The following is a 72,089-nucleotide window of genomic DNA, read 5'->3' on the forward strand; positions in this document are numbered from 1 at the left end:
TAGGAATTGTCATGCGATTAGGAGCCATTGCGGGTGGTCGTGCACCCGGTATTAATTCAATCTGATGATCTACCTCACGCCTCAGAGGTAGCTTCTTCGGCATCTCGGCGGGCATAACATCACTGAACTCCTTTAATACTGGTGCTAAGGCTTCTGGGACATCCGCGACTTTTTCTACCTCATCTGTAGCACGGATTGTGACACGAAAAGTCTCGTCACCACTTTTCATGCATGTCTTCAACTGGAGCGCAGACACCAAACGCTCACAAGGCTTCCCTGTCATCGCAGTAACCATGCAGGGTTGACTCTCACTCTCAAAGCTGACAACGTTGAGGTGGGGCATCAGCACTGCCTTGTTGCTTCTCAAGAATTTCATCCCGAGGATGACTTTAAAATCATCCATGGGTGCGACTGATAACGTGATCCTTCCTGACCAGTTGTAGATCCGCACTGGTACATCCCGAGCGACACCGTAGATGGCTTTAGCCTCTGAATTAACCGCTTTCATGCGGCTCTCTTTTTTCTCCCACTATAATCTCAATTGTTCTGCTTCTTTATGCGAGATGAAGTTGTGCGTGACACCTGTGTCTACCAATGCCTTGGTGAGTCTTTCGTTGAGCAAAAGTTTCAAATACACCAATTCTTTGCATATTGTCGGTTCCACACTGGTTGTGACCTTTACTACATTCATCATATGCATTGCGCCAACTGTTGGCGCCACTGCAGATTGATCATCTTCCTCACCCTGAACAGCATTCGCAACTCGGGGTGCGCGGTTATCTTCATTCCCTTGACTATGGTTTTTATTGGGACATGTATCCTGCCAATGATCCCCATGGCAGATGCGATAGTCACGACGACAATAATTACCACCTTGAAAGTTATTCCAATTCTAATTATTATTTTGGCCATCTTGTCGGCCATGATTCTGCTGGTTTCCCCGACCAGTATTTTGTCCTTGGTCGTTCCTTCGATTGTCCCTTCGATTGTTGCGATTATTTCCCTGTTATCTGCCTTGAAATGCAGGGTCATTCCTATCCAGCTCAGCAAGTTTCTCTGCAACCGCAAGCGCCTCAGCCAGTGTTGCGGGGTCATGCCGAATGAGTTCTTGGTTTGCCCATCCTTGCAACCCGTTGCCAAAGTAAAACAACCGATCCTCATCATCCATTCTCTTCACTTCCAACATTATCGAAGAGAATGCCTTGACATAGTCATGTACTAACCATGTCTGTTTCAATGCCAATAACCTTTTGCGGGCCATTTTCTCTTGATTTTTAGGTAGAAAGTAGTCTCGCATTTCCTTCTGGAGGTCTTCCCATGAGACTATAGCAACCAATCTTCGTCGAACATCACCTAAGCGACGTCTTCACCAAAGGGTCGCTTCATCCGCAAAGTACATTGTTACGGTGCGCAGCCTATCTGCGTCCTCCTCTATCCTCGCAACTTCTAGAAATTGGTCCATCTTGTAGATAAAATTCTCGAGATCCTTTGAGTCCCGCGTGCCTTTATACTTTGCGGGCTCAGGTAGCCTGTAACGTGGTCTATCCACATATGTCGCAACACCGCCAGCCGGGGCAGTTCTCAACTGCCGCTCTAACTGTTCATTCTTTCGTCTAACAACATCCAATTCAGCAGCCATGATGTTGAACTGACCCAACAAGTCATCAAATCTGGTGGAAAAGTCCTCCACCGAGTAGTTAAGTTTAGTGGCAAGACTTTCCACCGAGTCTTTCACTCCCTCTACTGCTGTCTTGATCTCTGCATTGAGATCTCTAAAAGCGACACAAGTTCCATTAACCAACTTCTCCATGTTGGTCACTGACACAGTCAGCTCTGTCACATAGCGCGAGATGGCTGACACCCAATCATCGGCCATGAAATCTTCTTCAGCAGGAACCACACTGCTTGAAGGAGTCATGGCAATCTTCTTCGGCGCCATTGTCACTCTCAATGTCGACAAGGCTCTGGTACCAACTTGTCAAGGGCTGAGAAGCGAAGGCCCCCATGACGTAGCTTCGGGCAATCACACACATCGAAGGCAGGCCTTTTAAGCGCACAAGCAACGCACAACACACGCGCATGAGCGGAAGCAAGCGTACGCGTATGCACAAGCACAAAGAGAGAGAGAGATGCAAAAAGCTTTTTTATAGATACTTGAAAGCAAAGTACATCAAGAGGGGAAGAGAGGGTCCGAATACACGGGGTTCTTAGGCCGTAAGGCATTGTGGGGCACTCTAGAGTGCCAAAGAGGTATATACATCAGAGCAAAAAGGTGAAAAACATGGCGGTCTGGAACAAGTGTTATGCTTTATCATAAAAAATAGTTTTGTACAGTTGGTTATGCGTTTCAGGTTTAAATCCCACCGTTCCAAGATTAATTTTATGTAATCTTTTTACATGAGCCAGCTTGTTGCTCGGCTCGTCTACCTACGATTACATGCCAAGCCCAAGCTGACTTAAATGGTAAATGAGCCAAGCTTGAACAAGATGGGCTCTGCTCCTTTGGCAGCCCTAATAGTAAGGCCGCATCTCACTTCCTCCTGCACAATTCTATAGGCCAAATCGGAGCCACTAACTGTGCACTGTTAAGGTGCCCCGAATGCCGTTGATCACAAAATGAACAGAACCCAAAACCATCATGAGTGGGATGCTCATTGCTTAGATAGGCCTCACCCTTTTTTCAGATGTAGTCCATGCTCTAAACAGAGCTTTCCGTAGTTTTGAGATTACCCTCTGACGGCGTTAGTGTTAAAGGTGAGTCAAGTTCCACTAATCCCTTATGTCATCCCCCATCTTTGTATACTCCTTAAATCTTATGTTATCAAATTTGACCTTTTAGATGGATTCAACATGGTTGTATTTGTTAAGACCCTCCAAATTGACTCAACGTCCAACCGAGCAAATCGCATCAGAACTCTCCAAATGAAGGTCAATGTGTCCCTCTCATCAAAGACTTGTCTAAAGACAGACATATCTCTCTCTCAGCAAGGACTTCTCTGAAGACAAGTTTTCCATTAGGAAACAAGCTCTTGTTGACAATAATAAAGTTGATAATGATAAGGTTTCCTCTTGTATTCAAGACTCCTCAAAGGGAGGTAACGTTTGTAACGTGTTATATAGTAGAGCTTTATCCTTTTCTCACCATTAACAAAGGGTTGAGAGACCGAGGGTCGTGGATGTAGATCTTTGAACCGAACCACATTACATTTTTACCTTCGTATGATTGAGCATTTTTTATCGTGTTCTTGAGCAGGTCGACATCTTAGTTGTGAAACTTCGTTATCATGCAACAGTCCATCTTTTATGGTATTACAGCAAAGTCTTGGACAGCTCTAGAAGTCGATGACCGGTTCAAATGGCGTCTTCAACTTTTGAGATAAGTTCTTCTGTTCGATTTGTCTTTTGTTTCTTCATCCTTGCCATCTCAGAGCTCTCTTCAATATTTGTTGTCCATTAAGTTGACAACAGAAAACTATATGTTATGGGAGTTGCAGTTTATTCCTCTTCTCGTTTCTCATGATCCGTAAGGATTCATCGATGGTTCTAATTATTGCCCAAATTAATATATTTCTCAAAATGATTCTTGAAAGTTAAACCCCGAGTATTGGAAGCAATGGGATCAAGCTCTTTTGAGTTGGATAACCTTTTCTCTCACCGAACCTGTGCATACACAAGTCGTCGGTTCAAGATCTTCTTTTGAGGTTTGGAAGGCTATGCGAGAAGGGTATGCTGCTCATTCTCATTCTAAGGTCATTCAACTAAAGGGTCAATTGCAAACCATAAAAAAAGTGACAAGTCCATAGAAGACTATATTTAGAAAGCCATATCGATCGCCATTAGTTGGCCCTGACTGAGAAGCCCATTGATGACGACGACATGATGATATACATCCTTAGAGGCCTTCCACACATGTTCGTCTCTTTTCGTACCTCTGTGTCTACTCGTGTTGAGCCCATAACCTTGAGTGAACTACACCACTTATTACTTGCAGAGGAATCTCAACTCCTGGATAATGAAGAAAAGTCAAGCCTTGTTGAGGCTAATTTCTCTCAGAAAAATAATTTACAATCTAACAACAGAGAAAATCAAGGAGGTTTCTCAAATCATGGTGGAAGAGATAGAAATCGTGGCAATAGAGGTGGTCATTTCCAATAGTCCGCTGGTCGTGGCAATCAAGGTCATAGCAAGCAGCAAGGCCGAGTCAGAGGTATGATCATCAGATTGCTTGTCAACTGTGTGACAAGAAGGGATATTCTGCCCAATCATGCTACTCTCTCCCTCAGAACCAGCCTGACAGTGATCCACCTCACGTCTATTCAGCAAACTTCGAGGGAACTAGATTGAGTGATGCATGGTACCCGAATTTTGGTGTATCACATCACGTCACTTCAGATTTGAATTCCTTAAGCCTTCATAATGAATACAGAAACAATGACTCCGTGAAAATCATAAATGGTACAGGTTTGAATATCTGCCATATTGGAAATAGTTGTGTTTCTTTAAATTCATCTAAATTCATGTTGAAAGATATTTTGCATGTGAACCACATTACTAAATGGTTACTCTCTGTTTAAAGATTCTCATAGGACAATTGAGTGATTTTCGAGTTTCACATGAATTTTTGCTGCATCAAGGATTGCAAAATCGGACAGAAGATTTTTTGAGAAGCTAGTAAAAATGGTCTTTATTCCATTAGTTTTGATAATTGCAATAAGGAAGCTAATGTTGGTTAACGCATTTCTCTCGATCAATGGCATAATCGCCTTGGTCACCTGTGTTTTAAAGATTGGTAAGTCTGTTATTAGTCATTTGGTTTGCTTTTCATAAATAAAAGTGTTTTGCATGTTTTTCATGCCGATCAAATGGGTAAGTCACATAAACTATCCTTTGCTATTTATGTTCATCCTGTGAAGCATCCACTTGAGTTAGTCTACTCTAATGTTTGGGAGCCAACCCCAATCCCTGAAAATAATGGCATGAGATGTTATGTTGTGTTTATAGATGGTTTCACCAAATAATGTTGGATATACCTGTTATCACATAAATCTGACATTCTTAATGCTTTTCAAAAAATTTAAGAATCTTGCTGAAAACACCATTGAACATAATTAAAAAAATTCAATCTAATGGAGGCGGTGAGTTCCAAAGTCTGGTTCCTTATCTTGCTCAGTGTGGTATTCAACCTCGCGTGTCATGTCCATATACTCAAGAATAGAATGGTATCGCCTAACGGAGACACCGACACATTGTTGAGCTTGGTGTTTTCCTTATGGCCCATGCATGCATCTTTACTTGATTTTGAACATATGCCTTTTCCACTGCAGTCTATCTCATGAATTGTCTACCTACTCCCAACTTGAAAAATAAAACCCCACTTGAAATTCTTTTTAAAAAGAAGCCCAACTATGTTTTTCTTTGGATCTTTGGTTGCGCATGTTACCCTAACTTTCATCATTATCTGTCTCATGAACTAGAGTATAGATCTCGTTTACATATTTTTTTTTGTTATAGTCCTACCCACCATGGTTATATTTGCTTAGACCTTGTTTCTAGTAAAATTATTATCTTGCTTCATGTTGTCTTTGATAAAAGTTTGTTCCTTTTCAAAGAATCACCTTTGTCTAAGCCCCCTGCATTTCAACCGACTACTCCTCAGTCCATCTTCCTCTTGAGTCTACCACCACCTGAACTGACCTCTCCTGTCCCAACTACTTCAGGCCCTCCTATTGAGTCCCCTCCTTCTTCGCCAGAGATTGCACCTTCTCCTTCTACTTCCAGTTCTTTCGACTAGCCCCCCTCACCTCCTCCTCTATTGCGCACTCACACTATGGTGACCCGGGCATAAGATGACACCCTCAAACCACACATGTTTCTCACTACTACGCACTCTCTCCCTTATGCTCTTCTTGTCTAATTGTCAACAGATCATTGAGCGTCGTTCCTTCAAACAGACTTCTTCTCACCCTGCTTGGTAGAAAGCCATGCTCATTGAATATCATGTCCTTTATCAGAACCACATTTGAACATTAGTTCCTCCTGTTCCACATTAGAATTTTGTTGAATGTCGTTGGGTCTACAAAATCAAACTAAGAGCATATGGTTCTCTTGAGTGTTTTAAAGCTTGCCATGTGGAGAAAGGTTTTGATCAAGAAAAATATATATGTCCATTTTCTTGAAACCTTCAGTCCGGTTGTTAAACCACCCACCAACCATCCGCATTGTTCTTTCTAACTGGCCCATCTATCAACTTGATGTTAATAAAGCAATCTTGAGGAAACTGTGTATATGGCTCAACCTCCTGACTTTCAGAACTCACCATCCTAACCATGTGTGTCTTTTACATAAGACCTTGTATGGCTTGTATCAGGCCCCTTGTGCATGGTTTCACAAGCTAAGTCAAGCTCTCTTTGCACATGATTTTTACGCATTGCACACCGTCCCTCCTTATTTATTCTTCTTTGATGATCCTTATAGTTATATGTTCTTGTATACATTGACGATATTCTTGTGACTGGCAGCTCTCTCACTGTTGTTCGCTCTTTCATTTAGTATCTTGGTGCTCAGTTCGCCCTCAAGGATCTTGATGATTTACATTATTTTTTTTAAAATTCAAGTTGTTTGTTCCCCTGTTGGCTTGCATTGTTCTAGGAAAATATATTTTAGAGCTTCTCTTGCGTACCAATATGGTATATGCCATGCCCATGCCAACTCCCATGGCTTCTTCTAGCGGGTTATCTGCATCCTTAAGCACAATGATTGGCAACCTTACCCTGTATCGCAATGTGGTTGGGGATCTCCAATATGTAACCCTTACCCGTCCCGATGTCTCCTTCACCCTAATCAGACTGGGACGGGCCGGCCATATGGTCACCCCGACATGGAGCACATTCTTTGGGGTTCAAACTAGAGATGTCAGTATTATCAAGTACATGTATATGTAGTGTGTCTATGTCATTGTGTTTGCTCTCGTCACCTGGACCTACGCCCAAAATGGTGTGTGTATGCATAATATAGGATGTTCCTCAAGACAAATCGAACTCCTTCCTGACCAAGTCTATTCAGCCAATGGCGACTATGATTATATTTATGCCTGAAAATACTTTATTTTAATTCCATGAGAATTCTCAATCTTGGGATTCCCTTTTAACGAGGGAAAATTGTGCAGTGAATTAAAAAAAAATCTCTCAATATTTTGGGAAAATATATATACATAATGAAAATATATAAAATACTAAAAAGTATTAATGTCAGAGAACGTTAAAATATTTTCGAAATAGGTAAACATTTAAAAATATCTATATTTTTTGTATTTTTGTGTTAATTTTGTTAGGCCTTGGCTATCAGGGGGGTGATCAACGTTCGATTCATGTGGGCATCACTATTCACTTGCGAAAAAACCAATGCCCAGCATGAGCCCTAGCGATAAGGCTGCTAGCCTTGGAATTTTACTCCTCAGAACGACAACCGTAAGTATGACAGGCTAAGATAGAGCGATCAGATATTCGATCACATACGTTTCTTCTAGTCAAATCCACAGAAAAAAAAAAAGTATCATTGGACGGTTGGCCCAAATTCTTAATAGTAATTTTGAACATACACCAACGGGGCTCCGCTTGTCTGGCAACAGCAGATAGTGCACGTCATCTTGTGTTGGGTCGTTGCAAGTTCAAATCCCAAGGCTATTAGTTGTATAACTGGTAGGAGTCTGCCTAACCCCAGCTTTCTTTGTAATTTTTTTTTTTTTTTTTAAGGAGATAGCCCCTATGGAATTGGACCCTTCCTTTCACCTTTCCGGGAGGTGGAACCATAAGTGACCCGGTTTTTGATGAGGGTTTTTCTTGGTCCTTTAAGAAGAAAAAAAAGATGAAGCAAAAACTCCTGTGTATCGTACGTAAAATACGTCTGACCTTGCCTGTGGGTAGCTGTCCGCGGTAGGGGTGGGGCCCACAGTTCATAAAGAATAAGGAAAGTCTCTCTCTCTCTCTCTCTCATCTTGAAGGGTTCTTGTTGTTCGTCCTCTTCCTGATTAGGGTTTCGGTGTATTTTTTTTAGACATTAGGGTTTCGGTGTTACCGCTCTGGTGGTGGTGGGAATCGGAAGCGAAACCCTAATTTATCGGTTCTGTAGTTCGTCCGGAGTCGAGTTTCTGAGGGGGTCGGCTGGGTCGTCAGTCCGGCGGTCTGGTGGTTTTCAGGCGAGTTCTTCCGGTGGTCACGATGAAGCTGACGGTGAAGACGTTAAAGGGGAGCCATTTCGAGATTAAGGTTCAGTCCAACGACACGGTGAGTGGCTTCTTCCCCTCTTTTGCGCAAGTTCGTGTTTTCTTTCGGTTCCGTTTTGTGGGGATTTACTTCCTCTATTTCCTTTTTTTTCTTTTTTCTGTGTGAATTATCATGGCATTTCCAGTTTGGTGGGTGTGGGTTTGTAGATTGGTAGCGGCACTTTTGGTGTTAGTGGTCCTTTGCGTCTCGTGGTGTGAGAATTAAGATTAGGGCAAATTGGCAACGGGAAATTTTGATGAATTTGTGATGTGGACTTTGTGCGGTTTTGTTGGATATAGTCTCTATCGTTTGTATTCCTTCTCGGTTTGGGAAAATCTTTTTTTTCTCCTTCTTGATTGCCTCAGCGATTGCGAAACAAAGAACTCGAAGTAGTTGTGGAGCCTTTGTGGTGTATTTGGATTCAGGGAATTCAGTGGAATTGGATTCCTACTCCGCTAAAGCCTTCACTCGTTTCCCATGCCATAGTGAGGAGTTTGGTGGAAATGGATTTTCAGTTCCGCTAAATGCTATGAATCCAAACAATATCCTTGTGGGAACACATGGTCTTGTATTTTTTTGAAATTTAAACGTAACAGATTGTGATGTGTGTTTGCACTTGAAACATGGGTGCTTGTATTCTGCATTTGATGTTCCATGTTTTTGACTACTAGGGATGACTAGTCACATATATGTTGTAATGTGTACAACACCATTTTGTGCGTTAAGTACCTTATCTGTGCACCAAACAACCCTCCGCCATTAAGATATATAAAGCTAGGGCCTTGAACCATTAGGATCAAACAGACCGCCACACTCTGCTGCCAAAATCCTCGGTTGCTCGCTCATCTTTCTCTAGTCTCAACTCCATGTAGTCATTCCCATTTTTGGCGACTCGCACTCTGGTCTCTTTTGTTGCTTTCCACTTTTTTTTAGGGTAACCCTTTTTGCAGGATGCCCTTTTCTGGGAATCAATCTGGGGATGTGGGGGATTGCCCTGGTTCCAAGTTAGGTACTTGACCAGAGACTGAATAAACCTAGGGTGATTAAGATGCATAAATCCTTTTAACCATTAGAATTGTAGGAGACTCTGTGTGGATTATATTCTGATCTCTCAACCTCCTATGGCATGTCATTATTTAGACTCTTATTACAGCCGTTATCTGAAGCCATTGTGTACTTGCATTACATGTATTTACGAGTCCTTAGTACATTAGTGATAAGTTGGATTACAAAGTTGACACTTGACATGTATATCTTTTGTATCATTACTTGTATGTGAATGCTACCATATGTTGCTGTTCTGTTATACAGTTTATTTTTATTGATGATATTGGGATAACTGCATATGATTTTTAAGATGGTCTAGGTGGTCTAGAAGACATGTTGATGAAAAAATTATTGCTCACAGTTAGTTTCCTTGCCTTATACCATGCATAAAAGCTGGAATTCTCTGATCTTCTTAACAAAAACAAAATTAGCTGATCTATACTCGTTCTTATTGTCCTTTTCCTGTGGATTCATGTGTTATCTTGCCTCTTTTGAAGTCCTTGCCTTATACCATGCATAAAAGCTGGAATTCTCTGATCTTCTTAACAAAAACAAAATTAGCTGATCTATACTCGTTCTTATTGTCCTTTTCCTGTGGATTCATGTGTTATCTTGCCTCTTTTGAAGTAAGTCATGAATAATTTGCTCTTGTTGTGATTGGACATTAGTCTGGCATGTTTTCTATAGGTCATTGCTGTTAAGAAGCATATTGAAGAGGTACAAGGAAAAGACAACTTTCCATATGCTCAGCAGCTATTGATTCATAATGGCAAGGTCTTGAAAGATGAGACAACTTTAGAAGAGAATAAAGTCAGTGAAGATGGTTTTCTTGTTGTCATGCTCAGTAAGGTATATAGCATTGTTTTTGGTTTTCCAAAGTTTCCCTTATTGTGTTTGAGATTATTTCTGCTAAATAGGATCAGTACCTATGGTCTCTTGGTTGTTCTATGGATGATTAGATTCATTATGGTTGTAGTTTGATGGACAAATTGGAACATTATCTAAGGGCAAAATGGGAAAAATTTAAAAGAAAAAAGAAAAAAAAGATAAAACCCTTATTGGAGAAACACACTTTTTCCCTCAGTTGTATGTTTCTTGTTTAAAAGTGCCACCTTCAGGAATATTTGCTTTTGCTTTGTAGATCCTTTTAGTTGCCAAGATTGAAGCTAACACCGTCATGGTTTGGTTGGTCTTTCAAGGCCAGTTATTTCCTGTGTGCATCATTGTGGGTCACAATTTAGAGAACCTGCTAACTGATGTTGGGAGTGAAGGAACTTTGATGTTGTTAATTCATTTTGAATTTCCTTTTGTGATATGTGCTAGATTTTTCTAGCTTAAGATGTCATTTTCATTGGAGTCAGTATGAATGCGTTGAATTCTTTTGAAACTTGTTATTTTTATCCCAATGTTTTCACATCTTATATTTATAGATTATCCTTTATTATATACCATACACTATGCCCATTTGCAATTCAAACTTCAAAAATACATTCATCTTGGGTGAAAAAGATGGCATCCTCAACCAACAATATTTAAAATATATTCCACAATCTATGCAGGTAACAACTATATGCAATGTTCATGTGGCATTTGTTATCTTCACAATGATCTCTGTCAATTTCTATAAAGAAGGTAATAAAGAGACTTGAGGTAGGCTGCAACAATCGATCCTCTTTGAGCCTAGAAATGTGGGAATAAGAATAAGGTCATAATGATTAAAGAATGGAGAGAAAATGAAAAAAAAGGTAAAAGAGGAAGAGGGAATTAGGTTAAGGGTAAGTCCGAGATGTAAAGAGGAATAAGTGGGTATGTGTAAAGCAAAATATAGAAGGAATCAAATCAAACATTTTAAATCAGTGTTGTCAGTATCGTATGATACAATATGATAGATCATAATATCGTTGGGGGAATCAATATGATTATCGTATCGATATGATATGTATCATACGATACAAGGGTGTAGACACCCATTTTTTCATGATGCCCAAATGCTAACATCCTTGGGAAAACACTTTCTTAGGCTTTAAGGCAAAAATCCTAAAACCTAGTCATTTCCTATCCTAGTTAAGGGAAAACCTCAAAAAGTTAGGTATTATCCATAGAATTTTAGGAAAATCCCACCAAAATGTCAAAACACCCAAAATAAAACAAATTCCCCAATTTTCAGTCTTTGTCATCTGGAAAAGGTTTCTCGTCCGACGGGTTTGCCATCCAGCACCTTGGACGACAAACAGGTTTGTCGTCTAGGACCTTGAACGACAAACAGGTTTGCCATCCGGTTCATTGGACGACAAGCAAGTTTGTCATTCGTAGCCATGGATGGCAAACCAGTTTGTCATCCATTCCCCGAGACGACAATGCATTTTGTCATTCGGTCCCTAGGATGCAAACCAGTTTGTCGTCCTATCCGGGATGACAATACACTTTGTCGTTCGTTCCCGGGAAGACAATCTGACTTTGTCATCCAGCTCGTCGAACATAGGGATAAGCTTTAAGAGGCGTGTCTCAATCCTTCCCAAACTCCTCCTATGTGTTTTCCATGCATGATTCTTCTTGTATGAGCTCTATCCCCCTTGGGGATAAGCACAAATCCATTTGGGTTGGATTCGAAACCAGAAAACCCTTGATTTGTATCCTGTCCTAAATTCCTATAAATAGGGGCTGACCCCTAGAACCTGATCATCTGGAAATCCTATGTCTGAGTGCTAACCCTAGAGAGAACGCATAGCCTTTCCCTCACTCTTTCCCTCTCTCGTCTCAATTCTTAAACTGTGATACCTATATGGAGGTGCTGCCGAACCGAGGAGGAGTCGCTCCTAAATCGTCATACATGTCTCAGTTGGAGCACAAAAGATAGACGTACCCTGAGTCTGAAAAGGTAATTTTCAGATCCGTTTGGTTGTTTATTCCTTTTATTTTGGTAAATATATATTTTTTATTAGTTGTTGTTACCTAAGTGCTTATACACCCTATTGAATTGAATTGCGTATTTCGTTTCGGGGGAGTTTGGACTTCGAATCCTTATTTTCCTGATAGTGAACTTTGAGTTGTGGAGGTCGAACCTACTTTTGCTTTACCTTCTCATGGAGAAGGACGACTGAGGCTTGAAACAAACGTCCCACATCTTTTAATCAATTTTGAAAAAGGGTTTTGCGAAATCCAGGTGAGTGCATATTTTTTTTACCACAAAATTTTTGTTAACAAGGGGTGTATCATATGAATTGAGCCTGCTTTTTTTTAGAATTTTTTTTGGCACCTAAAAAGTGGCAACCGACCACTTATGGGGGCCATTTTTTAGCCTCCATGGGTCATTTTGACCTCGCTTTTTCATGCTCCCCTCCCCAAATTCCTTTTCTAAGCCTACCCACTTTATTTTTAGATCAAATCCACCCTAAAAATTGGTGCTTTTGCTAGATTCGAGCCCTAGAAGTGTGGTTTGTCTCAAATTTCACCTATTTTTCCCCTACCCAACCTTTTTTTTTTGTTTTAACGCTCAAATCTCACCCATTTTCATCCTACTCCACCCTAGAAATTGGGGCTTTTACTAGATTCGAGCAGTAGTGGCAATGTCCATCATACAGGCACATTTTTGTCCCCTCTAACCTTCAAGTCCGAACCCTAGAGGTCTTGATTCAACATATTTGGAGCATGGCTACATCAAGAGACCTAGCATGAGATCATTGTGCACCGGTTTATGAACGTAATAGGATGTTGAACCGATGCAACTATTGTAAGAGGCAGATTCATGGAGGCATTTCAAGAATAAAGCATCATGTATCCGGCACATGGAAAGATACAATCACATGCACTTCGAATATGTCAAATGTTGTAAAATGGCAGATGCATGAGCTTTTGAAGGAATCTCAAAGGAAGAGGCAGAAAAAACATCAGGATGCGGCTAAAATTGTAATATGCCCCAACCTTAAGAAGAGTTAGAAATGCTACCTGAGGCGTATGGGGAAGCAACTGACAACATGATCTGTTCTACTGAGGAGTTAGAGTTTTTATGGCAACAGAATGGCAAGGGGGTGGAGGTGGGGACAAGCATCAATAGTATTGGACCTGCACCAACTTGTAGTGGACCTGGTGGCAGTAGTAGGGGAAGGAGGAGAGGAGATAGGAGATTTACAAGTCCATGACGTGGGATTGGTACCTATTTCACACCTAGGATGACCCCTGGAGCCCAACTAGATATATGTTCTGCCATGACCTCCAAGCAAATCTAGCAGTTGGGCATTTTGTTGTGAGACTTGCACACCATTCAACGCTGCAAACTCGTATCATTTTCAGTCTATGTCTAATGCAATAGCCAGTATAGGAGTTGGTTACAAGATGCCCTCCTATCATGCATTGAGGGGCATGATTTTGAAGCAAGTTGTTGCAGAAGTGAAGCAGTGGTGTGGTGAGTTTAAAGTCTTGGAAGACTACGGATTGCAGTATCATGACAAATGGGTGGACAGACAGGCGACAATGAAATCTAGTAAATTGTCATGTTTTTGAAATCTGTTGATATGTCTAATAGACATAAGATGCAGAGGAGTTGTTTGTGATTTTTAAAGATGTGGTGGAATGTGTTCAGTCTGAAAAGTCCAATTCATTATTGATAATGCAACATACTTCAAAGTTGTTGGATTAATACTGCAGGAGGAATATAAATGCTTTGGTGTCCATGCGTAGCGCATTGCATTGATCTCATGCTTGAAGATATTGGTGAGATGAAGGGCATTTCTGAGTGCATTGAGATATGCAAAAAAGTAAAAAAAAAAATCATTTATAATCATTTGGCCATCCTAAACTTGATGAGGAGGTTTACCAAGGGAGCCGAGTTGATACACCCTGCATTGAAAAGGTTTGTTATAAATGCTTTGAATGTACAAGGCCTTGTCATTAATCAAAATGAATTAAAACAGATGTTTACTTCAGATAAGTGGTTTGCAACGAGGATTGCCCAAAAATCTATTGGGGTTGAGATAATGAAGATAGTCTTCTCCATGGAGTTTTGGAAGAGGTGCAGTATGTTTTTGAGGATGACAGTGTCACTCGTGAAAGTGTTGAGGAGAGTGGACAATAACGAGGCTCCGGTTATGCCCTACTTGTATGATGATATGGACATGGAAAAAGAGCAAATTAGAGAAAATTTCAGCAACAATAAAAAGTATTATATGGCAGTTTGGAAGGTGATTGATAAGAGATGGACTCACCAGCTTCATCAAGACATTCGTGCTGCTGCCTCTTACTTCAATCCTGCCTTCAAATTCTTCCCCACATTCATATATGGTAGGGAAGTACAAACAGGTGTTCAGAAATTTCATTGAGAAACTTAATAGAGATCATAGTCTCCAAAGACAAATTCATTTGGAGTTAACCAAGTATGAACAAAATGATGGAGACTTTGGACGAAGGAATACAATCCAATATATTTTTGTATTGCAAGGATTTTCTCTCATGATTCATTTTTCTTTTGTTGGTTTAGATCAATGGTGGAATAGGTTTGGTGGAGATGCTCCTTTATTATCTAGGTTTTTGAATTGTATATTAAGTCAGGGATGCAGTGCAAGTGGATGTGAGAGAAATTGAAGTTTTCTTTAGTGCATCCACACAAAGAAAAGGAATAAATTGAAGCACTCTTGATTAAATGATCTTGTATTTGTCACCTACAACATGAGATTGAAGCAAAGGTAACATTAAGATATGCGTTAGTGAATCCACTTTAATACAACTTGTATTCTATAAATATTTGAATATTGCAGACAAATACAAAAAGAATCGATAAGACGCCAGAGGAGCAACTACGATCCCATCAATATTGACAACCTCGTTATATTAGATGAGTGGGTCGCAGTAGAGCCTGGTGTCTTGGATGATGATGAGGATTGGAGGCAACTGTGAGCTAAGATGGAGGCTCAAGTGGATGATGACAATGATTATGCTGGCCCAGAGATGAATGTCTATTAAGGAGGAGAAAACAACTCAAAAGAAGAAGATCCATCATTTGAATATTGTTTACGTTATGATTGATGGATTAGGATGCTTCTTCTTTTGTTTTTTATGTAATATATAACTTTGATATTAAACATTCATGCTTGTGACTTGTGATTTTTGTTAAATGTTTGTTAGGAGTGTTATAGAAATCTAAGAGTTGTGATAATGAGAATTTGAAAAAGTATATGATAGCAAAGAAGGAAGCTAAAAAAGTAGTTTGAAACGCGAGGGATAAAGTATATAAGGTGGTTTATGACAAGTTGGATACCAAAGAGGGCGAGAAGGATATTTATAGGCTTGCAAAGATGAGAGATAGGAAATCGAGGGATCTGGGTATGGTTAGATGTATCAAAGATGAAACGCAAAGGGTTTTAGTCAAAGATGAGGAGATTAAGGAGAGATGAAAATATTATTTTAATATGCTATTTAATGAAGGTCATGCTCAGGATCTTGGAGACTTCTCCATTTCTTTTCATGAGATGAATCGTGACTTCATGCGCAAGATTCAAAAGAAAGAAATTGCAGAGGCTTTGAAGAAAATAAAATCAAGAAGGGCAGTTGGCCCAGATGGTATACCTATCGAGGCTTGGAAATGCTTGGGTGAGAAAGGTTTAGAATGGTTGACAAATCTTTTTAACAAGATTTGGCAGACAAATAAGATGCCTAATGAGTGGAGGAAGAGTACTTTGGTGCCTCTATATAAGAATAAGGGTGAAATACAAGATTGCACAAATTATCGTGGTATAAAACTCATGAGTCATACTATGAAACTTTGGGAGAGGGTGATTGAGTATAGGTTGAGGAAGGTTGTCATGATATCGGAGAATCAATTTGGTTTTATGCCTGGAAGATCAACTATAGAAGTTATACATCTTCTTAGACAACTTATTGAGAGATATAGAGAGAGGAATAAAGATTTGCATATGGTTTTTATTGATTTGGAAAAGGCATACGATAGAGTACCTAGGGATGTTCTCTGGTGGACAATGATGAAGAAAGGTGTTTCTCTCAAGTACATTAGTATAATTAAAGATGTGTACGAAGGAGTAGTAACCAATGTCCGCACTTGTGGAGGGGTGACAACCAATTTTCCTATAACGGTTGGGTTACATCAAGGATCTGCTTTAAGCCCTTTCCTATTTGCTATAGTGATGGATGAGCTTACGAGATCAATTCAAGAAAATGTGCCGTGGTGTATGTTGTTTGTTGATGAGTCTAGAGCTGAGGTTAATGCTAAGTTAGAATTATGGAGACAAACATTGGAAGCAAGAGGTTTTAAGTTGAGTAAGAGTAAGACAAAATATATGGAATGTCGGTTTAGTAAGCAACATAGTAGTGATGGGAGTGTAGTGAAGCTTGGTGAGCAAGAAATACCGGTGGATGACTGTTTCAAATATTTGGGATCTATCATTCAAAAGTATGGAGAAATTGATGGAGATATAAATCATAGGATAAAGGTTGGGTGGATGAAATGGAAAAGTGCAACTGGAGTATTGTGCGATCGTAGAATGCCATTGCGGTTTAAGGGAAAGTTTTATAGGACGACAATTAGACCCGCTTTACTATATGGTACGGAATGTTGGGCTGCCAAGAGACATCATATTCAAAAAATGAGTGTAGTTGAGATGCGTATGCTTAGATGGATGTGTGGAAATACAATAAAAGATAAGATTCGAAACGAGTAGATACGTAAGAAGGTAGCCGTTGCATCCATTGAAAATAAGATCAGAGAGAATCGTTTACGGTGGTTTGGACATATTCGGCGAAGGCCTAATGATGCTTCAGTTAGAAGGATGGAGAAATGGAAAAATATATTAGTTAAAAGAGGTCGGGGTAGGCCTAAGAAGACTTGGATGGAGATGATAGGAAAGGATATGAATGCTTTGAACCTCACCGAGGACATGGCATTGGATAGAAATGATTGGAGGAGAAGGATTCATGTGGAAGACCCAGAATGATTTTCTTTTTTGGTTTATATCGCCGACCCCAATTGTTTTGGGATGAAGGCGTAGTTGTTGTTTGTTAGGAGTGTTATCAATATTGTATCCAATGTTTTACTAGTTCATGTTTATGATTAGTTACTCATAATGCATATATTCATGTTCTTTTTTTATTGCATTCTATAATTTTTTCTGATTTTTTGGAGATTTTTCTCTATATTTTTTGTAAATTTTCAGATTTTTTGTGATTTTTAATTCAAGCATTTTCTTGTATCGTATGATACGATACAATATACCCGTATTCGATGCTCATGCGATACGGGTTCCGATATGCCATTTACAACATTGTTTTAAATCTGCATTCTAAAGCTCTGATACCATGTCAACTTGTGAGAAACAGAAGAAGTAGAGGCTCTAGGGTTATGGTTTTCTAATCCTGGGATGCTTTAGGAATTCAAAATGCACACAGAAATTGCATACTTACCTTTTTTGTAATTTGTAACATTCTTTTCAAAAAATTTATGAAGAGAGAAATGGTATCAGTAGCACATTTCATCTGTCATAAGATATAGCATTGGGAAAGTTTAGCCCAAGAAAGCCATAGTGATATCTAAAATAAAATCATGAAAGTGTAACACATCCCTTTATGAGAAGCTTTGAGCAAATTGGGGGGAGAAATGGTTCATGTTCTAAAGGTGCAAAATGAAGTGAAACTTGAATGTATTTCTCGATATGATCTTTGATACATATAACCTTTATTTGAGCAAAACAGATTCAACATTGCTAGTGGATAATTTGTTCCTCGCATTTGGAAAATAAACCAAATTTATTCAAAAAGAGAGTGATTTGGAGTAAATGTGAAAAAAGGTGGTGTAATGGCCTGATATGACTTATGATGGATCTTGCTTACGATGTGGACTGCAAAGAGCTACTTGTTTTTATGGTTTCATGCATATGCTATTTCAAATATATATGTGTTTTATATTTCTTTGAAGTGAACAAGTATGACTTGGAATGGGAATTCATTGAGAAATGAACAGAAAGAGACAGCATGTTCTCTCTTGAATACAAATGATGTGTAGTATGTTCTAAATTTAAGCTCTTGTTATGTTGCTCAGTCCTCCCCTTGTGAATTCATTAGCATATTTTGTTTCCGAAAGCGTACGGCATTCTGTGGTAAGTATCCAGTTTCTTTAGCTTCATGTCATAGACTGTGATTAATGCATCTTGGGCAAATTGGAGTCAATATTTTTTGTTGGTCTGCCATGAATTTTCTGTAGGATAGTATCTTTAATTATTCTGTTGTCAGTGGTTCAGTATAGCTCGCTATTGAAGTATTTTATGCACCCAAAAAAAGTTCTAACATTTGGCAAATTCTGAGACACTCGTGAGGGATTTCAAGATGCCCCTTTTTTCAATGTGTTTTAATTACTGAAGATTTTTATCTGTTTCTAATAGTATACTCAGATTTTTCTGTAATAGCGTTTTGAACCTCATTGATATTTGGCTGTGCTAACAATTTTGCTTGTGTGGAATTTTGAGGTCTAGAACTTCATTGATATTCAGATTTTCTAAATTCTTTAACTTAGCTTTATTTTACTTATTTTCTTTTTATTGCAGAGCAAATCTTCTGCACAAGGGGGAAGCTCATCCGCTCAGGTATCTATAGCTGTCTCTGTGCCCCTAGGTTCCACTGGTGTTCTGTCAATTTTAGGATTGTGATTTTCGTCCTTTTAAGTTCTTGTTTAAATTAAACAGCCTTCGACAACAAATCCTGTTCCTCCTGCTGCCTCTTCAGTGCCTGAGCCTCAGGCTCCTCCACAAGCAACGTATATCTCTAGCTTTCTATGTCTTACATTGATGATACCATATGGTTTTGATTTTAAATTTCCTGCTCATATTCTGATATGTCATTGTGACAGGACCCCTGTGAGTATAGCTGCAGCTTCTGATAAGGCACCTGAGTATGAGTTTTTTCCTTTTATGCTAGCAATTCTTTTTCTTATATGGTGGTTATTGCTTTCAAAATAGTTTATCGATAATGTTCCAAACTATTGGCGTCATTTGAATGTGAACTTAGTCTGTTAGTTGCTTTTATGTTGCTTATCATGAGTTTGGAACATTTGTTTACTCATTTTAATCAACAAACTCAAGTGCTTCATTCACTAACAGCACCTCATCTACTGTAACTGCATCAGTATAGCAATCCTACTCTAATGACATAAACACATTGGTTATTGGACTGAACCAGAATAGTTTTGCATGAATACATCTCCACTAAAAAACTGTCTTTGGCTTATATTATATATTGTTTATCTGCCATTGCATTATCCTGTATATAATGAACATGATGAAAGAGAGACACAAGTTGTACAAAGATTTGTATTTCGGTATACGCTAGAATGAATCTAACGTGCTGATATTCCAATGCATTGTCCTGTATCTATATGAGCATGATAAGAAAGAAGTTGCACAGTGATTTCTACTTCAGTATATCCTTGAAGGGTTCGACTACTCACACAGGCAATTTTGGATGATTCCCTTTTTAATAACATATGCTGATTGCCTCGATAAAGAAGCTGTGAGAATTCACCAACATCTTAGGAATCCATGTGATGTTGTATTAACTCCACACATCTCACCTTATGTGTGATTTCACGATATTGAGTATTGCCAGTATAGTATAGATCTGCTTAACATCCACAAATTAGCTTGTTCCAGAAAACCTGTTTCAGTTTTTTATTTATGAGACATTATGATCCATGAAGTTTTTTTCCTTTTTGTTGTTTTTGCCCAGATTCTGCTTTGATTTGTTCATGACTGGCTTTGTACTTTTGGTTATATGATGCATATGTTTACATAGGATCAAAATCATCAAATATATGTGCTCAATGATCATGCATAAGGGTGGACATCAGGCGAGGCACTGATTGGCTTTTAGGTACCCAGCAGAGAAGGGCTGAGCTTGGTTCCATGCCCACAAAACCTGCGTCCGGGCATGGCTTTACATGAAGACAAGCCCAGGCTTAGGCCTGGCAGAGATTGTGTAGACCTTATAAAAACTGGGCCTGGGCCTGGGCCTGGGCCTGGGCCTGGGCCTGGGCCTGAGGCCTGAGCAGAATAAGGACCAGACCAGGCCCAATCAGGTGTGACATCCTCCCACTTCTGACCAATCCCTTGAAGGTGTACCTAACCCCATGCCTGTCACGTCCACCTCTATCATGTGTCATTCTCGATGCATGTTCCTGCAACTTTTTAGAGTGTTTGGCAGTAAAGAGTGCAATCAGTTCCATGTATCATGCATGTGATTTCATGGGTAGAATGACCTACTAGACCAGCAACTCTGAATGCATGGATTCTTTCCTACGTGTTCTCATATCCACTTTTATCACTTGTTTTTCACATGTTCTTTGAATTTAATGACTTTTTTGAAATCTGATTAATTACAGGGTGGCTAACCCATATGGTCAAGCTGCATCTAGCCTAGTTGTTGGTAATAATCTTGAGCAAACCATTCAACAATTGATTGATATGGGTGGAGGCAGCTGGGACCGGGAAACTGTTACACGTGCACTCCGAGCTGCTTACAGCAATCCTGAACGAGCTGTCGATTATTTATATTCTGTAAGATTCACTGTTTATCAGATATTTAAGCAACTCGTTTTGACATTCTTCACACTCTTAGTTACACAGGTTGCTATTTTGCAGGGTATTCCAGCCACTGCAGAAGTTACTGTTCCTGTGGCTCGTCCTTCAAGCCAGGCACCAAGTCAAGCACCTGCTGCCACAGATGCAGACACAGCAGGAACTGCTCCCCTCTCTGGAGGACCCAATGCTTCTCCATTAAACTTGTTTCCACAGGTCTAATTCTGCTACGGTCCTCCTTGCATGTGCTTTTAAGATTTTTGCTTTTTGTTGTCTAAGGTCTATGATGTTTATGCAGGGAGCTCCCAGTGTTGGAGCTGGCTCTCTCGATTTCCTTCGGAATAACCCACAGGTGTGCTTAACTTGCTTGGATCTATCCTATTGTTCCAGTATTGTATAATTTGCCAATTGGCCTTACTCATTTTATGTTGTCTTAGTAAAGGAAAATCTTAAAGTGAGATACTAATCATGGAACTGGATTATGTAGTTCAGCAGTAATTTGCCATTCTCTTGGTCTAGAATTGTTCTATTCGGTTGCTTTTGCATAGTATGCAATAAAGTTTGAATGTGCTGAATGTCCAATTGCTATTGCATAGTATGTAACAGAACAATATAATTTGTGGTATACACTTAAATGTAACTTTTGGTCACAGTTTTAGTATTGTATCGCTATGATCATCCATTTGAACAGTTTTTTTGTTTTATTTATCCAATTACTACCAACTTAATTATCCCTTTCAGGGTTATTGACTATATTCCATGGATGTGCACTCTAATGTGGAAAACTCAGTCAACCGGACCATCTTTGCACTTTGATTTCCTCTCAACTTGCCATTCTCTTGGTCTAGAATTGTTCTATTCGGTTGCTATTGCATAGTATGCAATAAAGTTAGAATGTGCTGAATGTCCAATTGCTATTGCATAGTATGTAACAGAACAATATAATTTGTGGTATACACTTAAATGTAACTTTTGGTCACAGTTTTAGTATTGTATCGCTATGATCATCCATTTGAACAGTTTTTTTGTTTTATATATCCAATTACTCCCAACTTAATTATCCCTTTCAGGGTTATTGACTATATTCCATGGATGTGCACTCTAATGTGGAAAACTCAGTCAACCGGACCATCTTTGCACTTTGATTTCCTCTCAACTTGCGTCATGATGGTCAACAATGGGCAATAGAGAGAAATTTACCCAAACAAATAAAGAGTACAACAACAACTACGGCTTCATCCCAAAACAAACAAATAAAGAGTACCATTAAATTATAATAAAAATGGTGAAAAGGGGAAGAGCACCTATAAAAATACTTGGTAGTTGGTAGTGCACGCACATAAATACTTTCAAGATTAACATATGTATTATAATGTAATGGAAAAGGGATGATGAATAATAGAAGGTGACAGAAATTGGAAGCTGCAATTGTGAAAGGAAAACTAGCCAGAAAGTGTCTCAACCATGGAATGCTTTAGGTAATAAAATTTGTGAATAATCTCTGTTGTAGTTTGTTACTTAGGATGAGGATATTCAGTGGTTGGGAAGCTCCTGGTGGGGATAAGAGTAGGCATAATGTCTGCAAACGGATTTATGGAACCAAGGCTAGTGCCTCTATGTAACTGCTATGCTGTTGTGGTTAATCCACAGGCACAGGGATAAGACCTTTTTTTGGGTGTGTGTGTGTGTGAAGAACATAAGGGTTAGAGATCAATATGATGGTCATTGACAGTGGTCTGTCCATAGCAACATGACACAGATATGGACACCATTTTGTTTGAAGGGACCCTTGTCTGTCGAACTTATTAGGTACTCAGACAAATTGATAACAGATGCACCTTTCTAGACCTCTTAAAAGAGGGATAATATTGTTCATGTGTTTTGTGGGTTTGGTGGCCAAGGTTCTTTCAATAAAATGAAAGAGTTAGACATGTCCCACTTGTATCAAATCTTAATAAATTATTTGTGTTTTCAAATTAATAATTATGTTGGGATTGGTGCTGTTTCAAATGGTATCTAGTAGCTTCTGCATGACTATCTATATGATACATTGATATGTTTTTGTTTGACGCACGCTTGGAATTTAATATAAACCTTTGTCTGCCTTCTTCCAGTTCTTAGCTTTACGATCAATGGTGCAGGCAAATCCTCAGATATTACAGGTATGCATTCTTTGTCACAACTTTTAACATTTCAATTTTTTTGACATGTACATCACTTTCTGAATTGTTAGTGCGCTTGCAGCCCATGCTTCAGGAGTTAAGCAAACAGAATCCTCAGCTCCTAAGACTGATTCAGGAACACCAAGCGGAATTCCTTCGACTGATTAATGAACCACTAGAAGGATCTGAAGGGTGAGAATTTCATGCACATATTGTTTGCAGTAATTTATGATACAATATGAATTTTAGTTATCTGGCAGTGGCAATGGTTAATGTTTCTGTTCATGTATCATCATTTATGTCTACATTATCGTTTTACTTGGAGGTACATATCTACAGTTTGTGTTATGATAGACCATCCTTTTAAAAGGCCCTTGTGTTTTCTGAGAAGGGTATGTAATATTCAAAGTTTCAAACTTTGGAAGGTTCTATTGTTGTGATGTCTGGCCATTGCAACCACTAGAAGAATCTTTGATGCAAATTCCTAATTGTAGGTAAGTTTGATAGTATAGCTCCATACAAACAACAGCATGTGCGAGATGTTTTGTGTAACCATCGCATTTTTTCCAAAGACGAAGAGAGCAATTTGTACATGCAATCTTTCAGAATACTGCCTAATTTGGTCTTATTAGCAATGAAGAGCATAGTCTATACTTTGTCATGCTCCTGCATAAAGTTACTGATCGGTGCATTGTGTTTTTAATTTTTGTGAACGTGGTTCTCTTGCTGTGAGGGTTCCATATTTGAGAACTCTTACAGCCATGTCTTGTTTTTATTTTCTTGTTTATCGTTGAGTTTGGCTTTTTTTGTCTGATACCTTCCGTAGCGTTTGCTATAGGATGTGGCTGATGTTTTGGATTACCTTTAGTGTTCTCTCTATATCATGTGGTATCTTCTTGAAAAATGGATCCCTGCTTCCAGTTATTTTCATTAATTATTTATTCATTAGCAATTTAGCATTGGTACTGATTGTGTATAAATGACCATCATTGAGTCAAAATAGTATTGTGTTGTGTTCTTTCTATCCTTTGTTTAAATTTTCAATGTCATTCTGTTGGCTATGGCAAATGCATCCATTATTTTTCATATTTCCTGTCTTTTTTCATTTGCATGGTATTTTATTTTCAATTTTGTCACAAGAATGTGACTATGTCAAAATGGTTAATTTTGATTTACCTATTGTCAGGAGCTTTCATACCAAATTTGTTTTTGATATATTAGCTATTTCATTTTAAACACTAGCTGCCTATGTCACAGGGACTCGGCCAACTGGGTGCCGCACCTGCGTCAACGCGATGCGGGTGCGCGTGCAGGTGCGGCACCCGGTGTGGTCAACCTGACCCTGGGTGCGGTCAACGCACCTAGGGTCATTTATGTCCAACTTTTGGACTTTATATATATATTTTTTGCTGCAACCCCTGCACCCGCACCCATGTGACATAGCTAGCTGCCATTGTTGAATCTACTGATGTGCTTAGACTCCAGGTGATGCAAAACCAGAAACTGTACCTATTAACGTTTGGTATTTATTTCAGGGATATATTTGGACAGCTCGAGCAGGACATGCCCCAATCTATCAGTGTTACACCAGAGGAGCGGGAGGTTATTGAACGAGTGAGTGTCCTATAAACAGTACATTCTTTCAAAATTTAAAACGAAGGGACCTGTGCTATGCCTTGGAAAAAAGACGGGTGTCACACCCCAAGTTCTTCCTACCCAAGGCTTGGCTTGGATCACCTATTGAGCATCTTCTGAGCCTAGTTCTTTAGTACCTTTTAAGCATTGATTTCATGGTCTACCTGGCTTTTCTGAAATTGGTGCTAAATTCTTTTCAGCTTGAAGCTATGGGGTTCGATAGGGCGCTTGTGATTGAGGCTTTCTTGGCATGTGACAAGAATGAAGAGCTTGCAGTGAACTATTTGTTAGAAAATGCTGGTGACTATGAGGATTGACCGGTAGAGCAGATAATGGCCTTGTTTGCCTTCCAACTGTATGTTTTCAGTTCATTCGGAAATCTGGTAAAAGAAGTTTCTCTAACGGTCAACTTGTGATCGATTGGGAATCATGATCTCTGCTGTTCAACTGTTTTTTGTTTGTTTTCTATAAGAGGGTTTCTTTCTATATTTTTTTCTTTTACAAGACGCAGAGGAACTGCCAAGGATCCAAATCAATCTCTGTTATTTAGTTTCTTCTTAGTATCCTTGTTTGGTCTCACATGTGAAATCATTTATGAAAACCCTTCACTAATTAAATAGAATTCCAGTCCACTAATAATACTCTGGTCTAGTGCTTGAGGTACTGAACTTTTACATCTCTTTTGCAACCGTTTACTGATTAAATCTCTTTGTTTCCTTTCAGATGAGCATTTCCATCAAGAGTCCCTTACATATACTCACTTTGAAAAAGATTCTAAGCCGTGATACTGCAGTTGGTTTTGTTTGTTTGCCTTTAATCGTTTGGTCAGATGTGTTTGTTGTGATTTGGTGGCTTAGAGGAACTAATAGCATTGGTCAACAGGTATTATCGATGTGGGCTTGGGCCTATATTTTGTTGGGTTGTGTAGTGTTTGGATTCAGGGGATTGAACTCGATTCCACCAAACTCAAGTTAACCTTTTGGCTATTTTCCAGCCACAAATAGAAATTTAGGCCCTGTTTGGAATCTAGGAACTGGGATAGGAGTTAATGCATTTGTCCAACAGTTGGTCAAACTACCACCTTGGCTGTTTGAAAACTGGTCGCTGGGATGGGAGTTAATGCATTTGAGATGGGAAGTGGCATTGTATTTACACTAAAGCATGGAATTGACAGCTACCACCTCTAGGAGGTGGTAGCTGCCACTTCCCATCCCAGCTACTAGTTTCCAAACAGGGCCAGGGGCGGAATCCGATTTTACTTGATTCTCTAAATCCAAACACCACCCTTTCAGTAATATGCTCTGTCCTGGATGAGACAGAAGAAACAATATGCAGATTTGCCCAATGGCTACTGATGGAACCATAATCCTCGTTTTTTATCAATTGTTAGAGTGAGGGCAGCATTAAGCCCGCTTACTATGTTTCACTGCAAAAGGTAGTGTTGTTAATGGTTTGGGTATTGATCTAAGTCAACTGAAGGCTTGGTAAGTGCTATGGATTAGGGGGCAATTTTGTTGGGTTTGTCATACCTCTGACCCAAATCTGATGCTTTATTTCCTGATTGGATATTTAAAGTAAGCTCCAAAAAGATATTGCGCACATTTTCATATCCGATTGGTGTTTATGTTGGATGTATGTTTGGATTGATATCTAGCCCAATCTGTTTGCATGTAAAGATGGTAATTTGAGCCATCTTTTACCTTATCCAATATCACCATATATTTTGGATCCGGGTTCCATCTTACCTCATCAAATCTTATTTGGCCCTACTATGGATGCCTGGATTAGTGGTTAGGTTCGGTTCTGTTTATGAAAATCTGCAAATATTCAAATCCAATAAGAATGTGTAAGTTGTTTTGTGGCCCTATTTGGATGCGTTTTTGTTTGCATAAATAAAAACAAAGATTGTGCCTTAAATGTTTAAATTGTGATGTTTGGATGACAAGCTGTTTAAAACTCATTGCTATAGGGTCTGAATAATAAGCTGCTTATCAAATAAGTATTAGTTAGTTAGTTATACGCTGCACTAACACGTTTGAAATTAGTATAGTTAGATAAGTGGCAATCGTAAATGCCTTAAAACGCAGCCTGCATGTAATGGAAATTATATTGATATTAACAGGATACACAAGGGTTCGGCGAACCTGGCTGTGGGTCGGCTTAAGATATTCAAGCTGAAGAATGTCAAGAGTTTGATACCCGAGTTGTGCTTCTCTTACCATAAGGCCAAAGCAGCAGGCTCTGGTTGGTGAGGGGGTAGGTTTTACGCCCTCAGGCATGACAATCATAGCTGAACAAAACTTTCCAGTGCAGCAGATCTCCCAACCAATGTTAAAACCGGTTCACTATGTGAATCAGTATCATACAAAAACTAATAATAAAATCAAATCGAATTGGTTTTTAATCAACTTTTTACCATCAAATAACAAGTTTCATTAAAAAATAAAAAATATTCAAAATTTATTAAATAATTTTCTCACCGCTTATAAATTAAATTGAATTGAACCCCTTTTGAATCATCATTGGATTTATTCGAACAGAATCGGCCGATTTTAACAACATTGTTTCCAACCCAAAGCTGGTTTCCTCATTGCTGAAAAAGAAAAATTATCCAACGCAACTTGGTGTAAAAAATAAGAATATGGAGTTTAAATTGCTGGTGCTAAGGTTGATTGGTTCAAATTTAGGTTATTGGCTACCATCCCACTTGCCATTTGCATACCCACACTACACTTGTAAAGTGCATTTTCCGTTTCCCTTTTACATTTAGACTAACAGTGTCGGTGGAAAAGAAAAAAAAAACAGAAAAAACTCTTTCCAAATTTACATAAAATGATCGTACGGCTAATTTGATGTGTTTCTTTTTAAATCCTATAATTTTTTATATTCTGTCCAGGTCCAAAATAGTTAATATCTGAATTTAAAAAGACCTTTTACCCTTCACAAATGCAGACTTCCTCCAAGGTGGTGGGGCGAAAGATGAACGAAGGTGCAGGACGACAGGAGAGATTGGCAGAATGACAGAGAGAGACGAAGCAGAGAGGGATCGGAGCAAGCACAGGGTGAAGGAGAGGAAAGTTCAAAGCAAGAGGAAGTATTACCTGGTCCACCGGCAGTTGCAGGCTTTCTCGGTTCTGCAAATCATCAGCCAAGCGAAGCTCGAAGCAGAACCTCGGGCGAAGCTCGTAGCAGAACCACGGGCGAAACTCAATATAACAGAATTTCACAAAAATGTAAAAATTGGCATTTTCGAGTAGATGGGTGGGCAGAAAATGTCTAAAATAGAAAAAAATGAAAAAAAAAAAACATTCCCATCTAGCCAATGGCTGGAAAAATTGAGAGGTGTCATCCCTATTCCGTGGCACCTTCCAAGATTTATCAGCCATTGGCCAGCAAGAAAATGGCTAGAAGACCAAAATGAAAAAAAGAAAGAAAAATAAAATAGACATTTTCCACCAAATAAACTATGAACGGTGCTATCCACCATGGATGGCACTTTCAGCAATTTAACGACCATTGGATGGCATTAAAATGGCCAACATAAAAAAAAAAAAAAAAAAATCCATCTCTTTTCTGGCAATGAATCGCCGAATAGCTATCAACACGACACCATCTGATGAGAAAGGCACAGTTCGACCCACTTATGAGCAACATCCGACCCTATGCTGGCAAAACGGTGCTCGGTCAGTTATATTTAGGGATGGCAGTGGGGCGGGGCGGGGCGGGGCGGGGCGGGGCGGGGCGGGGGACAAGGTTTCCACCCCCGCCCCGCCTCAAAATTTTATCCTCCACCCCCGCCCCGCCTCCGCGGCGGGGATGGATTTTATCCTCCACCCCCGCCTTCATCCCCGTTTCATGTCCTCCACCCCCGCCCCGTCCCCGTCCCCGCCCCGTCCCCGTCCCCGCCCCGCCCCGCCCCCGCCCCGTCCCGACCCTGTCCCCGACCCCGCGGGATGAGCGTGCTCGTCACCGGCGCCGCTGGCTTTGTCGGCACCCACGTCTCGCTCGCCCTCCGGAAGCGCGGTGACGGTGTCGTCGGCCTCGACAACTTCAACGACTACTACGACCCCTCGCTCAAGAAGGCCCGCCGTCGAATCCTCGGCGACCACGGCGTCTTCGTCATCGCCGGCGACATCAACGACGCCCGGCTCCTGGCCAAGCTCTTCGACCTCGTCGCCTTCACCCACGTGATGCACCTCGCCGCCCAGGCCGGAGTCCGGTACGCTATCGAGAACCCGGCGTCCTACGTGCACAGTAACGTCGCCCGGCTCCAGGGTTAGGAAATTAGGGAAGGGAGTTAGGGTTAGTAAACAGTTCATCTGAGTTGGGGGCGGGGATGGGGCGGGGCCGGGACGGGGATGGGCCGGGGGCGGGGCGGGGATGGGCCGGGGCGGGGCCGGGGCGGGGATGGGGCGGGGCGGGGGAACGTGCCAGTCCATCCCCGCCTCCACCCCCGGACGGGGATGGATTTTAACCTTCATCCCCGCCTCCATCCCCGTTTCATACCCTTCATCCCCGGTCCAAACGGGGCGAGGCGGGGCGGGGCCCCGCTTTCCCCCGGTCCACTGCCATCCCTAGTTATATTGAAAAAATGAAAAAATGAGGGACTAGGGAGATTAGAGGGTGGCATGAAGGATGGGGGCACAAAGTAGCCTCACAAACCCTGCCCCACCCAAGCTTATCAAAACCAGGTCCTGAAGAGGATTGAATCCAAACACTATGAAACTTGGTTTTGTGGACGAAAACCAAGTTTATGACTAAAACCTCGTTTTTAACAAGGTTATGGGCACCATTTAAATGTGGCAGAAAAAAAAGATGAAACAGGAAAGACTAATTTATGTTCAAAACTGTCAGTCATAGTAACACTTCAAATATTTCTATATATCTGGAAACTTTGGTTAATTCAAATTCCATAAGTGATACTAGTAGTGGATAGTGACCTTGTTTGTGCGGGTATACATTCCAAAAAGATGTAAATTTGTCTCAATCTCAAGCCTAAGACTCAAGTGAAAGAGGACTGCCAGGTCCTCGAATTTCATATTACACTATGCAGGCAAAGTTTTCCATGAAGATTCCAACTGCATAAGACTGTCGAGACATTGTTAGGAGATTCCTCAAAAGATTAGAGTTGAGTTGGCAGACTCAATTGCTTTTGCCACGTCCTTGAGGATTATGACCAAGGACATCACATGAATCAAACCTGATGATACTGGAGTGAATCATGATTCCTTTGAGCGGAATGTCTGATTGGCAAGCCCTGGGCTATGAAATGAGCGTTGGAACTACAGTCCAAAGACCAAACCCAAAAGAGCCACTTCAGGCCTCCATCCTAAGCTCCCAACAGTAAACTGATTGATAGGCACAAGAAGCATTGGAAATTGCCCCCTTAAATTCATACAAGAAATCAGGGGTATCAGAGAAATTACAAACAAGAATTGGCTTCATTGATGAATGTCTTTTCTCCTGCATATGCAACGAAGATCATAGCAGGGTAAAAGACAAGAATGAATTTCAACAACTCGAACATACAAGACAGATGACATCTGGAATAAGGAATAACCATGATTGAACATCATGACGCATAGCGTACTGAAGTTCTCTTCCTCTTGAATCCCCACTCACTGATTACACCCTTATTATTCTTTTTTTCACTTCCAAGATAGCCTTGACAGTTTAAAGAACCGCAGCAGCATTTGATATTGTGTCCAAAGTGAACAAACCTATACTCAGATACAAAACCAACTACTTAGCTTTCTCAATATCAAAAGGTTACAATCATTGAAAAAACAAGCAAACATATACACAAAATTTGCAATAGAGCTGCCTCTATTAACCAAAGTTACATTTACCTGCCTAAAGTTTCAATTTTATCGCATCACAGAACTGCTACACCTTTATGGAAACACCTCAAACAGGCGCTTCAGTTAGTGTCTATTCACTTTAGATGGAGAAAACATCAAGTTAGAAGTAAGATTAATTATTTCTTATATCTTAAACCTTGTTCTTCTAGAGTTGACGAGAGGATTTCATTCATGTGCTCTACCAGCTGAGCGATCCTGAACGTCTCCACTCATGAACAGCAGAGAGGGAGACAATGGTTGGAGTTGGACACTGATAACATGTTTATTGACATGTAAAATATGAAGATTATGAAGTCTAATCTAACTACATAACATCTTATAGGCATAACATATATAACACAATCATATTAAGGATAGAAACATTGTTCCATGTTTCCTTTTCTATTTAGCCCTTTTTCTATCTGTAGTTGCAATTGCATAGAAATACTTATTGCCTAGGTCAGCTAGCCACTAGGCTCAGGGCCAACACCTATATGCTACTTAGCACTTTGGAGTACATTTGCTGAGAGCAAGGGGAATTTCTGTCCAACATATACTGTCTAATGACTCTAACCTCATTCATAGTGTTCTATATTGCTGTTGCAGTTAAGGCATCATGTTACTTTACCATAAACAAAAGTTGTATACGCACTTGTATTAAGCTTATGCCACTAAACTAGCCAGTCAACTCCCCACATGAATGGCATTCATGCCTACCCCACATGGTTGACAAGGCATAAGTCAAGAGTGCAAGTTCCCCCCTTCCATGTATTAGATCAAGAAAAAAATTCTTCACAAATAAGAAATGATATCCTATCCAGCTATCTTGTGTTAAAATTCAATCACAACTACATTCCGATTTTTTTCCAGTCCTTCCCAATATAAGGATTTCAAAATGAAATTCATCCTTTTACATGCTTCCAGCAGCAAGGAGAGCCCCACCATCACCTTAACTTTGAACTTTTAATTTTTCTAGGATCAATAACATGCAAAAATTTAGCAAGAAAATATTGCTTTATATGGACAGCAATAAACAACATTTAATTTGGAGGGAAGACTCAAGTTTTCCTTTTCCCTTTTTGCTTTCTAGCATAGAATAACAACACATATCAGACTTCCACCCTACTGCTTGAAAATGGTTTAGCTCCACATCATAGTCAACAATATATTTGTCTCAGCTGTTTCTTGACGAGGGTTGTCTTGAGATATTTTAGAAGTGGTTTTTGCTCAGAAAAATCACAGCATTTTTAATAATCCAAAGATGTAAAGAATAATACAAAATGTAAGAATAAAAAAATTAGTATATTTTTCCTATGGGAATATAAAGAACAGTCAGAAAAGTTTTTCAATATAAAAGAGACCAAGAATCAGAAAAATATCTACTTAAAATGTACGTAATAAGAATGTGTTTAAAAAATATTGTGATATTATCAATGATATCACAACATTAACACAATGTTTATAACTTTGTATTATGGCTACATTTTAAGAATATCATGATATTTTCAGTTTTATCACTGTAAAAGAATGTTGCTAATATTGCAATATTTTCAAAATATCAGAAATAGTGGTGGCTATGCTCCATATAGAGCTAAAAGAATTTCCACCCGGCTTAATATCCTGAATCTAAAAATTCTCCTTCAGATCAAAACCATTGCGTTCCTGATATTTTTCCACAGCTCCTGTTCGCACAAGCTAAATTGGCAGAGTAATCCTTTCACTCTCAATGACCTATTATTAGGATGTTAAAACCAAGTGTCTCATTTAATCTAATATAAAGTACATGATTTGCATACAACAATCTTTATTGAGATGAATTAAGAGATTAAATTACCCACCTAATTAGAGAGAAAAATAAATCTCAACCATAAAATTGGATGTCATAAATGAAGAGATATTTTGAGCTAAAAATATCATTTATCTCATATGAGACTGCGAGCTAAGTCAACACTATACACAAGCCTAAAACAAGGAATTACTAGATCAAATCAAGCCTATATAACTCTTAAGACTATAGAGAAGTGAAAGACAAAGTACTGCAAGCAGAAAGACAAGGAACCAATTCAAAGATAGCACATCAAACTCCACTACTCCACCATGAATTGTAAATAGCAACGTGGCATCAGAGACTCATTTCCTTTCAAGGGCCAAGCATAAGGAAAGAATGCTTCAAGTACCATCTACTAGTTAGACAGCTAGATCTAACAAACAGAAGATTCCTCCAAGAAAGACCTATTATGCAGTAAAATATAAGACGCCAAAGTTCAGGAATAAGGATGAAGCAAAAACAAACAAATATAGAATAGATAATATGTCTATTCCTAAGCAAACCAATTAAGAAATATTCTCAAATACCTATAGTCATATGTTAGTGGTTCCCCAACTTGAATATCCTTGGAAGCAAACACACCTACACGTGTTTCACCATCAACTTGCCTATGGAAAATTAAGGCAGAAACGAGTCAAAGCAGTGTCCACGGAATTACATGTGCTAACATGCAGGATAGAGTACCGAGGAAAAGTGGCTGGGTAAGATAAAGAATAAGTTGAAAAGGAAAGAAACACAAACCATTTCTCTAATTTGCAATTAGGATCACAGCCATGATTCAAGAATCGAGAGGCATTTCCCTTGAAAGTAGCATCAATTATGAAATCCTTACGAATTTCACACATGTAAAAATTCTTATCTCCACTATATTTCATATCCCAAAGCCTTGCTTCACATAAGGCATCATCAATAACTGAAACATCAAAGAAGATTCCAAACAAATCAATAAATATACTTAGAAAAATAGGCATCAAATAAGAAACAAGAGACAGAATGATCTAAAAGTGAAGTACAAGAAACTTTCAAGGTTTGCACTCAGAATTTATAATAAATTACATGAGTTCAGCAAGAATCAGGCAAAAAAATGAGCTCAAACATGCTTGAAAATATAACATAGTTAAGCCAGCAGTTGAGAAAACGTCATGCTCAAAATCAGGAGTGTTGATGGGTCGGATACCTGGGAAGGGTATCTTACCCAAAACAAGATTTTCGGGTTTGGTAAAAATAAGAGAAACCCAAACAAAAAAAATGGTTGGATATGGGATCTCCTTTCCAAACCTGACCAGTTTTGGGTCTGGATACATGGAATGTATATAGAAGCCAGGTCAGATACCTAGCAAATATAACCTATTTTGAAGTATGGGTCAGGTATCCAATCTAATCCGTGTTATACGCTCATTAAAAATGATAAACAGTGAAGCATGAAATAAGGTCTTTAGTTTGGAAACAATACAAAGCACCCATTAAACCACTGTATTGTTGTGAATCTTGTGATTGTATAACAAATTTTACAAATAACTGTCAGGCAAATCTTGCATCAACTCAACCAACCCAACTTGGTGATGAGTTATAAGAAGGTATGGGAATTGAATACAGAAATGTGGTTGGGTGTGGGATCTCTCATATTTGACCCAACAAGTACCCAACGATATGTTATTTGATCTGATTCAGATACACTGAAATGAGCTGGATACCTGGCCCGATGTCAGCCCTATTCAAAATACTAAGAGCAGATTCGGCAGTCCATTTGCAACTTCATGTAGGATATTTGACCAATTATTCATCCCCATCATGATGTAGTGTGCCAAGCATTTCATACCATTATATTATTATATATAAACAATTCGATCAATCTTCCAAAATCCCAACCATATTTTTAGCAAAATCCCTAGCATTCCTATCCCTATTCCAGTATGGTAGTATCATAACATCAACCTGCTAAAATTCATCTTTCCATCAAACTTTCCTCTATTGGTGGTAGGTGCTAACCAAAGTGAACCACCACACACCACTATCATTACTGCCAGATATTGATGTCTTCACTTACACATCTTATAAACCACATTCATTACCCTGGCTCAAAATGTATACCTTCATGGCACCAGATGTGCAACAGCAAACAAGATGTTAAGTTCAAAATAAGAGGAAATGCTAGCCATATCCTTAGGACCTAAAGTTTAGGTTTCGTTAGAAATACAATGAACTAAGGTTACACAACATTGTGCTGCACATATAGAAAATTAGAAACTTAATATAACAATAGTTATCTGTATGCATGAACTTGGAGAACCAAATTTAGAATAAGCAAGTTTCCATCCTTTTCCAAAATCGCAGTGACTTGTTTAGAGCTCCAAGCAACCACGAATTAGCCGAAGCAAGGAGATCATCCCTGCAGAACGATCAAGTTGAAGGAAGTCGATCATATAGCAAAGAGCCACGGTAAGTAGTATACCACTCTCTCCTTTTCCTGTTTTCTTTTTCCCCTTTCTCACCTTATTCACTCTGATTTTGTTTTATTACGATCTTGCTTTCCTTTTTCTTTTTTCTTTTTTTATTATTGTTTCTACAAAAGCATACTTGTAGTATCGTTTTGCCTATAGCAAATAGAGATCTACATGTATTATGCAACATCAAACGGAATCTTTAGATTCCGACAGCCTAAATCCTTAATTATAAATTTTCTCCAGCTTTAGATCTCTTATTTTTTTACCTTATATTTCTCTGTTATTTCTGCAATTCGTGGTATTAGTGTCATCTGTCGCATGTTATGTACATTGCATCTAATAATGTGGTGGTGTTAAACTGAGGCTCCAAACGCAAAGGGGTCATACTGCAGGTTTGTTTGAATTTGGATGTTGCGTCTTGTTTTCGTGTCTTGAATTTCTGGATCGTGTGAACTTTTCTTTATTTTTTTTTTTACTCGCTATTTCTGAAGCTCAGCATTTATATCTGGCTCAATATGAATCATCCGTGTGATTTAATTCCCATTTTGCTACAACCTTCGTCCTTCGCGTTGGACACCTAAATACCGTTGTGAAGATCCCTCCTGGCTCCTTCAAACCTGTAATTTCTGGGCCAAATAAATGCAACGATGTCAAGTTGCTCAGCAGTTTGTGATATCGAAACTTTTAAAGTACAATCCATAGCAGGTAGAAATGAAAGGGCTACAGGGCCAAAGATCGATCCGAGAGATCAAAGCACTGTGATTGGGGATAAGTGTTTAAGATTGCTCTGCTACTGTATGGTATATAGTCATTTGGTAAGAGTTAATTTATAATTATAGGAAACAAGGTATATAAGTCATTTCATCTCACAGGAAACACTTAGCTGAAGGTTTTGAGTTGTGCAAAGATCAATTTGAATTTGTATTCAATACCATATTCATCATCCCAACCATTGTCATAAAATAGCCATAGTTGAAGGAAATCGATTCAACCCTCGATCATCAGGAAGCAATCAGATGTAAATTCCTGATTATGTGACTTCTCTAGTCTCATAACATCTCAGTATTCTCGTAATTTTTCCAATTTTTTTGGTTTTTGTGTTATTTTCCATTTTTTGCATTTTTTAGAATAAAGTCCTAAAAGTTTTACGAGAAGACAAAGATTAAAACTATTTTTTGTGTTTTTGCAAAAATATTTACAAAAAGGAATTTTTCTGAGAATTAAAAGCTATTTTGAGAAAATTTCTTCAGAATTGCTTTGATTTTTATAGATTTTGACACACATTTATAGCTTGATTTTCTGAGTTTTCATTACCTATTCATACATGATTTCCCATCTGTAGGCTAATTTTCTTTTTTTTTCATGCTCATTTCGGTTTCAAGATTTGCATTGGGCCCTCGATGCCTTTTCTTTTCTTTTGCTGACACGATCGGAACCGATGATGCTTCACCATAGCATCATTGATTCATTTGGGTTTTCAAATCTCTGAGTTTATTTTGATTCTTATTTTTAGTATCCACCGAGTTCATCAACTCTCTAAGAGTTGGTGCTCGTGCCATTCATGTCCCTCCATAGTAATTTTTGAAACGTAAAACACAAATGCCACCAAGAATGCAACATAAATCTCAAAAATAACCATATAGTGTGCATCAACCCATTGGCATTGTTCCTGTTGTCCAGAAAAGAGGTGGAAAAGAAAAAAGAAAAGATTCCAAATTTTGATGGTAATGGCTTAATGTTGATCAAGCAATCTAAGTTAGCGTGTCTTAACACTCAGTTGATGACAAGATCTGCTAAACTTGGCGAGCAAGGATCTCCTAGTCACATTAAACAGCCCACTATAAGTAATTCCAAGTAAATCAATTAGAAGTGATGAACTAAAATCTAAAATATCTTTATGATATAGCCCCAAAAGACACTGATTTCCTGGAATTTTTCAATTTAAAGACTTGTATTGTCTGCATTTCCAAAAAATACCAACTATAGAAAAGGGTATTTCGGCACCAAAAAGAGAACTGCCAAAATTAACTACATCATGTAACACTTGAGTATAATAATCAGCTGGCATTCTTGGAATATTTGTGCTCATTAGAAATATCTTATTGTTATTAATCAAGATCACATAATTTAGCATGTAATGTTATCAGTATTTAGCACCCCATCCAGCAGTCATTCAATAGGCTGGACATGATTACCCCAAACTTTTTCCATGCTTCTCTCCTTTCTTCCATGGTTTACATGGCATCAGAGCCTCCTTACTCCACATGAGCATGCACTTTGATCATAAGCAGACCCAATCCTTATTTGTTTTTCAAAACAAAACTTGAACTTAGGTACTGATATAATCCTTCCACCATAAACGTTCTTTGTCCAAACAAATTTTGTAAGTCCTTTTCTTCAATTTTTGCTCTCTTTTTTTCTTTTCTCTATTACATGAAAATATGGATTTTGTAACATCTAAAAATAAAAGTGAAATGTAGAAATTTGTATGGCTAACCATGGTTAAATGAAGGTAACTAAAGTTAGTGATATAAATATTACATTCACCAACTTGATACATCAACTAAACACATTGAAAAATCATAACCCACAAAGAAGTTAAAGTTTAATCAAACTGTCTTAACACTCTTGATCAAGCAATGCTCTTGCACAAAAACAAAATCATTCAAATAGGATAGGGTAGAGAACAAGTATACCTTCTCCAATATATTCTATCACAAACTCCCCTTTCTTAATAGGCTCAGCAGTCTCCACCCCCCACCCGCAAAATTGAGTCTACAAAAGAAATCTTTTGGTTTTAGTCATTCTGCAAGAACCAAATACAAAAGACATACTATACCGGCCAGAAGTATAAACTAGTATTAGACATAGTTAGAGTTGGAGAACAGCTGACAAACTGCATATGATAATCTCCCGGTACAACACTTAGATGCTTTATAGGGTCATTTTCTTAAAAACGAAAAAAAAGCAAAAGAAAAAGTTCAATCAATCTCATTGGCAGGGTAAAAAATGTGGTAGCCTTTTAGAATATATGTAGCATGTAGTCTTAACTCTTAAGTGTCAATAATGCTTAACTTGTTTCACCCCTTCTATAGTTCCAACAATATTAGGCATTATGAGAATATAAAAACCTTAGACTATTGAGAAATAAATAATATTTAGAGAACATCTAATCTAACATGAAAAATTAATAATTTAATGTGATGGATTCAAGGCCGATAATAAGCAATAATCAATTTCTCTATACTACAAGCTATGTCACATGGATACGGGAATACAGCCATTTATATAAAATTTCCAATACAACAACAACAACTACGCCTTCATCCCAAAACAATTGGGGTCAGCAATATGAACCAAAAAAGAAATTCATTTTGGGTCTTCCACATGCATCCTTTTCCTCCAATCATTTCTATCCAATGCCATGTCCTCGGTGAGGTTCAAAGCATTCATATCCTTTCCTATCATCTCCATCCAAGTCTTCCTAGGCCTACCCCGACCTCTTTTAACTAATATATTTTCCCATTTCTCTAACCTTCTAACTGGAGCATCATTAGAACTTCGCCGAATATGTCCAAACCACCGTAAACGATTCTCTCGCATCATATTTTCAATGGGTGCAACACCTACCTTCTTACGTATCTCCTCGTTCCGAATCTTATCTTTTATTGTATTTTCACACATCCATCTAAGCATACGCATCTCAACTACACTCATTTTTTGAATATGATGTCTCTTGGCAGCCCAACATTCCGTAGCATATAGTAAAGTGGGTCTAATAGTCGTCCTATAAAACTTTCCCTTCAACCGCAATGGCATTCTACAATCGCACAACACTCCAGTTGCACTTTTCCATTTCATCCACCCAACCTTTATCCTATGATTTACATCTCCATCAATTTCTCCATACTTTTGAATGATGGATCCCAAATATTTGAAATAATCATTCACCCGTATTTCTTGTTCACCAAGCCATTTATATGAAATTTCCAATATGACTTGAATATAAAGAGCTAATGAACGGCAGTCAATATGTATCACCCATGTGACATAGACATAAGACTATGAATAGTGTTAAGTGAGATCAATAATACAAACCTTTATTGAAATCAAGAGTAACTAACACCAGAGAGCATTGCAATCTAAGTCACACGGACTCGACTATAAGGTCGACGCACCCGTGTCGACACGCCCCGACACGGGTGCGGACACGGACACAGGGCAGACACGGTCAACCAAGTGTCAGACTCGGTCAAAGCATCGGGGCCAAGTCCGTCAACATTTTGAACTCGATCAACTTTGACCGAGTCTATTTTGTCCATTTTTTAGGGCAAAACACATATAAAAACTAAAAAAAATCAATATATATATATAGCCATGTCCCCTACTGGGCACAACTTTGACCGAGTCTTATTATTGTTATATATATATATATATAGCCGTGTCCTCGTGTCCAAAAATTTTGAAATTGCTGAGCACCCGTGTCGCACCGGTACCCGCACCCATGTGACATAGATTGCAATACTAATTAGACTGACAACACCTAATAAAATAAGCATCAACACAATAATTCAAAAATTCAGAGCATGGTGCTTCATGGGCATGACAAATGTCGTTTCCCTAACTTCATTGATGATTTTTCTTGATCTTGATCCTTTATTTTGTAGTGACTTAGTTTTTCTTATTTTCAAAATTTCTTGGCATTTAATGTCAATTTTCAATTTGGATTTTATTACTTAATGGTGGTTAATCAAGCTTATAACTAGCAATTACACGTTTAAGATGACAAGCATGCTTTATTGCTTTAGATTGTGAATTTTGAATATGCACAAACCAACACCCACTATTTTTTTTTATTTATTTATATCATCGTCATCATAATTATCATCAATCCTTATTATTGGAACTACACACATACCTGCTCTCATTCTACAAAACCTCCATGTTGTGTCAAGCATGTGTTATGTTCCATGATAATGGCTGTGTCTCTATGTGGCAGGGTCCAACCGTTGGGGCTCTAACAAAAAGAGAGGAAAAAGGTCTAGCTACACACATTTCCTATTAGCTAATCAACTGTATTGTGTTCATCAACAACCACACAAACAATACTAACATGATGGATGTTTCACCCTGCTTCCCTCCTAACCATCCATAAACACCCCCACTTGCCATGCAATCATCCTCTAATAAGCTCATAAGTTGCCTGGCTACAAGTTTTCACTATAGCATCTCAAATTGTCTGTCACCTGGTTGATCTTGTAATGAAGTGGATTGAATCTGATACACATGCAAGAACATGTAAGAACACACTTTCAATCAAGTGGAATGCTCGATTGAATCACCGAACCAACCCCACAAGGATCTAGCAAAATTAATATTGTATATAATCTCTCAAGAGAGTGACACAAAAATTCAAAGCCTTCAAGGCCAATTTATAGAACAAGAGGGGGTTGTTGGGGCAGCCCAATGTGTCTGTTGTGCTGCTCCCAACGGTTAGAATTCTGACTGTTGGGAGCAGCTCTAATTGTCATATTGGAGCTGCTCCCAATGACCCAAAAAGTAACTTTAAAAAATACAAAAAAGAATGAAAGAAAATAAAAAATAAAAAGGGTTGTCAGTCCCTATTGGGCTGATGCCTATTACACTGAAAGTACCAAAATACCCTTGATGGGTATTTCGGTTTACAGCATATGTATATGTATATATATATATATATATATATATATATGCATATCAAAACAACATAATTTAACACCCCCCCCCTTCAAACTCATGGTACAACCACCGAGAGTTTGCCAAGTAGGAAGTGGAATCTGTGAGATGGTAGCGCTTTGGCGAAGAAGTCTCCGAGTTGGAATTCTGATGGAGCATAAGATAGTTTGATAGTCTTTCGTAGGAACTTTTCACGAACGTAGTGGCAATCCATCTCAATGTGTTTCGTTCTCTCATGAAATGTATGATTGTTTGCAATGTAAACAACGCTCTTGTTGTCACAACATAATTTCGAAGGTTCTGCAGTACGAACCCCCAAATCTTTGAAAAGTTATCTCAGCCAAACTAACTCCGATATAGTGGTTGTCATGGCCCTATACTCAGCTTGAGTAGAGGAGAGCGACACCTTCTGTTGTTTTTTGCATCGCCATGAGATTAGAGAATCACCTACAAAAACACATAGACCAGTGGTTGAGCGTCTATCTATGACATTCTCTCCTTAATCAGAGTCAGAATATGGAATGACTTCTAGTGAGGAAGCAGACGATAAAAACAAGCCAAGGTTAATCGATTTTTTAATATATCTAACAATTCTCATTACAGCACTCATATGCACTTAAGTGGGAGCATGCTGAAATTGACTAGCAGAATGAATAACATGAGATATATCAGGACGAAAAATGGAAAGATAAGACAAAGCCACAATCATTTGTCTGTAAGGCGTTAAATCTTGCAAGGGCTCTTCATCATCTATCTTCATTTTGGCATTTATAACATTCGGAGTATCAACCAATTTTTCATCCGAGAGTAATGCTCTTTCAATGATCTTCGCTGCATATTTGGTCTATGACAAAAAGTAACCACGATTTGAGTACGCAACTTTTATTCCAAAAAAATATCGTAAAAAACCAAGATCTGTCATATCAAAGTTGGCTTTAAGCACATCTTTGATATGGTTAACTCTCTGCTTATAATCTCCAGTGATTATCATATCGTCTACGTACAGTAGTAGAATCACATTTCCTATATTAAAAGACTTAACAAAAAATGCAGTATCAGTAAAATAAGATTTAAAATGAAGTTGTGTCATCACATCACTGAACCTATCATACCAAGCTTTTGGAGCTTGCTTTAGACCATAAAAGGCCTTATGTAATCGGAGAGTTTTTTCATGTGCTAAAGACAAACCAGAAGGAGGATTCATGTATACTTCTTCATCAAGGTTGTCATTTAAAAAAGTATTCTTACCGTCCATTTGAAATATGGGTCATTTCCTAATTGATGTTATAGCAATGAGAGTTCTAACAATAGTCATGCGAGCAACTGGGGCAAATGTCTTATCATAGTCAATCGCATATTCTTGACTGTATCCCTTGGCTACTAACCTAGCCTTATATCTTTTTAATGTTTCACCGTACTTGGGTTTTACCTTGTAAACCCATCAACATCCTATAGTGTTTCTTACTTTAGGTAATGTTTGAATCTCCTAAGTTTTTGTCTTTTCTAATGCTTCCAACTCATCATTCATGGCCTTTATCCATTCATGCTAGTGTTTAGTCTCATGATATGATTGAAGTTCAGAATACGAGTGAATGGCCGTTAGGCAGGATCTAAACTTAGATTGAAAGGAATCATATGATACAAATCTACTAGGAGCTTTCGAAATTCTTATGAATTTTCTAAGGTTGGAAGAATTTTCTTCTTGGTATTGGGAGTATCTTTCTGAAGCACTTTGTGGGTGATCTTCAGTACGACGAGCATAAGTTTGTAAATTATCGTGAGGTGGGTCCACATTGTCAAGACTCCTACTCATATTCTCATTTGCCTCATGAATGTTTTGACTCTCATGAATACATTCATTCTTGTCATTGACTAGGTCAAATAGAAACAAAAAATCACAATTATCTTGGATAATATCTTTGGTAAACTCGCTTTCATTTTCAAGAAACGTCACATTTCTAAAAACACATAACTTGTTTATTTTAATGTCATAACACCTATATCCTTTTTGGTTTTCGGCATAGCTCAAAAACACACAAGGAATGGCTTTGGGGAAAAGTTTATCATTTTTGTTGGTAACAACAAAGCATTTGCTCTCAAAAACCCTCAATCTTTTATAATCGAGAGACATTTTACAAAGTTTTTCAATAAGAGAAATGTTTTCAATATTTTTTTGAAGGCATCCTATTTATCGAGTAGACTGCCGTAAGGGCAGCTTCAGTCCAAAAAAATTTTGAAACATTTTTAGATACTAGAAGAGTTCTAATGGTTTCAATAATGTGTATATGCTTTCTTTCGGCAAGACCATTTTGTTGAAGGATATAGGGACATGATTTTTTATGAACAATCTCATTTGTATCAAGATAATTTTTAAATTCTCTTGACACAAATTCGCCCACAGAATCAGTTCTAAAAATTTGGATATTGTTAAATTGATTTTGTATATAATTATGATTTTTTTAAAACAATCAAATACTTCTGATTTGTGTTTTAAAAAGAATATCCAAGAGTGTCTACTAAAATCGTCTACAAACACAACATAGTAAGAAACGCCTCCTTTGGATATGACTGGTGCAAGTCCTCATACATCCGAATGCACAAGTTCAAACGAATTCTTAGTTATAAGATGTCTTGTTCCAAAAGGTAAAGACTTCATTTTGCCAAAAATGCAATCTTCACATACAAAATTTTTCCTTTTACAATTTGAAAGAAATGAAAATAATTATAATTTGGTCACACTAGGATGTCCTAGTCTTTTGTACCAAATTCTTATCTTTCTTTTCTACAAAATTACAAAAAGATTGTGTTGGCAATTCAAGATTGTTCATAACATAGAGATCTCTTCTATGGCTTTGCCCAATCGGCTTCCCGGACTGGAGATCCTGTATTAGACAATCATTAGATAAGAAAACAATTTTGCAACCATAATCCGCAATTTGAAAAAACGATAAGAGGTTTAAATTTAATGTTGGTACTACTCTAATATTCGGTATGTGAAATATAGGTGTTTTTCGATAAATGCCAAAACTTTTGATTTTTAAAGAGGTGTCATCGACAGTAGAAACACAAGAATCATTTGAGTTAAACTTTCATTTGGACAATATAGACTCATTATGGGTCATACAAAATGAAACACCGGAATCTAAGATCCAAGAGGTCTTACCATGGTTGTCACTTATCGATACGGCCGCTCCCGAATAAGAGGAAGATTAAGCTTTTAAACATAGGTTGTAATGCTTTCATCAATTGAGTCAAGGATAGCGAACCGATGCATTTGGAGTCGTCTACTTTACTTCTTCTTTCTTTTGGGACAAAAAGGTTTGATGTGTCCCGGTTCATAGCAATGATAGCAAAAAAAAAATCACATTTCTTTGACTCATGATCGCCCCTCTTTTCATAATTGTTAGGGTTTCTTCCATTCTCATTTCTTACAAAATGAGGTGGTTTATAACTCTTCGTATGGTTTTCGGGCTTTGACATAGCAAGCACGGATTCTTCATCCTTAAAAGTGGATGGCCTTTTCAACCTATTCGCTTCCATAATTAATTCTTCAAGTGTCTCAACTATGGAAGGAACCCCTCCTTTATGAAGAAGAGCGGACTTAGTTCCTTCAAATTCGGGCCTAAGCCCATTTATGAATTTATAAAAATATTCCGCTTTGATTTGATTTTCACGGAGCTCAACATCTTGTGGGCAATATCACTTTGACTCAAGAAAAGTCAATTCATCCCAAAGGAGAGAGAGAGCATTGTAGTACTATCTTATGCTCATCTCTCCTTGAATCATGGTTCTTACTTTATTTTGGACATTACATGTATGTGCAATATCCTTAAGACTATACATGTCTTTAAGGTATTTCCAAACATCACTAGTGAAGTCAAACTTCGTCAAACTAGAACATTTGTGAATGTCCACACTATTGATGAGTCATCCAATAATTTTGGAGTGACTCATCCTCCATTCTTTCCATCTTTTCTCATATTTGGAAACGACTTTAGTAGCCATTTCCTCTCCTTGAAGCGCAATTTATTTTCCATTCTCCAACTTTGTAAGGATGAGTTTAGGCTCCTTGTCGATGCCGTCAATCAACCCCCAAAGCCCTTTTTCCCGTATCTTATGTTTAACTATGGATGCCCACATCACATAGTTGGTGTCATTTAGGTGTATGGGAACGAAGACAATCACTTCCCTTTCATTCTCCATATGCAACAAGCGAGAATAGAAAAAAAACAATAGAAGATGGGGAAGAGTGAAAGAGAGAAGAAAGTGATACAAGGCCTTTTTTGAGATAGTCCGCTTCCCGATGTGACTCCAAGAATTTTCCCAAGTCCAAGATCCTCCTTTTGGTCACGACCTTCTTTCTAACAAGCGTCTTTTTGGAACACCAAAGCTCTGATACCAAAGTGGATTGAATCCGATACACATGCAAGAACATGTAAGAACACACTTTCAATCAAGTGGAATGCTCGATTGAATCACCGAACCAACCCCACAAGGATCTAGCAAAATTAATATTGTATATAATCTCTCAAGAGAGTGACACAAAAATTCAAAGCCTTCAAGGCCAATTTATAGAACAAGAGGGGGTTGTTGGGGCAGCCCAATGTGTCTGTTGTGCTGCTCCCAACGGTTAGAATTCTGACTGTTGGGAGCAGCTCTAATTGTCATATTGGAGCTGCTCCCAATGACCCAAAAAGTAACTTTAAAAAATACAAAAAAGAATGAAAGAAAATAAAAAATAAAAAGGGGATAAAAAAGGGTTGTCAGTCCCTATTGGGCTGATGCCTATTACACTGAAAGTACCGAAATAGCCTTGATGGGTATTTCGGTTTACAGCATATGTATATGTATACATATATACATATACATATATATGCATATCAAAACAACATAATTTAACAGATCCATAGCAATTCCATATCTTTTGTACATTCATTTGCCACCAAGACACCTTTTTATTCCATCCCTTGAACTTTTCCATCACCTGTTCAGCAATATGGTAGAAAAGGATTGTGCATCTAATAACATCATAAAAAACAACTAGACGCCTTAGTTCAACTAGTCCTTCCCCTCTGAGATGAAAAACAAATAATGTAGTCAAGGTCCAGTTACACTTGAATATGTGATCCATAGTAGTTAAATACAAATCCATGTGACCATATCATGAATCTTGGGAACCAACCACCAATCTCCATTCATGATCATAGAGAATCTTGGCAAAATGAAGGAAATTTGTAAGGTCCAGGCTTGCAATGGGATGGCACTGAAAGCTGTATCTAGGAAGATGGCAAACTATCACCACTTGGAAATATAAATTGTTGAGTTGTTAAGAGATGTATATGTTTTTTATAGTTGGTGTGCTACCCCCTTCTATATACATATTATTATTCTACAGGGATATTCTTGTACATTTTTATGAGATGTAAAGTCAATGAATTTTGTCTTTTAGTGAGAAAGGGAGACACGCCTCCTATATAGGGTTGTATCTCCTTTTGAGGGTAAATGAAGTCTCTAGTTTTCCCTCTTCTTTGTGCTACTTCTCCATTGATAAACATGCGGAACTCTGAGTTTGTATATAAATAAACAATACATAATTGCGCTTTCAAGTGCCCACAATGTGTTGTCACATGCTAGAGTATAAAAAAAATCTTGAAAAACTCCTCAGTAGTAAAAATTTCACCTAGGGGCCTATGTGACCAAGGTGTAGGCCGAGTGCCTAGGTGCCTAGGAAAGTGTCTAGGTGGGGTACACCTACAATGATAGATTTATATACAGTGTTTAAAACATGGATATTGTTTATATTGTGTTTTTCTAATATTAATATTTTTCAAATTTTTTCCTTGTTTATATGGATTTTATATTTTTTTTCTTTAGACTGTTGCATATTTTTGGGTCTCTAGGTGACACCCAATTTCATATCAGGAGATGCCTAAGCTCTAGGGGGCAACACATAGGCGGTGCCTAGCACATTTGACAAATAAAAGAAATTTCTCTATACGATTTTTGGTTTGGCATCATTTGATTGGTGATTTGATCATTAGATAGCTTGTAATCATCGATTTCACTACTCCAAAAGTCTAAACTAAAGTGATGACTGCACCCAAATACGTGTCTAAACTTTTCTAATGAGGATACGAAAAAAAATGAAATATGCAGCAGTACAACCATCCCAAACCAACCTCGCATGATTTTTTAAATTATAGACTAGGTCCCTCAAGCACATTTTTGACAAGAAAAGTTCTACAGTCTCCAATTTAATAGTTAGTGTGTTTTCAAAAGAAATGGGTTTTGGATCAAGAATAATAGATAAGTATCCAGTATAGCCTATGTCACATGGGTGCGGGTGCGGCATATATATATATATATATATATATATATATATATATATATATATATATATATATATATATATATAGTCCAAAAGTTGGACATAAATGACCCTGGGTGCGTTGACCGCATCCAGGGTAGGTTGACCGCACCGGGTGCCGTACCCGCATGTGCACCTGCGTCGCATCCACGCGGGTGCAGCACCTAGTTGGCCGAGTCCCTGTGACATAGAGTATAGCATATTAGAAAGGTTCATTTAGATCAACAATATTTTCAAATAGCATTACAATATTAATTAAGTTGAGCACATCCTCTTAAACAATAAAATTGATCTCAAACTTTAATTCACAAAAAACATCAAAACTTAAACATCAAGTTGCAGAATACCATGGAAATTTGACAACTGAACATGTATTGCTTATAGGCAAGAAACCATCAAATAAAGACAGAAAGTACAGTATCATATAAAATACAAACATTGGTTTCTCACATACTAGCTAATCTCTATGAAGCATAACTTGAATCAATAACTAGTTCAAAAAATATTTTACATAAACGACTTTCTCATGTGTATGATCATGTCTGCAAATTATTTGTAATAAGTCTATAATTGGTTGCCCATGTAATGCTTGTTGACAACAAACACAGACACATGCCTATGCTGACAAGCACAAACATATGTACTGATAAATGTTGCAATAATTGAGAGCTACTACCACACTAAACCATACCTTAACAATTTTAACTTTTTTCTCTTTTCGGAATGGTCTGTTTTTGCATTTCTCTGTACAATAGCATTTCTTTGAGCAGCTAATAGATTGAACCCTACAAAATCATTCATGTAAGATGAGAATCTTTGTGGCTACACATTTAGAAGGCTAAAATGATAAAATCATATTTTGCAAATATGAATTGATTCCATGAATGATCTAGCAAACATCACACGTTAAAACATGAACAAAATAATTTATTTGTCCATAGGAGATACCGCCTACAGTAAAGGACAAACATTGATTCCAAATGACATGCTTATGTGTTTTGTTCACCATGCATCCTAGATATAGTAATCACAAAAATGTGAAAAACTGTCACAGGGACTCTTCAACTAGGTGCCGCACCCGCACCCGATGCGGTCAACCTGACCCTGAGTGCAGTCAATACACCCAGGGTCATTTATGTCCAACTTTTGGAATATATATATATATATATATATATATATATATATATATATATAATTTTTTATATTTTTGCCGCACCCTGCACCCATGTGACATAGGTGGAAAACAATGTAAATCAGCCTTATAAACAGCAGCAAAACCAAACAGATCTTTACAACAGATGCAGGGACAGCTTGGAACAATAGTATACAAAGAAAGCTACACTTTCTTTCGAAAAAAAGAAAAAGGAATAGAATGCTACACTTACACTCTGATGTTAAACCTAAACCATGGGTAAAAGAAGACAACTCCATACCAGAACATTCAGTTCAATGTTTTTGAAGGGAAAATGCTTAAACCAGAAAAACAGCATTAAATTGTTCCCTCCCTTATAAAGAATAATGCAATCATCAGTTCACATGGAAACAAGATGAAGTAAAATAGTAATAACAAAATTTCCCCTGGCAAAACAAGTCAATGAACTCTAAAGAATATAATGCATCTAATTGGCATGAATCACAAGAAAAGCATATATCAAGGCATAGAAGGTATGCCCCTTAGAGAAGGAAAAATCAAATCTCAACAAAAAAAATCTTTAGCATTGATATCACTATTTCTTCCCATCATAAACAAGAAACTCATTATCAACCTGTAGACGCCCACATTTTGGCCCATTTTAACCATGAAAAGTTTATCATATGGACCAATCCCATGTTGCCAAGTCATTCTGCAAGGCAATCAAACCAGTTTTAGACTTTAAATCTAAACCTATTCTAAAGGAGCCTGTTTTCACTTATACTGCAATTTTGATCCGACTGCAATTTTGATCCATAAATTTGAAGTTGACATTGCATTTGTGCATTGCAGCTAATAACATATACAATTTGCTAAGATGAAAAGCAGATATAACTATGACAGCGCTGCAACATTTAAGCTTCCTCATACGCATACAACCAACAAAATACTACAACAGCACAACAATTATGTGCATTGGCAAAGAGACCAAGGTATTCCTCACAAATATTGATATGAAGAAAGATCAATTAACATAAGGAACAAAATACACAAGTGATCTTTTATAAATGATTGGGTAACTGACACACCTGCATTCACAGTCGTCTGCACATGATGAGTTAGCATCACAGCTAGTGCATCCAGTGCCAAAATCAGCAGTATCGCGCTTCTTTTTGATCAAGTACACATCTATTCTCAAGTTAAGGGCAGATTATGACCTCAATGATGAAGACATTGATAGGACATCGTTAACTTAGCATTCTCTTAAAGTCATACAGATGGAATTCATCTTTCCATTTGAAAATGCAGCAATCAAGTTGCATGTTGCAGACATGACATAGCAAATACACTTCAACAAATTGCTTCAAATGAGAGAGAGAGAGAGAGGAAGACTAGTTGTAGGATACTACGTCTAATATGTACATAAGGAGCAGGCCCTAATTCATTATTTGCTGTATCAATGTGTGTCATATCAACCCTAAATTCCTCCTCAACATATGGTAGTGGTAAACGATGAAAAACCTCCTGCATTGATGAAAGTAGATCATCAAATTACTACAGCAACTGCCAAATATAAGAACTGTATCATTATATGCAATATTTTTAACCAAGAAGAACAAGATATATATATATATATATATATATATATATATATATATATATATATATCAAAACATCATAAAGAATCGTATGTAAACCAAGAGAAATAAGGGAGAGGGCTAGAGGTTGGAAGACAAATCAAAACAATGGCATGTGGCATGGTTGCAGACACTAATGAACTGCTGATTGAAGAGGCAAAAAGAAAATGCAGTTGTAAGTAACCACAAGAAAGTAATGACTCAGATTCTGATGATTAAAAATAGTTGGAGGAATGTGGAGAAAAAGATAAGCTGATAATCTATGTATCATCATAATTCAAAAGATGGCGAGAGTAAATACAAACGCAAACCTCAATATCATTTGTGGGATCTTCATGCTGTACATCCAATATATAGCATTCCTGTCAGACAACCTAATCAATGGAAAATAAGAATGTAGTAATGAAATCCCAAAGATGTTCTAAAAATCATGCATCAAATGAGAAGTTTTCACTGGTGAAGAATTTGCTCAACGAACCAGGTTGATTATCTTAATGATGAAACAAAAAAGCAACATGCACAAGAACAGAAGCTGTAAAAACTATACTAAGACAGCTCCAAAATTGGTGGAAATGAAATGATATCTTCAATGAAATATGGCATCAGGAGACCATTTTCAATGTAAACCCTCTTAAATACAGCCGGATGCAGCTTACAACATGATTGATACATGGGTCTCATGGTATCACCTATATCTTTCATGGCAGAGACCACAAGATGCTGCAATGTCACTCACAGGCCGTGTGAACAGGATTGCACCATCAGAATCCCATCATGTCAGAAGTACATCTGAACCATTAAACCCCAAGTCAGACCATGCATGCACGCATGTATGCACATTCCATGATCATGTTCCCGTTTTCTTTCCCTTTTTCCAAACATTGTGTTCTTCTTTTGTGTCTATAAAAAATATTAACTTGAGGTTAAAAGAATTCAAATGGAAAGTTTCCATGAGATGAAATTTCTTGCTACAAAAATAAAAAAAGGATAAGGAGACAAACAAAGTACACAAATTGATGAGAAGGAATGATAAGCAAATAGCACTGCTGGTGAAGGAAGGAAGAGGTTGACCTTCTTTTGCAATCTCCAGTCAGAAGGATGTCTCCAACAAATAGCTCTCCCTGGTTTATTTTTTGGGAGTATTATAGCCTCTGGCCAAGGAGAACAATTAGAGTGAGCTGCCACTGTACACAGCAGACAACGCCAATACCCTTTTTGCTTGCACAGGAAGCAGGACTGTTTAGAAAATCAGAGCAATATGTTAGCCTTCAAGCACAAGCAACAAGTCATAATGCATTTCTATTAGGTTTCAAAGAGTGACAAATTAGATGTACGCCATACTTTGAATTTTTACAGTCACCATGGTTTCAGTATTAGCTTCAGTGTGAGCACAATGACCTTTCCCAAATCCAATCCTAAAAGCATACTAGCAAGATTTCACGTTAGAAATTGATGTTCACTCATCATATCTTCTATAAATGTGATTCAAAATAATGACTACCTGAAAATTATAACCAGATTATATTTATGCATGGTTGTGGATTATGAAGGATTTTAAACACTGAACACCAATTTTTCATAATTTATATCAACCCAAAGCAAGAAACATAGAGTGGGGCAATGATGGCATGCAACACAGTAAAAACACAATTGAGTCAATATAAGCTCTATGAAGAAACAGCTAATCCAGCTTAACCTGATTGTTGGTTTCCCAAAATCTTCTATGTACACGTGCAATTTCCAGGCTGATGAATAATTCAAGAGCCTGAACTGCCTGGAGGTCATAAAAAATCAGAACCCATCAAATTAAAGTGATACAACCAAACCTCTCCAATCCATCAGCATTCCTCCAAGTTTACAAGACCATGTGCCTATTCTTAGGAGGGGAAAAAAAAGGGAGAGAGAGAGAGGTAACAGATGAAAAATGAGAATGATGCCTAGATCTACTAGAACAAGCGATTCTGCAAAACCAATTGAACCATGGAACATCCATTCAACGTACAACATTTTTAAGTAAGTTGTAGAAACCCCATGAATCTGTGACCACCTAAAAGTTCAATTTAATTCATAGCATGCATGAGACACCTGAGATGGATCTCAGGGTGAAGGAAGCTTTCCATCATATCTGCGCAGGCACATGAGAGAGTTCTTCTATTTTACTTATACGAGCAAAACTACTTTGCAGAAAGTTGAGTCATGACTCAAAAAGAGTGTAAAACAAACGATAGCCATCTGATGAACATAAATTAAGCAGAAAATGCATAAACTCAAAAAGAATTAACAAAAAATCACACGGCTCCGTGATGATTTTTCATCCTGAGTATGACATGCTTCATCATAGCCTAAACAATATAACAGCTACAAGGCAATAAAAATGGCCAATCATGATCTCAAAGCTAGTTCAATAGTGAAGTATTTACATGTTGTGGACACTTGAAGTCTTTTGAAGCAGAAAATCCAAGTCCCTTTTTAGCACAGGTTTTGTGATAGGCTTGCCCACAACCACGAACAGAACAGAGCACACCCATCCCAGAAGCAATAGATGTATTACATATGCGACATTCGACCTGCAATTGGGATAACAAAACAAAGTAGAAAGAAGTTTAAGATCGTGTATGGCAACAATGATAGCACACGGTCGCATTTAGTGTAACAAACGTAAAATAGGAGTAAGTTGGGTGACATAAGAAATCAACAAATGGAGTTCAAATGCTTATAATGGTTAAATACACTGCCAAGAGAGTAGCGTTGCAACAACTGTAGCAAGTAAACACCATTAAACTAAGAGAATCTGAGCATGAATAAGAATGCAGTTGCAACTATTTATATCTCACCAAAACAACAACTATATACATAAAATAGAAGATCTAGCACACACACGTTTGTATGCATGTGCAATTTTCCGTAAGCGAGCCTCTAAGAAGCCCACATACACTTGCTCGTTGTATTGCGTCAGTCTCGTATTCCCTAGAAGACTTCAAAAGCAAGCTTCCTCTAGCGAATTGGCCAAGTCGATCCGGCTCGAGAATCCCATTAAAAATCCAAGACAACCAATCATTAGATTGTATTCCAAACACAACTCGATGCACTTCCAATGAAATACACCCCGTTTATCACCCCTCTCAATCACCAGTCGCATTTAAATCCGATCAGTGACTAAAATGCCTGGCAAATAGCTAAATCGTTCTAAACCACAATCCAACAGCTGTACAACGGCGAAGAACAACAAAGATAAACATGTATCAGCGTATTTTCAGACGGCAAAAAACGGTTCAAATCACGTAAAGAAACACGAATCGGGCAGTGCATAACCACGCAATCAAAAGAAAAAAACAAGTGAATTACCATCCGCGGAGCGTGAACCAGGAAAGGAAGGCGGCACTCGTCTTCCGCCGCCCCTGACTCCACCTTCTTCATGAACCAGGCCCTCACGTGCTCCTCCAACGACCTCCCCGCAGAATTCCTTCCCGCCCTGCCAAGACAAGCACGGCGGCCATTCGCCGCCGCAACGCCGCCGTTCCCAGACCATCCGTCGCCGCCCTCAAAAACCCCAGCCATGGAACCCGACGCTAGGGTTTTGGAGTCAGCCACGCCGTTGGCAAGGAGAGCCTTCTCCGGTTGGGGAGCATCAGGGCAAGCAAGAGAAGAGGCCTGGTCCTTGACGACTGGCTCCTCCGGAGGGGCGCCGGAAGGGCCACATAAGGAGCCGAGATCCGGCATGGCTCGGCGGGATCGGGGAGGAAAGGGATTAGGGTTTCGGGAGGAGCATCGGTAGTCCGGGAGTGTGGGCGGGGTAGATAGAAAAGGGAGGAGGGGTTGGGGGAAATGAAACGAGGGGAGGGCGGGAAAGAGAAAAGGGGATCGGGACGCGGGATTTTTTTGTCCGGCTATGGACAGCGAGCGGGTGTGGGTTTTTGAAACAGTCCCCCCCCCCCCCCCCCCCCCCACCCCCCTCCCCCCACAACACCCTTGGTGGGGCCCCGAGACCAACTTGTCTTACGTGGTCGGTTCCGGACAGTTGGTTCTCTCCTCGAGTTTGACGGCTCAGATCTTTGGGACGTCGCCGCGCTCTCAATCGTGTCAGTCCGATGCAGGGTTTTGTGGTTCCCTGGGTCGACCCGAATTTCTTCCCTGAACCAACCACTGCTCCTTACCGTCTGTGGGCCCCAGGAAAACCCAGGTTGGATCCGGACAAAGTCTTACCCTTATCATTCCTCGCCCACCATCTTTATCTTTACTTGCTTGCCCGTGATTTGGTGGGTAGGTATCATTGTACATTAAATTTATATGGGCTTTTGCTTCCGTGCCTTCGTGGGCACTATACTCTTTAGTAGGTTCATTAATTTTCAAACATTAATTTGTAGGCCTAACAGCACATTTGTGATGGTCATGGTGTTTTTTTAGTGGGAAAAACGCGCATTAATTTAGTATCTCTTTGTGAGCCAGCCGTGGGAGCAACATGAGAGAGGAGCTGGGGAATCCCCAGATCATTTTTCTGTTTGGCAGAACGGAAAAAGGGGTTTTCGAAGTGTTCAAAGTTCAGTTGACAGCGTTGTTTCTACTAATCAACTGCCACCAAAGAGGTGGAAATTTATTTATTTATTTTGACGGAAAAAAACTGGGGTTAGTCAGGCTCCTATCAGTTGTACAACCATAACCATTGGGATTCGAACTTGAAAACATCCCAACACAAGGTGACGTGCATTAACTGCTCCTGCAAGCGAAGCCCCGTTGGTAAGAGAGGTGGAAAGTTGCAACTATCACACCAAGTTACCAACCAATTTCATTGGGTGCACCCAAACAGCATAGTAAAACATGTTAAAAACCTCAACTTTTGTGGATTTCATTATAATTGTCTCCCCAGCTACCTTACACTACGGGCTCCCAAACAGAGGTTTTGAGCCTTTTGATGCATACTCAAGTTTTTTAATTAAATGGATCTAAAAATCAACAGCCACAACATTTATTTTTTTCATAGAAATCATAAAGAGCGGATTTAATAAAAAGGTTGGGTGACATTAGCAATGTCACTGGGTCCCACTGAGCTACAGGGGAAGGGGTGGGGTTAGTGGGTGTGAACGTCGAGTGACATTGGCGTTGCATTAAATACCCATCTTGAAGTCATATCACTGGGTCCCGCTTGTACTGAGCTACAGGGGAAGGGGGTAGTGTTTGTGGGTGTGAACGTTGGTTGACATTGGCGTTTCATTAAATCCCCTCTTGAAGTCATATCGGTGTTCATAATTGAAAATAATAGAATTTGAACTCTAAACCTACTGGGCCAAACTGGAATAGACTCCTATTACAAAGCAAATAACTGTTTCAAACTCAGCAAGTAATAGGATTTGAAATCTAAACTTATTGCTTGCAAAACAAACACTTCAACAATCTTCGCTTTATGATATAAAATATATTAATTATTAATTCAAAAACCTAGACAAACCAAGCCAAGCCAAACTAAACATTGGTTGTTTGTTGAGCCCATCACGCGAGTTCGAGCGAGCTCTTTAGGAGCCAAACATGAGCCGAGCTAGAGATCAGCATGCGTGCCTATGATTTCCATCATCAAGTGCAAGTATTTTTAGTAATTCACTAAGCCAGTTGGAAGCGATTGCTTACTTGGGGTGAATGTCAAAGTGTGTATGTGAAGTTGATTGGCGTGTTTTATTGTTAAAAGTGTAGACTGAGCCTTAAGGTGTTTGAGCTCGAGTTAAACGAGTTGATTTTTTATTAATAAAATTATAGTTTTTAAACCAAAAGTAATAGGACTTCGAGCCCCAAAACTCTTGAACCAAGCTCGTTGTAACTCATTTACTTTATAAATAAGTGTTAAGATTGTCTTTCCTTCTGAACAACCAGAGTTTTCCTTTTCACTCTTTTGGAAAGTTTTGCTTTCCTTTTCTTTTGTATTTATCGCTTCTCTTGGCTGGGCTATATTAAGCTCTTTGTATTGCTGGTTAAATACATATAAAATCTGAGCTTTCTGGTTGTATCGTGGATGTAGGTCATACTAGCCGAACCACGTAAATGCTTCTCTGTTATCTTGTTCTTTTAGTTATCCTATTATTCTACATGGTATCAAAGCTAGGGAGATACTTGATCTTCTGGTTAACTTGTGAAGCTAGTTCGTTGTGCATGTGGGTTAGGAACCAGATCGTGTAGTTTGTTAGTTTGTTGTTCATGTTTGTTGCCCTCATTTACCCTAATCATAGCCAGATCTTTGCATCAGATCTTAAGGTATTGAGAACCTCATCATCAATAGAGTCCACAGTCATGAATCATTGTTCTTGTTGGTGTCAAAATCTGTTGTTCATCAGCAACCGAACTTGCTGCTCATCAGCAGACTTCGGATATTCAGCGCATTAGATCCAGACTGCACATAAGTGCTTGTTTACCTTGTTTTTTGTTGAGGACTTCCAGAATTCATGCTCGTTTGGGTGACCTGTTGCTATTCTGGATTAGTGAGTTGACGCCTCTGTGATTTTTTATAGTCAATAGACGCTTCTGTGATTTTTTATGATCGTTTTGTATCTTCCACTGTTACAGTGTACACTGCATTACATATTTTACCAGACTGTTACTGTGACGATTCTTGGTTCAATGAATGTGTGAAGGTTGTTGAAACGTAAGAAGACCAGCGATCCCATCAGGGTGTTGCTACAAGTGCAGCCATAACAGTGTGTTTGCTGGTGATCTTATCTGCATATCGATCAACAATTTTGTTGTTATCGGAACAATATCATGGCGGATCGACACTATGAAAATACTAGTCAATCTTCATCCAGCATAACTGTTTTTGTGCACGAACATGTTAGTCCTAACTCTAAAATCACATTCATATTGTTAAATGGGACAAACTACATTGCTTGATCTAAAGCAGTTACGCTCTATTTGAGTGGCAAATCTAAACTTGGCTTTATAACCAAAAAAATCGTTAATCTCGAAACGTTAGATCCAAAATATGAAGATTGAAAATCTAATAATGACTTAGTTGTGGCATGGTTACTCAACTCTATAGAACCGAAAATTGCTGAAGGTTTTTGTTTCTTAATACTGCTGAAAGCATTTGGCGGTCAGCTAGTGAATTGTATGAAGAACAATATAATATTGCCCGAATGTATCAGTTGTCTCAAGGCATACATGATTTTAAAAAGGGTGATATTCCTTTCAGTGAGTACTTTAGTAGAATGCATATGATGTATGATGAATTGGACTCTTATTCCCCCAATATCACTGATCTTCGACTTCTCCATAAAGCCAAAGAGCAAGAATGCATTTTCCAATTACTTGCTTGCATGAGATTTGATTCTGAACAAATGAGAAGTCAGATCCTTATGAATCCTCAGCTTCCTTCATTAAACTCTATCTTTGCAACGCTTATGAGAGAAGAATCAAGAAGGAAAGTTATGAACCATGTCAACAGAATTGAAACTTCTGATAAGACTGCCTTCAATGTTAAAACAGAGTCCTTGAAAACTCTTGATGATCATGGAAAGAGAAAAAATAAGAAATGGTTTTGCATTCATTGCAAAAATGAGGGACATTCACGTGAGCGATGTTGGGCTCTACATGGTCGACCTGGCACTGAAAGACCTAAAAAATAACAGGTTCATGCTGCTATAGAACAAAGATCTGATAACACTCAAGCTTTAGATAAAATCTTTGATCTTCTCCAATCTTTAAAAGATGGACAGACTGGAACTGCTTTCTCCCACTCTGCCGTATCTTCTTCAAACAAAGGTATATCTTCTAACTCTTATGACACTTGGATAATTGATAGTGGCGCTTCAAAACATATTGCAAAAAATGATTATCTTCTTGAAGATTTCAGTTATGATCATGGAAAAAGGCTTGTTAGTGTTGCCAATGGGAAAGTCGTTCAAGTGGAAGGGGTTGAAAAAATACACTTCTTTAACAATCAATTTGTTTCCAAAGTTCTTTATATTCTCCGGTTTACATCAAATTTGTTGTTTGTTACGAGAATAGTTGAAGACTTTGATTGCACTGTCACTTTTTCTTTAACTAATGTATTGTTTCAGGACCGCAAGACGAGGAGGATGATTGGTGAAGGAAAAAAAGTTTATGGGCTATATATTATCAAGCAAAACTTTAGAGCTTTCATGTCAAAGGGAGAAGAAAGTAAATCATGGCATCTTTGGCTTAGACATCCATCTAATTATGTTGTTGATAGTTTATTTTCTGACCATAAGTTTGATTGCAATGAATGTGATATTTGTGGACTTGCAAATTTACCATGTCATCTATTTTCATAATTTAGAGGTTGTTTCTTCTTGCATGTTTAAATTGATTCATTTTGATGTGTGGGGACGAGACCCTATTGACTTATATTCTGGTTTTCGATATTATGTGACCTTTATAGACGATTTCTCCAAACTTACTTGGGTATATATGTTGAAATAAAAAAATGAAGTGCTTACTAAGTTTAGAGAGTTTTAAAGGTTTGTTGAGACTCAATATGAAGCAAAAATTATGGCTATTCGGTCTGGTAATGAAATTGAATTTAAGAACCAGCTTTTTATGCTATTTGCAAAAGAAAATGGCATTGACCATCAATTCTTTTTGTGTTGGGACACCTCAACAAATTGGAGTCGCCGAACAGAAAAACATGCATCTGTTGGAAAACACATGTGCCTTACTTTTTCAAATGAATGTTCCTAAATGCTTCTAGAGTGATATTGTTCTTACTGCCTGTTATTTGATCAATAGGCTTCCTAGTAAACGTCTTTATGGAAAATCTCTGATGAAAATTCTAAAATGAAGGAAAGTGAGTCTTAGTCATCTTAAGATTTTTGGATGTTCTGTGTTTGTATCCACCAGCCCATATGAAAAGGACAAATTGACTCTTCATGCTATTAAGTATTTTTTTTAGGATATTCTTTGTCCAAGAAAGGGTATAAATGTCATGATGTTACTCATAGTCATTTATATATCTCTAAAGATGTTAGCTTTGATAAAGCTACTCCCTGTTTTTCAAAAAACTTCGATGAATCCAAAAACCTTTATTAGGGAGAGAAAAATATATTAGATTCGATAGTACTTTCTGATATTAGTCCTTTTGATGATGTGATACCAGCTGAAGCCGACAACATTGAAGCTATAACCCAGATGCAGCCAAGTGATATTCAATCCACTCAGCCAAGTGATTCATTCAATTAGTCCGAGGAGCAATCTATAAGAAGATCAGAGAGAACTACTAAGCCACTGAGCTGTCTCATAGACTGTCACTTATATGACAACTGAGCATCCTATTGAAAAATGCATTGGTTACAACAATCTCTCAGAAAAGGTACATTGCTTTTCTTTGTTCTGTTGTGCAAGAACCGACCACTTTTAATGAGATGAAAAGTCAGGATATTTGGGTTAAAGCTATGACAGAGGAATTATATACCTTAAATAAATAAATAAAACTTGGGAAATTTGCAAGCTATCCAAAGATAAAAGATTGTAGGATGTTGATGGGTCTATAAAACAAAATATAAGAGTGATGGTACTATAGAGTGTTTTAAGGCTCGCTTGATGGCTAAGGAATTTACTTAAACCTATGGTGTTGATTATGAAAAAATGTTTGCACTAGTGGCAAAAATGAATAGCCTTCGGATTCTTTTGTTTGTGGCTTGCAATTATAATTGAAAAATGTTTCAACTTGATGTTAAAAATGCCTTTCTTCAAGGAGATCTAGAAGAAGAAGAAGTTTATATGCAGTTACCCTCTGGACACCCCAAAGAGGAAAATCCAGAACTAACTTGCAAATTGAAGAAGGCTATTTATAGGTTAAAACAATCTCCGCGAGCTTGGTATCTTAAACTCAGTTTTGCTTTTGAGAAAAAAGGTTTTAAAAGGTGCATTTATGATAATTCTCTTTTTTGTTTTTAAAAATTATCATAATCTCAGTGTTGTGTTAGTATATGTTGATGATATTATAATAACAGGAAATGATGATGATGAAATTCTCAATACCAATAAGTACCTTCATAAAGCCTTTGATATTAAAGATTTAAGAAAGTTAAGGTAATTTATTGGAATAGAAGTTGCTTACTCTAAGAAAAGTATTTTTCTATCTCAAAGAAAATATGCATTGGACCTCAAATAAACAGGTAAAACTGGATGCAAGCCTGCAGATACTCCTATTGAGACCAATACTAAGTTTGATATCGATGAAGAAAGTCTTTCAAAAGGAGATGTTGAACAATTTCAGAGGCTAGTAGGTATATCTTACTATGACAAGACCTGATCTTGCCTATGCTGTCAGTGTTATTAGTCAATATATGCATGACCCAAAGCCATGCCATGTCAACACTATTGACTGTATTCTCAGATACATCAAAAGTAGTCATGGGCAGGGTATTATCTATACCAGAAATAACCATCATAAAATTGAAGGCTACTCTGACGCAGACTGAGCGTGATCTTCAGACAGAAAGTCTACCATAGGATATTGTATTTTTGTTGGAGAAAATATTACTTGTTGGAAAAGCAAAAAATAAAACACGATTTCATGATCCAGTGTTGAGTCCAAATATCGTGCAATGACTGCTACTACTTGTGAACTGATATGAACCAAGTCCCTTTTCACTAAATTGAGAGTAAGCGTTGAATTGCCAATAAATATGTATTGTGATAACAAGTTAGCTATTCATATTGCCGCCAACCCAGTTTTTTCATGAAAGAACAAAGACATTGAGATTGACTGTCACTACATCAGGGAAAAAAAACCAAAAAGGAGAAATATATACTTCTTTTACCAAGAGTCAGCCTCACTAAGGGATTAAGTCGTACACAATTTAAAATCATTTTGAGCAAGTGGGGTTGTCTTGATATACATTCTCCACTTGAGGAGGAGTGTTAAGATTGTCTTTCCTTCTAAACAATTAGAGTTTTCCTTTTTACTCTTTTGGAAAGTTTTGCTTTCTTTTTATTTGGTGTTTATCGCTTCTTCTGGTTGGGCTATATTAAGCCCTTTGTATTGCTGATTAAATACATATAAAATCTGAGCTTTCTGGTTGTATGGTGGATGTACGCCATACTAGTCGAACCACGTAAATGCTTCTATGTTATTTTGTTCTTCTAGTTATCCTATTGTTCTACAGCATACATGATTTTAATTGTATGTAGCCAAGCACGTTAACCATTTATTTTGCACTGCATTATACAATATAAAATATAATTATCGTTGGTTAGTTAGCAAGCTTATATGAGTTGAGCCCTGGCAAACACCTCTTGTTTATGTTTGGCTTGCGGAATCTATTTCACGAGCTCAACGAGCTCTTTACGAGCCAAACACAAATGGAATCACGAGTAACTCATCTTATTTCCCCGTCCTAATTCGAGAGTGTTGCTTACATCAATACTCAACAAGGGGTGGGGCTGAAATGGTTATGAGGTGGCTGATGTTATTTATAGTTGGGTTGTCAAGGCTGCACCATGTCCGCGGGGAGGATCCACATTAGAACATGCAAGATCCAAATTACAGAAAGCCGCACCTCGATGAATTTCTAATTCCCATCATTTATATACACGAAGAAGAAAACAACAACAACTACTACGCCTTCATCCCAAAACAATTGGGGTCGGCGATATGAACCAAAAAAGAAAATCATTCTGGGTCTTCCACATGAATCCTTCTCCTCCAATTATTTTTATCCAATGCCATGTCCTCGGTGAAGTTCAAAGCATTCATATCCTTTCCTATCATCTCCATTCATGTCTTCCTAGGCCTACCCCGACCTCTTTTAACTAATATATTTTCTCATTTCTCCATCATTCTAACTGAAGCATCATTAGGCCTTCGCTGAATATGTCAAAACCACCGTAAACGATTCTCTCTCATCTTATTTTCAATGGGTGCAACGCCTACCTTCTTACGTATTTTCTCGTTCCGAATCTTATCTTTTATTGTATTTTCACACATCCATCTAAACATACGCATCTCAGCTACACTCATTTTTTGAATATAATGTCTCTTGGCAGCCCAACATTTCGTACTATATAATAAAGCGAGCCTAATAGTCGTCCCATAAAACTTTCCTTTCAACGGCAATGACATTCTAAGATCGTACTCACGCTCCCATTGCACTTTTCTATTTCATCCGACCAACCTTTATCCTATGATTTAAAGAAAATAACACTTTATAAAATTCCTCCTCCCCTGTGTTTTTAATTTTCTACTGAATTTCTGATTTTTTGGGATTTACGTTGTAACTACGGATCAGGAAGGCGAGGAGATCCGGAAAGTAGGGGCACTCGGACTCATCTCGTCTGCCTTCGCTCACTTCCTTGAACTCGGCCATAAGCTTGTCCCACTTCTCCCTGCACTGCTTCCCCTCCCGCCTCACCCCTTGCCTCCCCAGCTCCTCCGCCACCTCCTCCCAGAGCGTCGCCCGCCTCCCCGCCTTAGCGAACCTTCCCTCCATCTCCGACCTCTCCTTGATCAGCATCATCACCTCGCTCCGCTTCCAGTTCCTCGACCTCTTCTTCCCCCCAATGCCGTCTGGGAGGATCCCGCCGGTTCCGATCCGCCACCGGTTCCGGCCGCGGCCGGAGAGTCGATGACGAGCTTCTTCGCAAGGATGATGACGGTGTTCTCGAACTCCGACCGCTGCGCCCTCTCCGCCGCCCTCCACCTCTCTTCCTTTTCCAGCCGGACCCTTTCCTGGGCCGTCTCCTTCCTCTCCATGGCCTTCAGGAGCTCCATGAAGAGCTTGTGCTGCTTGTTCAGCACTTCCTCCAGGAGCTCCTTCAGCTGCCTCACCGTCTCGTCGCCGGAATTAGGCCGTTTCTTCTTCGCCGGATGAGGATACGAGTCGTCCGTCTCGTCTTCTTCTTCGCCGCCGTCGGCGGCGGCGGACGCGATCGCCAGCTTCTGGAGTTTGACCTTCTCCGGCCGGTCCTTCCACGGGGATCTCGAGGAGAGAAGGGGGTCCAGGTCGTGGAAGAACGGATAGTCCTCCTTCTCTCGCACTCCGTCCCTGACCTCCTTGTACCCTACGGAGAGCTTCTCCCACTTGTCCCGGCACTGCTGGGCTTCCCGATGCACGCCTTCATTCCTGAGCGAACCGGAGATCTCCTCCCAGAGATCCGATTTCCGGCCGCTCCGAGCGAACCGCGGCTCCATTTCCGACCTCAACCGGATCAGCTTCAGAGTTTCCGGCCGGGACCAGTTCTTCGATCGCCTCTTGTGCTCCTTCCCCGGCTTCTTCTCCTCCTCCGCCGCTCGGACGGCGCCACCTTTCCTCGGAGATGGAGAAATCATCCTCGACAGCCTCGCTTCGGCAGGATTCCTCTCCACCGCCGGAGGCGGTGGCGTAATCCTCTTCGGAGACTTCCGACTCGGATCCCCTGATGATCGCTTCTCGCTGCTGCTGGTACCGGATTCGTCTTCCTCCTGTAGGCAGCTCATACTAGGCCCGGCTCTTCCAAAGTTTTCCTTTTTCCTTCTTTCCGATCGCCTCCAGAACTCGCAAAAGTCGCCGGATTTTCAGAGCGGTTTCGGAATCAGGCGATTCAATCCGGCCTCAATTCGCCGGAAAAACCGAGTCCCGGAGAATCGTCTCCTTCCTCCTCTCGACTCCATCGCCCGAGTCCAAAATTCCGGCAAGCTCAGCGAGGAAGGGGCGACTAAAAGGGCCAAATCGGGCGGGGCGTGTGCCTACATGAGGAGCAAAAACCGCTAAATCGGGGATGCGATAAAAAGAAGCCTTTCTTTCATCCGTCAACATCGCCATCGTCATCATCATCATCCAAAAGGCATAAGGTATCCCTCTCTCCTCACTCTCTTTACTCGACCTTTGTTTCTGTTCACTGGTTGAACAAGTTCCTGACGTGAAGAACATACATTGGTTCCATACGTTTATGAGTCTGACTCGGACTCCCGGGGTTAAGCGGGTTACAGTGTGCTGGTTAAACGCCGTTTATCCCCGTCTCGGTCTCATTAGACGGAGTTAAGTTAACCCATCTTTATTCTAATAATATTATAATAGTATAAATAATTAATGATTCTATAGTTAATCTAGTTTATAGGCATTAATGGTTACGTTAATGCTCGGTGGTGGGCGAGAGGACCTTCTTTCCCTTCACCCTTTATATTCTTCTGCTTTTCCTCTCCTTTTCTTTGGGATCCTGAAAAGTTGAGTGCAAGTATACTAAGAATGGTTGAGATGATGGGTCAAGTGGGCCATGCTTGCCCTTGCTCAATTTGCCGAGAGAGCGGGTCCGGTGAAGAGTCCTGTCAGGGGCTCCTCAGGTGCTGTTCATTATAAATTTTGTATGATAATCCGCATCTAATCACAGACATAACATGAGTTTTATGTCTACCTCTAGATGGGCCTCTCAGGGGCTAGTGAATTGCTTACCTCTTAGATGGGCCTTTTTCATAACAGACATAACATGAGTTTTATCGGTTATGTTGTTCTATGCAATCTTGAACTAGCTATCAAACAAGCTCTTGGTTGACCAGATCCACTTTCATTTGCTAACTTGGCTTTTGCTTGTGTGGTAGTTAGTGACTTGGGGGTTATCACCTTTCCTTCCTTTTTTTTCTCTTGTTTGTTGACAACTAATTTATCACATTGACCCTCTTTTGTTGGCCCCTTTTCCTTGAATTACATCGTGGGATTCAAAAACCCTTGTTGTGTGTCATCAGCAGGTTAGAAATGGAAGCTAGGGATATAAACAAATCGGATTTTGAGCTTACGCACGTAGTCGCGTTTCACCCTTTGAATTTTTCCGGCAACAAAAAAAAATCTTGTGGTCAATGGAAAGTATTTTTTTTATTGAAAAATATTCAGAAAAAAGTCCCTACTTTAATATTGCTCAAAAAGGTTTCAAAATATAGCATATTTTGTAAAGTTTTGGTGCTTTATTGTTTTCACCAAAAGTGCTTTGAAAATGTTTAGTCTCATTTTTTTTAATAGTTTAAATAAAGTGTTTATTCTTTAAACAGAGTGTTTGTTCTCAATTTGGTTTGCCAAATTCAAGTATGGGAAAGGTCACTTGATCTCTTTAAGGTCACGCCTAATTGTGTCTTGAAAACTCAACCGTGAACAAACCCTTTTTGCATCTTTGAAAATCTTGAAATGAAACGATTGAAGTACTAAATATAGCAATCTTAAAAACATGCCTCTAGGCTTGAGATCTCGATTCTCTTAAATCCTGTTTTTTGGTCACAAGTTGTTCTAACAAATACCTATAAGAAAAGTAATACAAAAATCTTGACAATATAGTGATATATTGGAAATTGGTGAGATTTTGAATTTTTCATGAATTAATTGGATTTTCCATGGAATGTGAATTTTGTCACGAGTAATTCACGTGAAATTCAGATGAAAGTTTTTTTTTCTTTTCTTACTATGCTGACATAATCTGAATGTGGCATAATAAAATCCGTGACCTTTACTAAACCTGGGCTTAGTCAGCTACTTACCCTTTTAGCATGTAGTTGTGTGCTTTGGTGCTTAGCAAATCCAACTAAACAGTAATTGCTCAGTCTTTTTGGATCCAAACAAGATAAATTATCCGGGTTACTCATCGTATTTGTTAGAACTAGTGGGAATGTGTTCTCATCTGTTAATTGGTATTTGGTTTAGCCATCCAATTGCAGCAAATTCTCCTGAAAATGCATTTATGCCATATTTTTTTAGGAACCTTAGGTTTTCATTAAACAATAGGTTGTCTGAAATTTCGATTTATTCGAAATATTTAATGGTTCCAATATCGAACTCAAGCACAAACATCCAACTATGAGCCTGACCTTAGCCCCACAAGAGAAAAAGGGGGCTTTGTGTGGTATGGTCCAACTAATAACGTCTTTATTCCTTCATCATGGGGGCCGACAGAATCTCATAATTGTCCGGAGTAATAAAAAAGGCAATGATCTTCTTGTCCTTTTTGCATTAGAATGAGTACCTTTTCCATTTCTACAGGTGATCCAACACAATTAGAAAGATATTGGTAAAAAGGAAGGCAATCCTCAATTCTACAGGAAATAATGATACAGGCCTTGATATGGTGTCATGTTTTAGTACAATATTACTGCTATTCTCCTTTATGAGGATTTTTATCGATCTGCTAGAGTGGGAAAAATATCAGTGTGAAGTGACAAGTGGGTATCAGCAATGTCAAGTAAATAGTTGCGAAGTCCATCTTGTATGGCAAACCACACAAGTTTCTTTCAGTCATACCCTATGAACATACCCCATCTTCGGTATGTTAGAACCCGACCTCAGGCAGGAGCGGTTCTGGTAGATTCAGCCCTTGGAAAGACTTGGGCGTGAATCTCAGAAGAGAGTGTCAACATGAAGGAGGGAGAAAATCTTTCATTCTTGGCTGGCATCCTGCCCAGACAAGATGATAAGGACGTGTGGAAGAGAAGAATATCAATACCTCGAGGTTGAAAATCATGAACAAGAACGAAGAATAGAGATTCACTCAATAAACTTTATTCATAATTAATTAAAAATAATAACACTTATTTATAGAGTCTACCAAGGAGAGGGGACATCCTTCAATTCCTCTCAGACTGAGTCTTTTGGGCAAGTCTTATTCTCAGACCATCTTGAATGAGTTTGAGAAGATGGTTCGTGGTCTTATTGTTGCAAGTTCTTTTGATCACATATAACTGAACATATGGATTTAGCATGTCAATTTGATAGGAATTGTCCTCTGGATCATATTTTTTTATAGAAAGATGTTTTTTAAACAAAAATATCATATTTTTTTTTATAGTTGTTGATTTATGAAACAGCAGAAAATAGTACACACGGATCTATTTGATATTCATTAAATGAATCATGTAGATTACATCCATGCTGTTAGATTTGATTAGAACAACTTACAACAATAAGATCCCAAGATGAGGTCAGTAGAGCTGACATAACCACATGGCTTGACTTTGTAGTACAAAGTGGTGAGAACAGCACTAACACAGCTTCTTTAAAATAGCAAGTGTTTGTTGCTTGTTAGTTTGGATTTAGACCCACCTTAAATAGCTCATGCACTAAAAAACGGCAACCTTGTGCGTGACTGGACCCACCTTTAATAGCCTTCCTCCATGTTGATTTGTGAAAAGAGCCACAAGGGGAACTCGTAGTATTACAACCAAACCTGAACCTTTTTTTTTTTTCGAAAGGTAAGCTGGGGTGTAGCGGGCCCCCACCAACCAAACCTGACCCTTGCCTTCACATAATTGACCTCACCAAGAATACTGATGATAACAATTGAAGCTGATGCAGTTTGTTGGCCTGTGTAGATCATACAGTATGTCAAACTTGAAACTGCATATGAATCTGGAATAGGACCCGTGAATGCGTTGTTAGAGAGGTCGATATTGGTGAGCCTTTGAGGAATCAAGCTTGGCAGCAAACCACTAAAGTTGTTATTTGAAAGATCGAGGGAAGATAATTGGGTGAGATTGGCAAACAATGAGGAGACAGCGCCCGTAAACATGCAAATAGACAATCTCAAGCGACTCAATGCTGTAAGGTTTTTCATGGTAACGGGAAGGCTACCTGAGAAACCAGAGTTATAAAGAGTCAAACCAGTCAAGGATCTAAGATTACCTATGGTAATAGGTAGGCTGCCTGAGAAACGAGCATTATAAATCCATAGCCTAGTTAAGGATGTGAGGTTTCCGATGGAAGCTGGAAGGCTGCCTGAAAAACCAGCACCATCAACAGCCAACTCAGTCAAGGATCTTAGGCTACCTATGGTAATGGATAGGCTGCCAGAGAAATCAGTGTGAGAAAGATGCAAGCTAGTCAAGGATGTGAGGTTTCCGATTGAAACGGGAATTCTGCTCCATAAACCAGTGTAAGAAAGACGAAGAATCTGAAGCTTGTTCCTTGAACGGATGTCTGACAATGATCCATAGAGAGTTGGATTGTTTGATACATCAAGCACCCGTAGATATGGGAGTAGAAAAAGTTCAAAAGAAAGGTGGCCTTCAAGCATGCAACCAGATAAGCTAAGAGATTGCAGATTGGGTAATGCTGACCATAAGCTGATACTCCATCCTTTCTTGTCTTGCAATGTGATGTAGACTCCATCTAATTAAATGGAGGTGTTGCAAGTGCTTGAAGCTCTGGACAAAGCCTTGAAGATTAGGCACATCCAGGTAGTGAGATTCCCAATCATAATATGTTTTATGAGAGAGGTCTAGAGAGACCAAGCGAGACATGTTTGAAATCTCGCCTGGAAACCGAGTTGAGACCTGCCTTAAAACGCAGCAGTCGCAGAGGCTTGACTGCTGAGGCATGAAATGGGTTTGCCACCTGCTTCTACTTCTACTGCTAAGAAAACTATCAAGGAAAGAGCAATTGTGAGAGTGGGTCTCATTGTTGTCACATGCATGTGGCTCCTCATGGAGTAACACTTGCTTAGGCAGCTAAAGCTTGGCTATATATGAGGAAACTAGACGCCTATCAAAGCTCACTTCAACAGCTAAAATAACATGACCCACGAAGTGAAAAATGATAATGTATATGCTGCTTTGTGAAACTACAATGGTGCTGGTGATACTATAAGTGCTTATATAGCTCATGCGACCAGTGAAGGGAATATCCCCTTTAGATACTCTTAAATATATATGGTAGCGTGAGTTCAATTCATTGTTAAATCTTTTAATGGACAATATCAAAGACTTTCAAAAGTGCATAGAAATTAAATACGTTTTGAGTAGGCATGTCAATAGATTGGATTTTATCAAATATTCAACCAAATCCGACTCCATTTTAGTCGGATTTGGTAAGCCAAAACCATACCTGATTATTATTGAAGTAGATAAAATTCTGAATTTTTGCTACCGATCTAGATTTGATGGAAATCTGGATCATATTACATGTTAAAAATCAGATTTGGTATGAGCTTTTCACCTCTAAATTCTTTTAGACAACATCCCATTAGTCGAATTTGATATTGGCCACATCAGACCCAAATCCAAACCGTTTACATCCCTATGCATTTTTTGACGAGCAATAAGAGCCATTAAAACATGCTTGACTTTTGACGTCCATAACAATGGACAACTAGTTTGTTAAAGATAGTGGATGAGAAGAATAGTTGAGATGCCACCATGAAAGGAAACATCGTCTTTATTTAATGCAACCTAACCCTTTTAAAGTACCTATACCTTGGTCTTTGGTCTTGTTTTCACTAAAAAAATATGTATAAATCACATCTATCGTGCTAGATCTTATGAAAAAAAAATCAAGGGGGTTTAGTCTCATGTTTTTTGTTTTTTGCACATACAGATGATGATGATTGTAGTAAATCTTAACCTTTTTAAAGTCTATACTTAGGTCTTTGGTTTTTAGCAGCATCTTTTTCAAGTATTTTTGGATTAGTTCTTAAAAAGGTTTGAATTGATTCAAAGTCTAAAAACTATAAAAAAGGGGTTAAGAAAAGTTTGATTGACTCCCAAGTCTTTCTTAAGCTCAGTCTTCTAGATTGTGATCCAAACTTTATCTGCATTCAAGTTAGGATTAGGTGGCATGTCAAAACACAAGATTTTGTGTTAAAATTACCATTGTAATTATTGCCACCCATTTTTGTTTGCTTCGTTGTTTGCAAAATGAATGGTGGTGATGAAGGCCACTGACGGTAATTTTAGAGAATTTTAAAACATATTTTTTTTTTGTTTCGACGTGTCATCTAATCTGCACTTTAATGCAGGAGAAGGATGGATCACAATGTAGGAATCAAGCTGACCTTTCTTGATCTCCTTTTAGAGTCTTTAGAATTTTGAATCAATTTCAATCTTTTTAAGATCTAATCCAAAAAGACTTGAAAAATATGCTGAAAAAAACCAAAGACCCAAGTATAGACTTTAAAAGGGTTAAAGATTTGCTCAAGTCATTTGTATTTGCAAACGACATAGATAATGAGGCGAAACCCTCTTGTTTGTTTATTTTTCTTACATCTAATACCGTAGATGTGATCTACATTATTTTTTTAGTGGGAATCGACTTTTGAATTGCCATAATTTGAACTCTAAACAAATTTTTTTGGTGATCCAAAAATCAATGGCTATGAAGCCGTCAATTGATTAGTGCAAAAGACTTGTAAAAGATGCTACCAAAAGCTAAAGACCCACCGAGGTGGTATCACATGTGGTAAGCGGGGTCATGTATCAAGCTGAAGTCCTAAGATTGAATCCCTCTGCCAAATGGTGCGTCTGTTGTTCTGGTTGGGTTTGCCTAATCCCAACTTGCCTTAAAAAAATAATGACCATTGACTTTAAAAGAGTTAAGTTGCATTCATAAAAACTTGAGAAATAAAGACGATGGTTTCTTTCATGGCGACATCTCAACTACTCTTCTTTCCATCATTTTTAACAAAGTTGTTGTCCATTATTATGGATGTCAAAAGTCAAGCATGTATAAGCTTGCAGAGTCCTTAACATAGCTTGTTCGTTAGGGCTAATAAATGATTTGAACGAACTGAACACATCTTGTTTTGATTAGGATTGTGCAAAGTAAAAAACTATTTAGGCTGAAGGTTACACTAGCCCATTAAGTAACCTTGTTCTCGGTGAGGGCTCCCCCATTACATACTTACTTTGTGTGTGATAGTTTCAATTTTTTTAGATTGGCAGGTGTTATACAACATCAGTTTGATTGCTTGAAATTGGTGTGTTTGTTGCATAGATATAAAGGAAAAAGTGGATACGAGAAGTGATGTGTGAAGTGAAAACGTAGAGGTAAGTGTTAAAAAAGTAGTATCAAGCCGGTAGTAGGATATGATTCTAAAGTGATTATTCAACTACATGAAAAAAGTTAAAAACACACACATAAAAAACAATATAAAGCACATGATGACTCTAATACGAAATCACGTGAACACAAGTATAAAACAATATAAACCAACATGCAAGCTTGTTATCAACAAAGTATACTTTTCTAATATGAAAAACCTAGCATGTAAGGGGGAAGTGAATGAGAAATGACAAGAAGCTAGAGGAAAGCTTGAAGGAAGTGAAAGGAAATAGATTTGGGAAACAAAGAGGAAGAAGACTTCCCACTAAAGGTAATTGAGTTCTTCGTATTTTGGAAGCGGGTTTCCCAAAACTTTCCTTCCTTTCGGGGAAGCGAGGAATTTTTCGCTTTTGAAGTGAGCAGGAAAATGATTTGAGCCGGCTTTGGCTCAATTCGTGTCAAGGTTCAACCAACTCATTTAATAATTTAGCTGAAATGGGATTGTTTAGCAATTGGGCTGAGCTATAGCTTGGCTCAGGTCCCTGAATTTAACTCAACAGTATAAATATGTATTTGGTACCGAGTAAATGAGTAGAGCTAGGGGTCTATAATGACTAATGTTATCAGTATTGGTATTGGCTTTGTATGGTTTGGCCAACGATTTAGGTGAATCGGCTGATACCATACTCAAGTGAATCGTTCTGAATCAGCCAAAAAATAATTACAAATTGTTGTGTGTCAATCAGAAAGTGACATATGTTAAATTCATTAAAATAATATTATAAAATAAATTTAAGTATTTTTTAAAGAATAATGAACACAATGATAAACTCGATAATCACTCTCTTGTTCACCGAGAGGATCAAGTATTCTATTTATAAGCATAACATTGTTTATAATGTTTAAAATACACGGTTCTAGAATATCAACTTACACAGTTAGATATGATAACAATAACTAACAAATGATAGAGATTATCGTTTTTGATAACTTTATCAAAAATAATAATATCAAATACACGGTTAGCTCACAATACTTCTGATCAGATTCGACCTTTTTTAACTTCATTTGATTTATATCTCTGAACTTCATTTTAATAATCCAAAACCTAATTGATGCATTTGGTTTATGAGAAATCATTATCGTTATGAGATTTAAGCGTATAATCATCTTTATGTGAGCTCAACGTGGGGTCGACCACGTTGAGCTTGTCATGAATGAAAATAAATTGTGAAAACAGAAGAGGCTTGGTTTGACTTTTAGCTAACTAGTCAGAGGAGGTGATAAACTGAACTTGAAGATGACTTTTTTGTATATGATCCTGAACAAAATGAAAATTGATTTTCACATGGTTGGTCTGAGCATGAAACATCGGGTTCACAATGAGATATAAAGCCCCAATACTATTACACCAAAGAGTAGGTGGTGAAGGAGGAAAGAAGCCAAGCTCAGTTAGAAGGGAGTTGAGACAAAGAAGATCAGATGCAGCACATGCGAGAGACTTGTATTCGACTTTAGTGCTGGATCGAGCTATGGTCTGTTGTTTGCGAGAAGACCAAGAAACCAAATTATAGCTCAGAAAAACAACAAAACTACAGGTAGACTTTCAGTCATCAAGGTTGCCAGTCCAATCAACATCAGAGAAGGCGTTGAGTTTAAGAGAAGAGTGTTCAATGAACAAACAATGTTGAATGGTATTCTTAAGATAGTGGAGGATCTGTTTGATAGTAGATTAGTGGGTAACCGTGGGTT

At 38.5% G+C, this 72,089-nt stretch overlaps 2 protein-coding genes across 3 annotated transcripts; one reads left to right on the top strand and one right to left on the bottom strand.

Moving 5' to 3' along the window:
- Positions 1-7,879: 7,879 nt before the first annotated feature.
- On the top strand, positions 7,880-25,313 carry LOC149841749 (ubiquitin receptor RAD23b-like). 2 transcript variants are annotated; one of them, XM_089998680.1, is made up of 12 exons: positions 7,880-8,282; positions 9,996-10,157; positions 18,851-18,889; positions 18,989-19,059; positions 19,153-19,194; positions 20,680-20,854; positions 20,939-21,091; positions 21,174-21,227; positions 22,990-23,037; positions 23,120-23,229; positions 24,573-24,651; positions 24,873-25,313. In XM_089998680.1, the coding sequence occupies exons 1-12, from the start codon at positions 8,217-8,219 to the stop codon at positions 24,987-24,989; spliced, it is 1,116 nt and encodes a 371-aa protein (XP_089854806.1). In that variant the 5' UTR covers positions 7,880-8,216; the 3' UTR covers positions 24,990-25,313. The 2 variants fall into 2 exon arrangements, with proteins under 2 accessions (XP_089854806.1, XP_089854807.1); XM_089998681.1 differs by having other exon boundaries at positions 7,991-8,282; positions 9,977-10,157.
- Positions 25,314-30,043: 4,730 nt separating this feature from the next.
- On the bottom strand, positions 30,044-53,440 carry LOC149841750 (histone-lysine N-methyltransferase ASHR3-like). The gene is made up of 11 exons (XM_090001148.1): positions 52,978-53,440; positions 52,053-52,199; positions 50,704-50,868; positions 49,944-49,994; positions 49,402-49,519; positions 49,084-49,183; positions 47,555-47,648; positions 37,481-37,559; positions 33,082-33,253; positions 32,868-32,948; positions 30,044-30,392 (listed from the first exon to the last, which is right to left on the bottom strand). Exons 1-11 carry the CDS (start codon positions 53,350-53,352, stop codon positions 30,245-30,247), a joined length of 1,530 nt encoding a protein of 509 aa, XP_089857274.1. The 5' UTR covers positions 53,353-53,440; the 3' UTR covers positions 30,044-30,244.
- Between the last annotated feature and the right edge of the window lie 18,649 nt (positions 53,441-72,089).

Source organism: Nuphar pumila, chromosome 3 (genome assembly GCF_984573655.1).
Source record: "Nuphar pumila chromosome 3, dmNupPumi1.hap1.1, whole genome shotgun sequence".
Taxonomy (NCBI): Eukaryota; Viridiplantae; Streptophyta; class Magnoliopsida; order Nymphaeales; family Nymphaeaceae; genus Nuphar; species Nuphar pumila.

Bases quoted from the DNA above. Each gene is read 5' to 3' on its own strand.
- LOC149841750 (XM_090001148.1), bottom strand. From the start codon at position 53,352: ATGCCGGATCTCGGCTCCTTATGTGGCCCTTCCGGCGCCCCTCCGGAG. The intron at 47,649-49,083 runs GTGTGTCAGTTA...ATGATTTTGTAG, and splicing joins GCAGACGACTGTGAATGCAG to GGTTCAATCTATTAGCTGCT. The intron at 30,393-32,867 runs GTATTTGAGAAT...ATCTGAGTATAG, and splicing joins CCACTAACATATGACTATAG to GTTTGTTCACTTTGGACACA.
- LOC149841749 (XM_089998680.1), top strand. From the start codon at position 8,217: ATGAAGCTGACGGTGAAGACGTTAAAGGGGAGCCATTTCGAGATTAAG. The intron at 21,092-21,173 runs GTCTAATTCTGC...ATGTTTATGCAG, and splicing joins CATTAAACTTGTTTCCACAG to GGAGCTCCCAGTGTTGGAGC. The intron at 24,652-24,872 runs GTGAGTGTCCTA...AATTCTTTTCAG, and splicing joins AGCGGGAGGTTATTGAACGA to CTTGAAGCTATGGGGTTCGA.